Source organism: Etheostoma spectabile, chromosome 8, assembly GCF_008692095.1.
Source record: "Etheostoma spectabile isolate EspeVRDwgs_2016 chromosome 8, UIUC_Espe_1.0, whole genome shotgun sequence".
Taxonomy (NCBI): domain Eukaryota; kingdom Metazoa; phylum Chordata; class Actinopteri; order Perciformes; family Percidae; genus Etheostoma; species Etheostoma spectabile.
The window spans coordinates 11,626,691-11,696,008 of NC_045740.1; the positions used below are offsets into that span (position 1 = coordinate 11,626,691).

The following is a 69,318-nucleotide window of genomic DNA, read 5'->3' on the forward strand; positions in this document are numbered from 1 at the left end:
TATTGTTGCCCCTAGTGATAGGACATAATAAAAAATAACTTATGATATTTAGCACTTTTACAAACAAAGTTGCTGAAAACAAGAAACAATGCAACTAGAAAATCTGATGGTATTAAAGGTAAGCTAGATACAAAGCCCTGTTGAACATGCCTTGCATGTATATGTGACCCTTAAGCAAATAGAAATACATGCAAGATCCTGAAAAACAAGTGAACAAAACAAACCTCCAGCACAACGTTTTTTCTTTCCTGTCTTGGGGTGTTCCCACTGTGTCTTCATCTCATCATGGCTGTTTGTACACAAAAACAAAGGAAGATTAATATAATTTACCTGACCTTCTTCACTTCACTTCAATTTGTTCGTTTATGTATCTATATACTGGGGACAGCACACATTTATGTGCCATTGTAAGGTTTAAGTGCAGCACCTAAGCCGGGTGAATGTAACTAAAAGACATTTCTCAGATCTAATGATTGTAGTTGGACATCTTAAGCTTTAAGTTTTGTTTTTCAAGTTTTGAGTGTTATTTATTTATTTATTTATTTATTATCTGCTCTAGCTTTTCCAATGTTTTAGACACAGCTATGGTGAAAATAACGGTCCAAAATTGTGTGAAAAAGAGACGCGAAACTACCACAACAGGGAGAAAAAAAAACGACTGAAGAGACGCTAAATGACCACAGAGACCCAAAACAACCACAAAGAAACCAAATTACTAAAAAAAGACAAAATCCCACAAAGAGACACAAAATGTAGAGGAAATTGCTTCTTTTTTTTTTAAATTGAAAAACGTCACATTTTCTTGGGAAGGACCCCCCGGCCAAATACTTGAGTCCTCCACAAACCAAGGGAAAACATTGGTGATATAATGTGATAGGGCTGCAAATAACGAATATTTCCATTAATTAATCTATTGATCCTTTGGTCTATAAAATGTCAGAAAATAGGAAAAAAATTCAATCCTAGTTTCTCAAAGTCCAAGGTCTTGTCTTTAAACGTCTGGAAACAGCAATTTATGCTGTTTGTTACATGAAAAATGACTTATCAAAATAGTCGCCAATTTTTGTTTCTGTCATTGGACTAATCACATAGTCGACAAATCACTGCAGTTCTAGTGCCAGATTGAGCCAAAAGTCAAATTTTCATTTGCAGAGCCTTGGTTGGTTGATGTTCTACATTAAAGGAATCAAACAGGTGAGAAAAAAAACACAATAAAATTGTTTTAAATTGCTAAACGGTCACAACTGAAGCCACATGTGTAAAACTCTAGTCTATATACATGACGTTCTACTTCTGGGATTGCTCCGTTGCAGTCGGAAAATTACGCCAGATTTCACTCTTTTCAGATGGTTACCTTTCGTTTTGTTTGTTGTGTGAGGACTACGGTTAACTGGCCCTTAGATCTCTACAGGGAAAATCCAGACAGCTAGCTAGACTATCTGTCCAATCTGAGTTTTCTGTTCCACGTCCAAAACAAATTTTGAACAAAGTTCCTTCCCGAGGCTATTTTGCAGCGGCACCGCAGCTTTTCCCGGTGCTTGGTGCCGCCCATGATGATTGTGACTAGTTTACAGAAACGCCAAAAAACCAGAGCATGTTTAAATGTTTTCTCCCCTCCTGGAAGGCTGTGTGGACCAGCCAGAGCTGTGGAGGAGGGTCTGCAAAGCGAGACTAGTAAAACTCTAACTACAGTCTGCATTACCAGCAGTCCCCTGAACTAAACAGTTCACATCACCAGCAAAACTCATTCCAAGCAACACAACTCTTAACACACGTCTCAGAACAGGCTCAGTGCAGCCAAACACTATGAACAGTCCTCATCTAGACAACACACACGGAGTAAAAACACCAACATTAAACACTAATACAGTAATTAGAAACTGTTCATCTTTACAGTTTGAATAATTGAGTGACTTCACACAGTTCAATTTGTTTTTTAAAGAAAAAAGGGAAATTCTTTCACATAATTTTTGTTTTGTTTTATAACATACCAGTTTTCAAGTACTAAACAAGAAGGAATGAAAATCAAAAGTTTGCTTCAATAGATATATTTTTTTGTTTTGTCTGAAATAATTTAAGTAATTACTGGGGAAGAAAAGTAACAAACTAAAAGGTAAACGTAATAGTAACAAAAAATTGTGTGACCAATCCCGCTTATCTCCAGCATCAGGCCACATGTTTTCATCAACATATTGGATGTCTTGGCTCACCATGCACCTGCATCATCTCTAAATACTAAGGAATGTTGTGTTTCTAATGCTTCTTCTCCAATTACTTTCTGAAAAACAGTAAGTGCAGTTTTACTGTAGTAATGCTAGGGTTTATCACATTTTTATAGCTATGTGTGTAACCTCAGACATCTTACCTGGACATTTTGGTATCTTTCATCTTTTACCTGTTCACTGTTTCTCTCAAACAATAACTGTATAACTGTTTCATTCTCACTTGGTCGTTCTTTATTTCCAAAAAAAAGTCTTTCTGAGCTCTCCCTATATACAATATGTGTTCACTAACAAGTCTAAAACAAAACACCTTCAGCTGAAATTGCAATGAACACAGTGCTTGAAATGCAATGGGCTGAAACCCATTGTCTTTTAAATATGTGTGGTAAACCATTTTGACAGCAGTCTGTTAGCATTAGCAACAAAGTGCTGTAAATCCACAGTGTTGTGCAGGTTGTGGTTAAAGCCATGGGATAAGTGTGTAGACTTTTGTCAACTGTGTTCAAGCAAAACGAACTAGAGTTTGGTCCACATGAACTGCTGCTGGGCAGACTGTAGTTAGAGTTTTGCACATGTGGCTCCAGTTTAGAAATTGAAAACCTAATAAAAGCTGTTATTGAAAAGGCACATACAATAATAACAGAAGCAGCATGAAACAAAATATTACGAAGGACTACAACAATTTTGACTACAAACATGACACACGTGAGGAGCAAGATAAAATGTTAAGAAAATGTTGGCACTGTTTTTTCTCCAATAACCAAATTGCACATTTTTTAGGTAAAGAAGCATTCACCTTCTACTTCCTATCACCACGAGCGACCTAGTGCACATGATGACGAGGGTTGTATTTATGTCATGTTAGACGTCACGTTTTTATATTCAACTAGTAACTGTCATAAAGTCACTCCACAACCACTACACTACTACTACTACTACTACTACTACCGCATACATGACATTCAGATAGTCTTAACGTTATTAACATTTTATATTAAAACTCTTTCTAGCACCTCGCACAAGAACTACCGTGACGTGCCCTCTGTAGACTTTATAATACATGCTATCAATTCAGACAACTTATTTGAACTGGTGTAGCTAGCAAGCTGTGTTAGCCTCAGGTTGACCAAACCAATGCAATGCTTCGGTTGGTTGGCGAACAGGGCTAAAGCTGAACTCCTAAACACAGGCATATTGGTGTTGACAGATGAGGGGTTTCACTCACCTTGCATAGTAGACCCAACCATCTTTGGTAGATCTCTCTTCCCATCCGGGAGGTAGCTCATCCTCACTGTCTGTATCGTCCATACCTGCGTATGTTAGAGCTGCCATAACTTACGTTTTTTAAGTAAACGACTGGGCTACAAACACAAAAAAAACAATGAGGAATATCTACTCCGGAAATGAAAGCAACTGTCAGAGACTGTTGGTAGATAATCACCAGCGTTTCCCGGCGGCACTTCCGCAACAACACGGTGACGCTGACCAAATTGCCTTTTGGGAAATTGAGGCTGAAAAAACGTGCCGCGGTTGGCACAGCAAAGTCAAATGTTCTATATTGAGTTTTAAATTGTCGTCTTTCACTTTTGTAAATGCAGGCAGAAGCAGGTCAAACTAAATACCATTCATTTTTACACCTTGGAAAAGGACAGATTGCTGTGCATGTGATCTAAAATATTTTTATAACACTTAATGGCAAGGGTAAATTATCATGAAATCTTGTATGACTTAATGCATGAAAAGGCTTGACTTAATTAATGTAGTACTTCATGAACTATCAGGAGTATACAAGAATGAATAGGAAATATGTGTTAATGCCATAAGTTTAATGCAACAACTTAGGTTTTCTGAGTCCTGATTTCTAAGTTATTATTGATGTGCATGTTTTTATCATGGTTAAATCCTCAGGCCAAAAAACTGACCAGTTACAGCAGTGTGCATGCATTCTGTTGAATTCCAAGTGTTATAATCATGATTAACTAAGCATTACTTTTTATGATTTCATGTTTGTGGCCCTTCAGGTAAAGTGGTGACTAGTCCATCATTAACAATGATAAATAACATATGATTACAGGAACATTATCTGATGCCTTCTTGGGGTTTAGTGAGGCTGTAAAGCAGAAAGTTGCAGCAGTGAGGGCCACATAAGCACCAAGAAGCTTTTAGTCTCTGCTTTGTAGCTTGCTACATGCCACTTAACAAATTATCAAGAGTGGTAGCATTGTTATGTACTCAGAGAGAAGCTGATCTGCACATTTGGCTACTTTGTTCCAATCCTTATGTGCCACTGTTTGCTAGGGTAGTGATTCAACTACTGCTTTAAGAAGTTTGTGTTATTACTGCGAAGGACAGGGAGAGTGTTGAGGCTATATGACTTCCAAGGAAACTTAAATGCTTTAAGGTGCTGACTTTGACAAATCTGCCACTTGGTCAGCATGCACCTTATTAAGTTGATTGCAAATAGTTTCATATTGTAAACAGACTCTGAGAGTTCCTCCAGCTCCAGTTTTCCTTTCAAAGAATGACCAATGAGTAGCATCCCTTAGTTACTCCCTAACTCCCCAAAATGTGGAGCAGAGGTAAAGTTGCTGATGCACTAAAGCCTGAGGATCATGCTGTTATCTAGATGACTTCATCATGATGGCACAATCCCAAGAATGTATAATATTTCAAAATATGCGAATGATGCAGAGATTAAAATAATGTAAGTATCACTCCCCTCAATTTGTAAAAAAAAAACAGTACTGCACCTCCAATTACTGAAATGCTTAAAAAGAAAAAATGTTAGCAATCAGAAGTTGTGTGACCTGATGAGCCACTCCATTAGTTCATTGCGCTCCAACAACTTCCTGCTACACAGGGTCCTGTCACTTCCAGCTGTTATGGTGTGTCTGTCAGAAAGATTTTTCACAGTGCCTTTTTACATCAAAAAATAATCTGCTAATCAGCTACCGTTCAGATTTATATTTTAAATACAACATATGCTATTATAAATACATTTAAAAAAAGCTCCACCTCCACCAGCTATAACATTAAGATTAACTATTAACTAACATTAATGATTAACTATTATACAATGTAACATTGATAGAGACCATTCTGTTGCAGTACTTTTATTTTACTATACTTACTTGTAGGCTACTTATAATTTGCTGTAAGTAAGATATTGAATGCATCATGTTGTAGTTTAAAACGGTGGGATTGCTGCTTAAGTAAAGGGTGTAAATACTTTTTCCACTACTGGTAAACACACTGTCAATACCTAAATTATTTGGGAAATGGAAAGAAGTAGGCTGCTTTGTTAATTCTTTATTGGGGAAATTTAATACCAGAGAAAATATAGGCCTGTGTTTAAGATTCAATTCAGACCAACGACAGAAACCTTCTATGAGAAGATATGCCTGTTATGGAGGAGGGACCAGAACATAACCTAAAAATGGCTAAACTTCTATAAACACTAAAGATTTAAAGAAGCTGGGTGTATTTCCCTTGGACAATAAAAAAAAGAATTTCCAAATCATCTATCTCAGGGGTCTTCAAAGTATTTTTAAGCCAAGGGCCCCTTAACTGAAAGAGTGATGTAAAAAAAAAAATAAGTAAGTAAAAAATAAGTTAAACTGCTCAAAGCTTGTTAAACTGGTCCTACAATTAGGTGTGGGGCGGGCTAAAGCCTTTATACATACCTTTTTGGCAAATAATTCTAAACTTTTTAAAATAGCCTTGTAATTGTTGCCATGATTTAATAAATTATGTTTTAATTTTAAAATATACACGTGGCATGGTGAATCCTCAACATATACTGTATCGTGCACATGGCTATCTTAGTGACTGCCTTAACTGTAGGCCAGTAAGCCTATAATCACTGGGGATTTATATTTGCTAATAATATATTGGATTTATGTTGAGACCTTTTAATATTTAAAAAAAACTTAAAAAAATTAAAAATAATTTGGAGCCCCCCCTGCCCTAATAACTCAGAGGACCACACCCTGTTGAAGATCTCTGAGCTAACTGATTCAACTCGGTGTCAAAATGGATCTATCTACCTGAGATGTAAATGACATAGATAAGATTCAAGTGACCCATAAACAGAAGAACAAACCATGCAATGTAATGACATTACTTTCCTCTACGATGCCTCACTGTATCCACAGCGCATGCCTCTGGGCAGTAAAAGGGGGCGGGGCTAGGAGGTGGGCCGACCAACTGTAGGCAAGTGTGCGTTTGTGTGTGTTCGTCTCAACGTAGCACGAAATATGTCTCCTCTCAGCAAAGACGCACACACTAACGGGAGACGTGCTAGTTAACGGTTTTTTTGATATTGAAAGTTTTGTTTTGTCGACTTAAGATTGTTTCGATGTTATACTCTGTATATTAAAACATTCCGCTTGTAAAACGCAATATTTATTGTCCAAGAGCTGCCGACTTCGTTTCTACTAAAGAGTGTCCGCTTCCCCTCCCTCGATGAAGCGCTGCGATGCCCTCTGATTTTATATCCCTCCTTAGCTCGGATCTCGACCTCAATTCCCCCAAATCTCTATACTCGAAAGGTAAGATTATACTAAATAAATGGTACTATGAAGACACTAATCCGTTTGTCCTGGTTTAATCGGAAGTAATATAAATGTCTTGATAGCTCATGTTAAGATGCTAGCTAGCAATACTTAGCTTATTTTCTGCTGTTAGCCACCTAGCTTAGCTAGCATAGTTAGTTAGCTGCATTTGGCTTGTGCATTGGCGAGTACCTGGTTGGTTAGCTGCCCATGTGACATGCGTGGAAGACCATGATACGCTAGGTTGCTCTTGTAATTATTATACGCGAGATCATAGCGATGTGATTCGATTTGTCATTATTTAGTGTGCTGGTGATGGCTAAAATGACGTTAGTTACATACTATTAGCTAGCTACAGCAACGTGAGGTCGCTTTCCAGCCCGTGTGTGTTTATATCGCGAGAGAAGGACCAAATGTAGTACATGCGTGTTGTTTTGTGTATCCTTCTAGTTTAGTTTTGTTAGGTGACAGTCCCTCTGTTATTTTTGGTTTATGGATGGAATTGAGAGAAAGTTGTACGCGTCACATTCTCTGGTGTCACAGAAATAATGCAGTTACTGGCACATGAAAGCTCAGGGCCAACATTTAATCTGTAATAATACGCTTTGGACACGTGTCAGCCTATTATGGTATTAGTAGGAGTGTGTCGCAACATCAATTAGGAACTAGACCGTTAACTCTTGGTCAACTGGATTAATGGATTTGTACTGGCTTTCAACAGCACATTGTCTGCAGGTTAATTTCCTCCCTGTTAACAAGTGTATCAACTGTGTAACTGTCTGTGAATCTGCTACTCAACACTGGCATCTATCGTGCTATTGCTTATTCATGAGCAGGCCTTGTATGTTGTGTGTTGTGGCTCTTAAAGTGGTAACCTGAGACATGGATTTATGCATTTTGATTGGACACTGGCGGACAGCAGGGTTTCCTGTGCTGTTTCACCCTCTTGTCTTGAATATATTCTACATTTGAATGGTTAACAAATAGCATTTTTGCCCAGTACAATGTTTGTTTACCTGTCTGCTGTTGAACCTGCTGTTCTCACATCTGTTTGGCTGCTATGTATAGGGTACTCATGGGCCAGCAGAAAGCACTGCTATATGACCCTGAAATGCTCATTTGACCCTGCCATATGGTCACACTTTATCACATGTTGATTGTTTATTTATGTCTCAGCAATTGGACAGTTGGCCAAGTTGCTTTTGGCCTGCCAGGATACAATCCACCATTTAGCTAGTTGGACAATAGTGACCTAAACCTTAATCTCTTTAAATTGTTACATAAATAATAATTGTGATTTTATATATATATATATATATATATATATATATATATATATACACACACACACACACATACTATCACAATTATTATTTATATATATTTGCATGCCAGGTCTTTTAGCAGAGTCCCCATTTCCCTACTTTGAGTCTAGGAACCACTTTTAGGATTTGTATAGTCTTCCAACTCCGTAACTAAAACAGGACTTTGGTTTGATTTGGTTTTAACAAGCCAGCACATGTGTGTCAATGTTGATGACAAAGGGGCTTGGAATTAAAGGTTGTCAAACACAGACTGATCTCATGAAATGGCGTATGTATGACACGTCGATTCACATGCCATTGTTGGCGTGTTATCAAGACGCATACTCGCTTTTTAGCGTGTTTGTCAACGTTGTTTGGCCCCCATTGACATACATTACCTTGCGATTGTGTGTGAATTTACGTCATAGCGAGTAATATGAAAGGGCGAAAATCCGCGTAGGGATGTTGGTCAGGGGGGTGGATGGGTAAAACACGGGACTTTCACCCAGGAGACCAGGGATCGTGTCCCATGTGTCAAGTTTCCTAAACTCGATTGTCACTTTCTTACCGCGATAACACGCCAAGTGGCGTGTATGTTTACGTTCGCTGTATACAGCGTAGACATATACGTGGCTAGCTCAAAATGCGTACAGATAACGTGCCATTTGGCTTAAGAAAGTGGGCGTGTATGTTTACGCAAAGTCATGTTGTCAAACAATAATTTTAAACCACTTCATTAGTTACACAAATGCCACCAATAACAGATACTTTTTATAAACACTCAAATACCAGGATATTATAAACACTCATGAACATTCAGTTCAGTTTTGATTGAGGGTGCCAGAATTTGGCATTTGTTCTGGTTTATTTTACATAATTATTTAATGCAACTCACAATATCTTACACTATAAAATATTCAACAAAAGAAAAATTATGTGTGCTGCTTTGAGACTTCCCAAAGGATTATCTATTTGACATCGTCATCAATGTATTTTTCCTCCAGCTTAAAGTAGAAACGTAATGTGATATGTGTGATTATATATTATCTTATCCTGCTCCCCTTTACAAGTGGTTTCATGTAGATGGATAGGAAATCCAAAAAAGACAGTTTAGTCTTGGTCAGTAAGGGGAAAAAAATCAACATGATAAACTTGAGCTACAGTATAAGTGTGTATGATTCCCTTGAATGAAATTAACGTGGACATGTACAGACTTTGTGTGGCTATAGAATAACATTATAGAGTGCATAAGAATAAGCCGTTTGTTTTTTGTCAAGATTTTTTTTACATTGTGAGGACACACCTGCAAAGACTAGAATTAATTATGTTAAACATGAAAGTGGAGTTTATTTTTGTTCTGTTTTTTTTTTTTTTTTCGTGCCTGAACTGAATGTACTCATTTTGGCGTGTGCATCCATTGAGCTCCATTTACCTGAGACGTATAAGAAGAAATGAAAGTGACCTCTGCCTCATGACGTTTATTGTCACATCCATATCTGTCTGTTTATTTATTGCAAGCTGTAAGTGGTCACGTTCAGTCTAGGTTGACTACCACAAAGCTTGTGTTTTAGAAAGGGAATAAAAAGGAATGGGACATGCATAATAGTCTTTTATGGAAATGTAAACTAGATTTTCAAGGTAGTAATTAGGATATATATATCTATAGGATATATACATACACACACACACACACCTAAGCTGGAATCTGGTTTATTCATCTTATCTACATTAGCAGGCACATGGAGAACCAAATAGAGTATCCAGCCATTCGTTGTCGGTATAATTCAGTTTCACTGTAAACAAAAATGTTGTGAATAATCTAGCATGGCATTCTTAGTGGTTTTGAGTGCAGTGAGTAGCTCTTTTGTCTGCATTCTGGCCTGAGCATTTTGTTATGAGTTCAAGAGTTTAATTAAAGGAGCCATTATTGAGCGCTCAAACACATTCTTGGTCTGCATATTTTTTTCATTTTCAACAGAAACATAGCCCTCGTGTATTGTCTATTCATCTGTCATCGCCCATCTTAGCTCCAAGCCAGCTGCAAAGAATAAAAATGGACTGGTGACCTTGCCATTTGGCAAAACCTTTAAGGCATGTGTAATGTGAGCAGTGCATAACATTGAGATGAGGTAATTTAATTGTTCCAAGTGTAGGTTTAACTCAGTCCACCCCCTGGCTGGCTGGTATGTAGCAGTCTACTTTTTTGGGCATACTCGAACAAGCTTGTAGAACTGTGCACATAAACTAAACCGATACACTCATGTGATTTCTATGAAAGCAAATGGAGACCAACACCAAAATCCCTGAACATTATCAGTGAACGGGATTCAATCGGAAGCAGTGGGAAGTTCAACTGAGGTTTATGAGTCAAGACATGTTTTCTCTTGTACATTTACTTTCTTTATTAAGCTTTGCTTCATCAATCAAACCGCTTGATTAGGGCAGTGAAGCCATTTATCTAGTACCAGAAATACTATTATGTTTGATCTGTACTGAAAGGATGTGTGGTAGCCCAAAGGAAGCACTTTATTTTGTCCACAAAATAAGAGAAGGAAAAGAAAGGTGACTCTAACTGTATTAAATGCTTTCACATTGATGAAAACCAACACTTTTGGAGTAAATGTAATGTGACAGGTAGAATATCCAAAACAATGAAGTACCAGAAGTGTGCACCAAACACTCTGAATTTTCCTATGTACAGCTGTTTGACAACAAATAATACACACATTTAACATCTTAGTATTTTTTTCCTTTTGTGGTTTTTATTGAGGGAAGTAAGTAAACTAAAACTATGAAGTAAACATTTAGGGTAAACCCTGTATGCAGGAAGGATGTGGGTAAGCAAGCAGGAACTATTGATTCATTGAAAATAAAATCTCACTTTTAAGTTTTTATGCTTGTGCTCCTTTTGCTCTGTGATGTTGAAGCACTCAGGGAGAGCGTGTGACGTATGCACCATTCAGACCAGCATTGTTTAACCCAGTGTTGACTCATTTTGATCTGGCCAATGCATGTCATCCAACCGGCTTTGTGACCCTCCTCCCAGTCTGGGTTAAAGGATGCCCAGCCCAGTGAACAGGCATTCTAATCCTTGTTAGGAAATGTAATTCTTTATTTTTTGCAGAAATATGTGTGTAATACTCGACTGCTGCATAATGTTAATTTCGTCAGACGAGACAAGACTAAATATGTTTGTCAACAACCTTTTTGTTCCATGACTAAGACGAGAGGATGACGAGACTGCACCAATGTCCAAAAACGCTGACTAAGACTAAATTAACATCCATTATTGTTCACGAAAAAAGACCAGACTAAAATGTTTTGCATAACATAAAAACTAAGATAAAATCTCTCTTCATTTTCCCTACAATAGTCACAAGTTTTTCATCATGAAATAGAACTAGTGCAGTGCCCGTTTGGAGCGCCGTGGTACAATCGGGCGCGGCTTGGCTGCGGTATATCTAGAGATTCGTCGTGTCCCCTTTTTTTTCCATGTAGTCGTCACACATCCAGGTAGCTGTGTGGCCCGGATGGGAAGGGAGGAAGCCTGCTGCAAAAACCACTACAGCGTGTATCCCCGGGCAAGGGAGGGAGACGGGCTTCAGCCTACTGGCAAAGCCGCTCAACAGCTTGCAGAATGGCCCAGAGAAATGTAGGGTATTCAACTGCTGGCAACAAAACAAGGTGCTGTAGAGCCCAGGAGCCCTGGCGCTTATCTAACGTGTCTGTATACGATTGTATTTGCATGAAGGAAGAGGCTCGATATAAAAACGTGTTTAACGGAGTTGCATTCAACAAAAATCATTCAAGTGTATTTTGTCAGGTAATTGTGACATTTAACCAATATTTGAGATGTGTGAAACACTATTTGACTGAAAATAGTTGTCAGAAATAATCTCAGAAAAAAATATTTTTAAAAAGACTAAAGAATTTGACTAAAACTTGAGTTGAGAGAGACCTTGAGTTCTCTTTTGACTAAAACTTGACTAAAATGACTAGGCTTTTAGTTAACTAAAACTTGACTAACAAATATGTGAATGACTAAATATGACTAAATCTAATGAGGACATTTGGCACAAGACTAAGACTCAATTAAAAATAGGTGACACTACTGTTGCATATGTAGTATGAGTCTGTGACTGGTGATGACATTTTGTTATGTGAACAAGGTGGAACAAGCACTCGGTAGACTCCCAGAAAACACACATCTCCTGTGTGAAAGGGGTAATAGTCAAGACTGAAGTCATGTCTGGTTGCCAGTTTGTAATGCATGCATGCACAAAGACACTCTCTTTACACCATGAACAAAGAACAGACACAAATGGAGAATTATTGTGAGGCTCATGCAGACTTTGCTATTTTCTTTAAGGCCACATTAAAGTTTTGTCCAAGATGCATAGGTTTATTGAGATCTTTTGTTTGGCATTCTATTGTAAAAGTTGTGTCATGGTTTTGTCTGGTTTAAACGGATGGTTTACTTAAACAACATGGTCATCGAATGAATTGTGGTGACTTTGTGTTATCAACACAGCATCGTTGTCGTCACAGAACTGCAAGATCATGTGTCTTGTCAGTTACACTATTCTGCTGGTGCTAAGTCATAGCTGAGTATCAGATGACTACTACACATGCTGGTTGCCGCCGATGCACAGCTGAAATATCCATGTCCGGGTGTTGATGGTTCCTCTGTTTCTTGGCAACCAGACTACCTAATCGTGTTTATCTGCCTTTGGATGCAGTTTATTCCTGTGTAGCTGCTGTGGTTGGTTATAGCCTACTAGAAATCCTTTAACCATCAAATATCAAGGAATGTCTCTGTGGGTCTTATTACACTACAACCCATGGGAGGCTAATTTAGTTTATCATGAGATAGCCTGTGGTGTTAGTGTTGACAGCAGAATATTTTGTAGATGTGGGAATAACTAAACATGAGACCCAGGTTTTGCTTTCAGTCCCCTTCCAGGATTCCAAGAAGCAACCGCCAGTGAGATACACTAGTAGTTTTGTTATAACCACCAGGATTACATTAAGTGAAATGAACTACTTACACCTCTACATTTTGTGAAGAATATGTACTGACTGTTTTTTAAAAGAGAAGTTGAATCTTTTTGAATTCAGTTTAGCACACTGGTTCTGCACTGGGTTCGGTTTTTGGCCAATGATACGTACATCATAATGGATGCTTGATGTTCAAGGGGTTTAACTTGTGAACTTAAACCTCACCATCTCAAGTTAACTGGCAGCAAAATCAGATATTGCTCTGTCCTAGCTTTTTTTTTTAAGGTGAGTCATAAAATTCCCACTTGTGAGTCATGGAAAACCTTTTACTTACTTTGTCCTGGAACAAACAATGGTGTTCTTTTTTAGTTTTTTCTTTTCTTTTTTTTTTTTTAGGACCTAATTTATCTTCTCCTGCTCATCCTTTATGACAGAGTCGGTATATGACCTCCTCCCCAAAGAGCTCCAGCTCCATCCGTCGTCCACCCAGACAGACCCACCCACCATGAGCCAGAAGAGTGGGGGAGAGGCGGGCCCTCCCCCCTCTGCAGCCTTGGCCTCAGGTGAGCTACCTGCTAAGTCCATGAAAACCATGATCTGGGATCAGTTTCCTCTTGCCAAACTATTCCCCAAGACAAAAACTCAGATTGTCTTGTATCAGTGTCTGGGGGCATCTTCACCCTTTCACTAGTTTCTGAGACAATATTTGTGACTGTTTGAGATTATAAGATGGTTTAGTATTTAGTATTTATATTTCACTGAAGGTATTTTAATACTGCTGGCATAGCGAGGCACGGCCATATTGGATTTCACTTGGGTATACCAGGAGTTTCGCAGGTTCCATGAGGCTACGGTGGTACCACGTGGGGTGTGGGAGCAGAGTGTCAGACTAGTTGGACTTAAACTGTATTTGAATATATTTTGGGATTCTCAATTTTTCCATTATCAAGCTATATTAAAGGAACCATCATTTAGTGAAAACGTATTGTGTCCTCTCTGTTTGACATGTCAGTGTTAGGTGACCCCGTTAGCAACTTTCTTATTATCCAAGCAGCAGCATGGGAAGAGGCATTGCGTAACTTGACTCTGTGTGTTGGGCCTTTGATATTCCCCCAAACTGCAATAAGTGCCTGCAACCTAACCAGTTAACTTTATAAGACTGAATGACTTAAAGAAAGTTAAATGTAAAAATCACTAAATATAGTTTTCATCCAGCTTCTAAACTATTAGGGTGGAACGGTACACAGAAGTCACGGTTCGATTAAATGGAGGGAAAAGCAAAACAAAAATGCAGAAGGCAATTTTTTTTTTTTTTTTTCTATGTCTCAGGCTGTACCACCTAATGTCATACAGTCTCTCCCCTGAGCTATTGGCAACAGCCTGAAGTACACAATAAACAGTAAACAATAAGTAAACCCCATCATCTCCAGACTCCATCTGTAACTTGTAAACAAAATAAGACAATCAGCTATAAAACTGAAAATACAGCATCTCTTATTTATGAAAGTGCAAATTACATAGAATAATAACAAACAAACAAAATGTACTTGTATTCTTGCTATAAGGTGCGACAGGCATACCTTTCTAGTTTCCACTCTGCCACAACCTCCTGTAGCTTCTCAGCTAGGTGAGTGCTTGTGTGCTGCTCATACAGGGGCCACGTCTGTACACTTTCATTTCCACTCAGGTCTATAAAATGATCAGTCAGATTAGGTGTCCTTAAATAAATGTGTATCTAACAGTAGTTCTGTATTACATTAATTAATTTGCATGCAAGTTTTATTTATTTTTTATACTCGTGTAAATCCATGTGCCGAGACACCCGTTCCGTTTCGGTTCAATACGAATACATGTACCGTTCCACCCCTAGTTAATATCTAACTGACCTATACCATGCTACTGGCAGTGACTATAATTTAAGAATCTCATTGGCTTCTTTTGTAAGGAAAGTCCCACACAGTCCATTCCTGGAAAGCTTTCCTCCAAGATGGCGAGTTTGCATTAACAGCATGCTAACATAGCTTGTTCTTTCTCATTTCACTCATTTTTTTAGCAGTACTCCCCCCCCCCCCCCCCCCCCCCCTGTAATGCTTGTGCTTAATGCTTTCTTTTCACTCGTATTCAGGTGGTCCAGCCTTAGAGATGCAGCATATTGCTGCTGATCCAGATATTGTCTTTTGACTTTAACTTAGACATTCCTCATGTTAAGACATTAGAGACCTTTTAATAAATATTTTAACAAGTGCCTAAAACAGAAACAGCCTATGCTTATTTGTCATTCACACACACTCTTTTACTCATACAACAGTACATCGGATAATTTATTTTGGTCTCAAACTGTTTGAGCTTTGAAGCTAAAATGATGGATCTACTCTTATGTTTCAAATCAGCTGGCATTGTCAGTGCTTATGAAGGTTCTGAAACAGTGAAGTTGCCCCAAGCTTGCATTGGACTTTCTTTTTTGGTCTGATCTTGGATCATGGTTTAGGGCAGCCAACATCAACTAAAACTCTAAAGGACTCTATTCTTGAGTTTCATCTAGAGACCAAACTAACTGGTCAACAGTGTTTGAGAGAGCACTTTTGTTAACGCTACCTTTTCAACTATCCTGGCTGGCCCAGCTGGCCCTAAGCAGTGCTGATCAAAAGCATGACTACTGTAATGTCCGTCAGATCATCATTAACCAAATACACATGCTTCAAAATGTCTATAAATGATCAACTTCAAAAATAATTCCTTCTTCATGAACTTATCCAATTTACTGATTGACAGAAGTTGAATCTTGAATGATCAGCTCTCTTGTTGCTCATTGGCTGTCTCGTTTTTATTGCAGGAAGTTCCCTCTGAGGCAGGGAGTGTCTGCATATAAAATGGTCTGCAGTTCACTGCTCCATAGGTCAGAGGCTTGTTTATTCTGTCTCCATGGCTACGCTCAGTCCCAACCAAATCTTCCAATTGGCATGCACAAACTACTGTTTACTACTGAATGCACATTGCACAAACTGTACTGTAACCCTGGCAACCCTGGCAAAGTTAATTTGGCGCCACATTACCAGCTTGCAAATTTGGCTGTACAAGAAAGTTTGACCAGATTTTGTTATGTTTTTTTCTGGCAATGTGTATGTAACAACTTGTAGCTTGCTTTTGTTTTTGTAAACAAAGCATGTCAGTTTTGTCACATTGATTTTAATTGAGAAAGGTTTTGTAGGAATCAAAATTGTGGGACCTATAGTACCCTTCTCAACTTTAACTTCAGAATATATAATCAATGCTTGAAAGCTCTCGCATGCACAGTGAGAGCATTTAACCCACAACAGTCGGTTGAAATTAGAGTTGGGAAGAGGGGAAATCAATACAAATCATGCACAAATTCAGCTGCTTGAATGGGACTGCTAGCCTGCACTGTGCTGAACATCTGTACTAACTTATTTATCTGTATATACTACTACAGATGCCATCTCCTCCACCTCCACCCCCTCAGCCTCTTCCTCCCTGACCATGGGAGTTCCATCCACTGGCTCTACTTCATCCTCAGAGCATCTTAAGATTCCCCAGCATCTCCACTCCACCGGAGGGGATGGAGCTGGAGCTTCAGAGATTCAAGGTATGGACGGTGCTGTGTCTGCCCTCAGCAGAGGCAACAGTGGAGCAAACACTGCAACAGGAGACATAGGGTCAGAAGTCTTGTCAGGGCTAGGAGTCCAGCAGCCTCAAAACACCCCATCCAAACGGAGGCCTGTGTTGAGCATATCCCCGCCACCTGAGGATCTATTTGATGACAGCCAGATGTCTTGCCAAGAGGAGCCTGCCATACCTGGTCCAACAGGTCCAGATTCAGAGCATAGCAGCAGCATGTGGGCTGATGACTCCGTCTCCAACTTCAGCTTGATCAGTTCCGTCTCCTACAATGACAACACAGAGGTGCCGCGCAAGTCGAGGAAACGCACCCCTCGCCAACGGCCTGGGCCCAAGCCTGCTCCTCCGGAGGACAGCATGGATGTGTTTGATGCTGACAGCGCCAAGGGCCCTCACTTTGTCCTATCCCAGCTGGGCACAGACAAGACCAGTCCCATAGCAAGGTGGGGTGACCCTTATCCAGAGCACATTTTGTCCTCATTTTAACTCATATCTGTCCCTCTGTAGGAGTAAAGTAAACTGCAAATTTTATTTTGTAATGGTAATGTAATTTCTATAAGTCATATTAATGTTGTCATGCGATTTTTGTTACCCTGCAGCTCTCTTGAGTCAGGAACTGCAGTGAAGGGTGGGACACTGTCTTCTCAGTTCCCCCAGAGGAGTGATGGGAAAGAGCTAAAGATCTTGGTGCAGCCAGAGACCCAGCACAGAGCTCGCTATCTGACCGAGGGCAGCAGAGGTTCTGTAAAAGACCGCACGCAACAGGGATTCCCCACTGTCAAGGTTTGACAAAGAAGGATACACTGGCTGCTTCTCAACACCTAAGTTGGAAGTGGCTGAATAAGGCCAAAAATACGCAGGACACAGAGGGTGGAATACTTTGTGAGAGAATGCTCATGCCAGTTCAGACACATCTGAAGCATTTACTAAACCAATACCCATCAGCACATTTTTGTTTTGAGCTACTTTTAAGAGGGTCATTTTACAATGGGTAGCCTGCTGTATTTCACGTGGTACAAAGTTTTTTGACTAGTAGGACTAGTGCCTGTCCATTCATTAATAAGGCACTTAACCCTTGACTGTTTTACTGGGGCTTCTTGGTGGCCAGCACATGAAACTGTGGCTGTGTTGAGCTCCCATCTGTTATTTTGTGTGAAATTGGAAGCACTCAATGAAACAACCTTGAAATTCATCAGCGTACACATACGCTAACAGTAAAGGTGCTTGAAAGTTAACATGGATGCTTTAGTAAAGAAGCATTACTCAGTATGCATTCCGCAATTACTCCATGACCGGTGTGCTTTTGGTTTAAAACCACTTTATTCTTTAATAGTGTCATGATTTAAGTAAGGGTCAATTCAATTATTTACATACAATTTCTGATTCTTTTTTTTTATCCAGTTGGAAGGCGTGAGTGAACCAGTTGTGCTGCAGGTGTTTGTTGCGAATGATGCAGGCAGAGTAAAGCCTCATGGTTTCTACCAGGCATGCAGAGTGACAGGGCGCAACACCACTGCTTGCAAGGAGGTGGACATAGAGGGCACCACTGTCATTGAGATCCCTCTGGAGCCGAGCAATGACATGACACTGGCGTAAGGGGACATTTTTTGTGGTTAATTCGATATCAGTTAACATTTACACAATGTTGATGTTTAAGAAGTTCTTAGAGTGCTTGTCATGTATATCCCATCCTGTGGTGACTTTACAGGGTGGACCGTGTAGGAATTTTGAAGCTGCGTAATGCAGATGTGGAGGCCCGTATAGGTGTGGCAGGGTCCAAGAAGAAGAGCACACGTGCCAGGCTGGCCTTCAGAGTCAACATCCCCCAACCTGATGGTTCAGCCCTTACTCTACAGGTCGCTTCATCACCCATCCTCTGCAGTGAGTATTTCAGGCACAATATGCATAAAAAGCTTAAAAGGTAACAGCCACCACCAGGCTTCATGATGCTTAATGTTGAGGAATGCTGTGTTTACGGTAATGTGTGGTGTTTGGATATTGTCAAACAGCATTTAGGATGATAGCCATAGAACATTGGTCTCATCAGTGTGACTGTAAAACTTGGCAAACACCCAGATGCCAGATGTCATGTGACTTTGATTCTTTGACACTTTTGTCATTCTCTAGCCCAGCCAGCAGGAGTGCCAGAGATCCTGAAGAAGAGTCTTCACAGCTGCTCAGTGAGAGGAGGAGAAGAAGTTTTTATCATCGGGAAGAACTTTCTCAAAGGAACCAAAGTTATTTTTCAGGAGAATATTGCAGGTGCTGTAGCCAGCTTGGTGTTGTCAGTGTTGTCCTTAGTTGTTTCTCAATGTAATTTGTGTGGACACGAGTTTCTGCATGTCTACCTCTGATGGACTAAACAATAAAAAATATTTTGTTTTATTTGCAGATGACAATTCCTGGCACGCTGAGGCAAAGATTGACATGGACCTTTTCCATCAGGTAAATGCAGCTGACTGCTATGTATACTATACTGTTTCTTCTAGAATTATAAAAGCTGCCAATTTGTTGTCTTGGAAGGTTCTCTGTCATCCAGGTTATAGTCCAGCTGTCGCATTAAACTGCATTTATTCACTATTTATGAGATTTTATGGATCTCTAATTTTTCCAGAACCATTTGATAGTGACAGTCCCTCCGTTCCACAACCAGTCAGTCACTTCTCCCATTTCTGTGGGAATATTCGTGATGACCAATGCTGGTAGATCACATGATGCCCAGCCCTTCACCTACACTCCAGACTCAGGTACTGCCACTAGCTCAAGTAGATGCTAATCTTTTTTATTATTATTATTATTTTTGGGGGCTTTCCGAGATGGGGTGATGACATGGAGCAAAGGGCTGCAGGTCAGATTCGAACCCCGGCCGCAGGACTCCGCCAACATGGGGCGAACGGTCTTGCTGGGTGAGCTAGAGGCCCCCCATTTTTAAGATACTGTGACCATATTATGAGGAAAAATGCTACCTGAATTGGATGTATAAATCAACATCTTGACTTTTTTCATTTAGAGCAGATTGTTTAAATTAAAGGTTTCAGGATTGCTTAAATGCCAGAACTCATCAATGACGTACCACATCAATGTAAATTACAAAACATTATTATAGGACAGACACAAAGCTATCTTGTGTTTCCACTCTTACAGCTGATAACTCAAATGTCCAGACAGTAAAAACAGAGGGACCCTCTCTGGTCAAGACATGTGTATTTGATGGCCAGATCAAATCTGTATCTCCTGAGCAAACGGACAGCTCTGCTCCGCCTTCCAAACGGCAAGAGGACACACCAATGGAAGTGTCTAGCAATCCATCACAGACTGATGTCTTTAAGGTAAGACACAATCCGTTCTCTAAAAAGCAGAATCAAAATGTCTACTTCAGAATGGCAGTTGGTAACATTTTTGATTCCTCTCTTTTTCAAGCCGTCCCCTGAGCCTCTTGTTGCGGTGCAGCAGACGTTGGAGGTCTGCTCTAGTCCTCATCCCGGTGGAGATTCCTTTCAGAGCCCAATGCCTCTACAACCTGAAGATGTGGAGCTTCCCCAGGCGCACCCTGTCTTTCCCAGCCTAGAGTCTCTCAGCACCATACAAAAGCAAGACATTGCCCCCACAACCTCCTTCCCAGTGCCAGGTGATACTACAATCCCCCCTGTGACACCAGAGGTCCCTCAACAATTCCTCAGAGACCCTCAGGACAGCACACCTCCTGAGAGCTCCAATAATAGTGGAGGGGTCGTAGCTGTGGCCATGTCCCAGATAGCGACTCCCTCTCAGCCCCAACCACAACAGTCACAGGTTCCCCTGTTCCCCCAGGAAGGGGTGGCCCAGCTGGAGAGGGCAGTTAGGGAGCTACAGGCTGGAGGTAGCACCACGTTTCAACAGGTGTTGGAGGCGGCTGTAGCCCAGCAGCAGCTGAACTCAGTGCTATACAGCCCCTCCCCCTCTGCAGACTCCCTTCAGCAGCACGTCCAGGAGAACATGAATAGCCTTAGATTGGGAACCACAGATAATTCATTATCAACCCAGCAACAGCTACAGATCCAACAGCAACAACAGATCCAACAGCAACAACAGATCCAACAGCAACAACAGATCCAACAGCAACAACAGATCCAACAGCAACAACAGATCCAACAGCAACAACAGATCCAACAGCAACATCAGATACAACAACAACAGCAGATACAACAACAACAACAACAACAACAGCAGATACAACAACAACAACAGCAACAGTTTCAACAGCATCAACAACTGCAGCAACAACAGCAAATCCTTGGTACCCTCCAGCAGCATCAACAACAGCATCAACAACAGCAGCAACACTTGCAGCAGCAAGTTCCTGGCAACATGCAGATCCAACAACAACTTATGTTACAGCCACACGACCAGCAGCAACTGCAGCAACAGCAAATCATGGAGAATATTCAACAGCAACAACAGTTGCAACAAAATCAGCAACAGCAAGTCCTTAACAACATCCAACTTCAGGATCAGCAACAACAAAATCAAATACTGAACAATTTACAGCAACATCAGCTACAGCAGCAACAACAACAGCAACAGCAAAATCAAAATCAAGTGTTGAGCAACTTACAACTGCAAGAGCAGCAGGTGTTGGAGAATCTACAGCAGTGCCTTCAGGCTGAGTTGCTTCAGCCCCAGATCCACTCCTCCCCCCAAGGACAGCAGCCAGTGTCCATCCTTCAACAGGCTGGAGAGCTGCTCACCATTCAGACCAGCTTCCCAACACAGCCCCCATCCCACACATCTCCCCCACAGCAGCTCTTTCAATCGCCCAGGCCCTTGGCTGAGACTCAGGGCTCTCAACAGCAGGTCCAGGCTGCCCTGCTCCAGAATACGCTGACTGTTCTGACAAGTGGCAGTCTCAACTCAGAGCAGCAGCCTACTGGTTCAACACTATACCTGTCCCCAAACCCTCAGCCCCACCAACAGCAACAACAGCTGGCATTCATCTCCTCCATGGAGACATCCAACAGCCAGCCCCGGTCTGTTGCTATGTTTCAGAACCAACCCCAAGCTCAGCTTTCCCAAATGCAGCAACAGAGCACCCCAATGGAGCAACAGCAGTCTCCACAGCAGAACCAACAACAGCCAACGCAGCTTTCAATGGGCCAGCAGGGCTCCTTGTTTCAAAGTATCCCAAACCACTCACAGCCTAACCCTGTCCCCCAGAACCAGCTTTCCCAACCCCAGCAGACAGGTCTCCTCCTCTGCACCACAGATCTTAATCCCCAGGCTATTCCCCCAACTATTCTATTTAGCACCCAGACCCAAGGCCCTTCCCCTCTGGGGAACATTAGCGTTGGAATCCCCCAGCCAGACACAGCAGAGCCCATGTCCTTCCAAGACCAGAGCTCCTCAGGCAGCAACTCTACATCCACTGAGAACCAACAGCAGAGCCTGTACCAGGAACAGCAGCCAATGCAAGTGGGCCTGAGTTCCAGCAGCATCCCGAGCAGTCAACCTGTGGAGCTGTTCTTGCCACAGACATCTCTGTCCAGTCTGCAGAGCAGTATTGGCTCACAAGACCTGAACAACCAGGCTCCCGCCCCTGGCACAACCATCTTTGTGGTACAGGGTGGTGTGGGTGTGGTAGCCAACCCTGGCCAGCAGCCCCCAGAGCAGCTTTTCCAGACAACTGTGGGTGGGAATGTGGCTCCACAAGGACAGGCCAACCTGTTTGTGTTTGGCATCCAGAATGGTAAGATTATTTGGTCTTCTCCACCTCTGAAGTACAGTAAATCCGAGTTAAGTAACTGTGTTAAATCCCTGCCAATGTCACTGCCAATAGCTTTACCTACAGTTTTATTATAGTGATTATTTCCATTTTCTTTTCCTCCCAGACGCGCCCCAGCTCCTCAACTCCTCTGGACCCACGCTGCAAGCTCAGGGCCAGCCCCAGAACTCCAGTCACATGCAGCCTCTGTTGGACCAGCCTATGGCCCAAGCTTCCTCCACCATGCACAGCAATTTACAGAACACCCTTCAGGCACAAATGCAGTCCAGCTTAGAGAACGCCATGCAGAGCAGTCTACAGAATGCAATGCAGACAAACACGCAAACAGCTCTGCAGTCCACTTTACAGGCAACCATAGAAACAAGCCTGCCAACTCCAATGCAGACCAATCTACAGACACAGATACAGAGCAGCTTACAGAATCAATTGCAGGCATCAATATCTGCTTCGTCCAACATGGATAAAATTGAGGACCTATTGGAAAGCCTACAGAAGCAGTGATAAATTTTAGGACTATTTGGGAACTAAGGAGAGTGAGTAATATGTAGCTGAGAGTTGTACATTCTTACATAAATTAACAGAACGGTGGTGTGTGGTGTTTTTTTGCCAATGCCACAAAACTTAGAAAAAATTGAATATTTAAGAATTAAATGCCCCTTTTACCTAAAACCCCAATTATGAGCTCATGTAACTCCGCTTTTATAGAATAGTTATAGCCTTCATACATCCATTGTCCTTGAATCAAATAATTCACCTTTGTTATTACCCCTCTTGCAGGTACAGAGAGGCCTGTAATAACTGCTTTATCCATCAGTCTCAGAAATGCAGTGTTTACTTGTTAGTGTTTTAATAATCTGAGCCTAAGAGATGATGATGAGAAAAAAAACTACCAGGTGTGGTGAAAAACTGGAAAGGGATACAGAATGTCAGCGACAGGGAAATAGGGGAATACGTATGTGATGGAGATGAGTCTTTAAGAGCAGGCAGCGCAGATAAACCAGCCAGTCATGGAGTGAATATCAGATTGCACAGAAGTGTCAGATATAGGCTGAATCTCATTTGTGTGAGTGTGTAAACTCCAAGCCTTCCTTTCAGTGTTTTTGTCCATCATGTGGAAATCGGGGCTATTACCTGGCATAAAAACAGGGATGAAATGTCACCACTCAATTTAAAGTATTGACATGGATAATGTAAGATGTTTTTTTAAATTAATTAAACAATGTGTTTGCATATGTCAACAATTTGACTAAAATCTACTCTAAGAGTAAAGACTATTAAATTAAGTACATTTGTAGAATGTTTTACCTTAATATTTGCTGGCCTGACTGGAGTAGGCACCTGAGCAGACCGTCGGGAGGAGGAGAATTTAAATATTGATCAACTTCACAAACATTAACTCACTCACCAAAATGGGTATAAATACATTCTGGTATTGCAGAAAGAGGAGGGACTCTTAATCACTCGCAAATGAGATTCACCCTGGTGAATAATGTGACTTGGCCTTTTGTTTTGGCACCGCCCAGTGTTTTCGTAGGTTTAGGCCTCATTAATGGGTTTGCAAAAGCTTTCTTGCTTACATTTAAAGAAGCATTCAATTATGTAGTGTGTGTGTGTGTGTGTGTATATTTTTGTGTTTTTGAATAAGTTGTTAATTTTTACCAATTTAATGTGGATACAAAGAAACTTTCCACTGGTGAAAATGGAGTGTTGTGTGGTTTTATAAACATTTTATCTCAAGCACTTTATAACCTCTAGCTAATCCTTATATCCGTCTACAGCTCTCTACTGACCCAGCTGAATTTGTACTCGGACACGTCCAGTTAAAAAAACAGAAAAAAAACCTCACAGCAGTTGTCTTTGTGAAGGTAAATACATCTTAACCTAGCATTTCTACATTGTCTCATGTCTGAATATTTTTGAGGTTTATGGCAACGTTGTATAGAATGTCTACTCACTGTTGAATTCCTCTTTGTATTCAGTCTCAGTGGTCCAGTCAAGTCTGTCTAAACAAACAGCCATTCCCACAAAAGCATTGTCATTTGTCAGTGTTGGAGTGGTAAGTAGGCCTTTGTGTTTTACACACTGACAAAACACCTAAAATTCAATTCATTTAGTTTGTGCATTGAAATGAAGGATTTTTTCATCGTATTGCTATTTGTACTATTTACTGTACAATCTGTCACTTAAGACTGTTTTACCTTGTATTGTTTAGATATTTAAGTTTTTGTCTCAGTGTTGGTACCGTGTGCAGGCCGGCACAAAATGAAGTTGGCATCCAGTACCCGTCCCCTGTGTTGTGAACAGGGGCTCACTGGTAAATGAAATCTCTGTTACATAGAGGCCGCCATTTTGATTCTTATCTATGGTGCTATGTGCAGGAGTGATGGGCACTTCTGATGTGATGTTAGTACATAACAGTTCATACTTATATCAATAGCACTGACATTGTTGTTTGAAGCAGAGTTGAGTCTAGAGAGCTGGCTGTTGTGGGGTCAGACTGGAGTGCACCCAGACATACCAAAGCTCCTGTTGTGAAACGTCGTCAACCTGTCTCATAGTTTTCCTCGCAAATGCCCTCGTAATGTTTACTCATTTAAATTATGCAGCTCTGACATGGATAGTAATTCCGCACGTTTTAAGTACAAGATGTATAAAAGATATGTAAAGGTACTTTGCTTCATGGATCAGTTAAACTCATTAACATTTCCACCAATTTGATACATCACATAACTCTATTTTTTGATGCAAAATAACACTGCTGTACTTTCCATATCTACAACAGTAGCCAATTTAGCATTATCAAATAGATACTTTTTTGAGAAGAATTCAAATGTTAAAGTAGTATTAAATTTTTAAGTCATACTATTTTGTCCTGCAGCTGTTAGTGATCCATTTTAAAGTAACTTATCTTTTTTAGAATTTTGTATCCATGTATCAAAATGTAGAGTATTTTTGTAAAACTAAAATTTTTGTTCATGCTTATAGCACAGAATATCATTGCTGGTATGTTTTCCTGAAATGAAGCGCAGGTTTATTATAGGACTGAAATTAGAAATGTAATTATGTGGACATCAAGCAAATATGTTAGAACTCAATTCTACTGTTCTAACACTGACTTTACCCAACCTGTATAACATAATACATGGGCTAGGTATTTCTTGTGTTTTGTTTTTTTTGTTAAATTTCATGCATCTCAAATGGCACTTTGACTCATCCATTAACTGTAGATCAGGTTAGAGCGCAGTAGTGATGTTTCCAAGCATTCCATTCCTCTTGGGGAGTTTAAGAGCACATGATGTTGCGGAACAGTAATGCCTCTGAAAGCCATACCAACACAGAAAGCCAACCTGTGACTTCAGTTTCATGAATGTAAATGTTACCTCATGGTGTGGACATAGAGCTTGCTCTACATCTAACATCGGACCAATTACAGTTGTAGAGAAACATATTTTGAGGCACAGAGGGTGGGTGGGGTGGCAGCAGCAACTGTCATTTGTATTACTGTACATTTGTCAGATTGTTTTGTCTTGGATTTTGGTGTAATTTCATGTTTCTTCACATCCAGTTTAATTTTGAGCAATCCAGGATGCTCAGTCTGACTCTTCGAATAGCCACTTTCACCTGAAAAACCGTGAAACATTAATTTACTGGTGGTGGAGATAGCACACAAATCTTAACAAAATATCAGTTTGGTCCTTAAGTCATGTAAATGAATATCCATGTATATTAAATGTGAAATATACTGCAGGGGTATCTCTAACTTCAATAGTGATGCTTTCAACAGAACTTTGTGTGCCTTGATAACTTAACTGTTACTCTGCTGTGTTTCCCTTTTGTGTCATTGCTATTTGGCTCCTTTTGTCCTTTTTATTCTCTAGGACTGTTTAACATCAGGACACTTTTCAGTGATTTTATTTTTATTTCTAAACAAGCATAACCATAGCCCATACAGACAAGATTTGTTTAAGTTTGAACATTTTCTCTTTGGAAATCCATTGCAGGATATCAGATCGAGTACTCGCAACATAATATTGTGCAACTTCACCAGTGAATTGTCAACTTGTTTGTGACTTTCTGTTGAAAATGTTTTCATGCCTTGTGAGATTTGTACATGTGAGGTAAAAGGGACGAGACAATGGAGATTGTTTTATGGAGAGCTTTCTTGTGTTGATGTGCTTGTCAACATTACTATTGTTGCTGTGAAATTCTTGATCAAAAGGAGCAACCATGATAAATTAACTGTTAATTGCCAATAGTGTGAGCTGTATCTTGTGTGTAATCAGTTTGCTCACTTTACCTAGTTCGCTTTCTATTTCACATTCTCCAACAGTTCTGTTGTATCCGTTCTGTGTAGCTTGAGCTTTAGTATCTAGCCTTAAGATCCTGCAGCCAGGATAAAGGTCAACCCCAGTGTGTTATCATACATCTGAACTATTATTAACATGTACCTTGCCTTGGTCTGGACATTTGTATACTCTTCTGTTTATATCTGTAATCCTGCTGCTACATTAAAAAAAAATTAAAAATATAAATGTCTTGATTAATTTCTTTTCTCCACCCACCTTAGATGTATAGGTGTACTTATTATAAAAGAAAAAGGTTTTTATATTAATCTTTAAAATAATGCATGCAAGTAAAGTTGCACATTGCACTCTGATTCTCACAATAGTGTAAATGTATGCGCTTCAGTTATTTTGTATTTGCACAAATGCTAAACCAACATCAGTAAAAAAACACCAGGTCACAATTTACTAGTTCTTCTATGTAGAATCTGTTGGAAGAAGGCTAACGGGTTCTCAGGGTCAAAAACAACATCAAAGTCAAGTTTTTTCCTGAGAGCAAGGGTAGCAACCAATATGGCAAACACAGCAGTGAGGCCCCATATGTGATACTGGCTTCCTGAATCAGGGTCTACAAAATAAAAAGAGTGGAGAGACCCCATCATCCCAGCAACACTGCTGATAGCATCGTGGTCCTTGTCACTGGTGAACAAGTCCAGAGGGACTGTGAACACGGCACTGACCTCAGCTGGGTTTGGACAGGGACAGAATGACTCATCTATGAAGCCAACCACCGGGGTCACCAACAGACCACTCTGTTAAAAGAGATAAAGATGGGAGGGGGTAACGTGAGTAAAAGATGGACCCAAAGCAGCCAAGGCCCTGAAGGGGAGGAATCATTTGTAATAAAAGGTTTATTGCCAAATAAGTAACACTTACTTGGCATTTGCCATAGTGGTTGGTGCATACATAAACAAACGTACATGTTGAACATTAATACAAAATAGAAAAATAGAAACATATACAAATTAGTTATTTAACATAAGGTGGAAAAGGGCTGAATGGATTGAGTGCAGAATGTGCAAAAAAAAAATAGTATGTGCAGTGGGCAGGTGTATAGTCCAGGATTGATAGTGCCTAAGGGTGGGTGGGGGCTGGGGGTTAAGAGTCGGACAGTTGCACTGTCCTACCTTACTGATGAGAGGGATCAGTCTACAGACCACCTGAACATCATCAGGTGGTAGACCTATCTCCTCCTCTGCCTCTCTCAGAGCTGTGTCAATATCATCTCTGTCACTGGGGTCTCTCTTCCCACCCGGGAAACACACCTCACCAGCACTGGTCCTCAGCTGCAGAGACACAAGTCTGTTACTTCTTTAACTGTCCATGGTTAAAAGTTGAGTCAAGCTTAGTCCACCCACAATTGACGTCCACATAGGTTACCTCTTTTGAACGCAGGGTCATCAAGGTGCACAGCTCTCCATTCTTCACAACCAGTGGGATCAGCACTGAGGCTTTGGGCAGCACCGACAGAGAGGACAACTTGTTTCCACTGTCAAATTGTTTTAAAATGGCTATCGTCTCCTCTTTAATATGCATTGTAGCTGCTCGGTTTCAAAGCAGAAACAGACAATTTGAGGACAATTACAAAAAGAAAACATGCACGCACTAACGTCACACACTGAAAGTCCAAAGTAGCCTGTGTAAACTACCGGTAACTAGAAGCCACTTGTAACGTTGCAGCATAAGACTGTGTTTTCAGGTCCGACGGAGCCTAAACTTGCTAAAAAGTTTCGGTTAGCCAGTCGTAGTCATGGATGTATTAAGAGACGGATATATGTATCGCCTGCAAAAGCGTTAAAAAAGGCTGTCCCATATATGCGACGTCACAAGGTGTTTAACTGTCTATGGGTGAAAGAGTGAAACGGTAAGCTAGCACAAAGCTACAATGTTAGTCTAAGATGTTAATGCAATGCCGGTGTAGGTTTGATTCGCGCATGCTCACATTTAAACGGTTTACGCCATAACGCGTCATACCCGATGAGAGTCGAGTCAGACCGGCTTTGGTCGAGTGCAGATTTGAGTTGCGCATGCTCAGATTTAAAGGGTATATGTCTTTTTTTTTTTCTTCATTTTCTTGGGGGCTTTTCCGCTTTTAATTTTTGATAAGGACAGATAAGGGAGAAAGAGGGGGAAGACATGCAGATAATCGTCACAGGTCGGATTCGAACCCTTGACCTCTGCATCGAGGTATATGCCTCTCAGTACATGTGCGCCAAATTCCAGTCGTACTGGAATTTGTGAAAGCCATGAAATAAACTTTTCTCATTACAAACAATAAAAATAAAAAATAAGACAATGTGAATCATTTCAGAAACGTTGTAGATATCTATGATTGTTTGATTGCTAACGGTAGCTCAAAATGCCATTCAAAAGACAGCCTTTGTTGTGTTTGATTGCTAACTTGTAGCCAGAAGTGAACGAAGTTCATTAAGTAGGTCCATTTTTACTGTATTGACATTACAGAAGTCTCTCGTTAGCATCTTGTAGCTTATGCTACTTGTCGCAAAATGACGCATGCACAACTAACATCTTCACTCATCGCAAAGTGACACACACGCAACTCAAATCTGCACTTGACTTACATCGGGGAGTGACAGCCAGTGTCACCATAGACTGTTGGTGTCACTAACCAATTTGAGTTGAGTGCAGATGTGTTGCGCATGCTCAGATTTAAACAGTTTACAGGATAACGTGTCATACTGAAATTTGTGAAATCCATAAAATAAGATGGAAATCATTTCAAAAACGTTTTAGCAATCTATGATTGTTTGATTGCCATCGTTAGCTCAAAACGCCCTTCAAGGGACAGCCTTTGTTGCATTTGATTGCTAACGTGTAGCCAGCAGTGAACAAACTTCTTTGTGTAGGTCCATTTTTATTGTATTGACATTACAGAAGTCTCTCGTTAGCATTTTTTAAGCTATTACTGCAATGCCGTCACTGGTAACGCCAGAAGCCTTAACACAATTTACAAAATGTTGTTCCTAAATAAAACTAATAAAGTCAACCGTCTACATAATTTTCCTAGTTACACGAGCAAATTCAGCTGCCCTCTGCCAAGTTTACACGCACATTTACTGCCAGCCACTTTAAGGCTTCTACCTAAAACACACGTTTTTGGCCTACATTAAATAAGATACGTTATTTATTAAACATGATATGTTAACATTACTTCCTCGGGAATAACTGAAAAAGTGCAACAGATAAGAGAAAAACTGGACAAGATTTCAACTAGGTTTGTATTGCTGTAAACATGAAATAAATCATAAAGTACATTCCAAGTCAGTCACTTTATGGCATAATAAGGGGATACAAGTCAAAAGGGAAACGCACACGGAAGGCTACTTTAATTTGACTGACAGCTCAGTGAACATAAAGCAGTAGCCTGAGACGTGCGATTTGAACAAATCAATGTTATTCTATTTCTATCTCTAAGATAATACTGCAATTTGCATGTAATGTCTATACACATTAGTGAATAAATAAATTAAAATTTACCAACCAAACCAGAATATTCATTCACATAATTGATCCCACTTCGTCATAGGGGAGAACTTAAATATTATTTAAGGTATTTACAACCCACAAGTCACATTTTTATGTAGAAAAATAAATAAGATTCAAAACACAGCAAAGCTAATGATTGGCTTCACAGTGGTCCTCGTCTTCATAGATTTCAGTCATCGCATGGCATCACTTGATCTGCTCACACTTTGTACTTCTCCTTGGCTTGATCATTCAGTATACAGATGTGCTGTGAAACAAATACAAATAAACCAGAAAAACAAGTCAATTCATGTTTTTCATGCATTTCTATTGTCCAGAAATTTGATTTTCTTGTTAAGCTATTCCAGGGCTGTAGCTACTACCATTGAGGGCACTAAGACTTTTAAGAAAAGAAAAAAATGTAATAAAATCTGAGTGAAGTATAAATAGTTAGCATTTCTCCACCACAAAAGTATTTTTACATTTTGACATGCCATAATAGTGTATTAATAACGTTAAAGATTGTTCAGTTCTATTAACGTGTGACAAAATGTGTACTGAGTCATGAGTCATCCTAAGGAAAAGAAAGAAAAAAATACTATTCACAGCTTCAAAAGAAAACAAAAAAGGAGAATTAAATATTAGAAAAACATTTTATGTTCTTTGTTTACTTGGCAGTGGCGTTTGATTGACAAACATCATGCATATGTCACATTTCCTGTTTGAACAAAACGGTAAACTACACTGATATTTTGTATGCCAACTGCAAAAACTGTTATCTATGATATCAGTATGTACATAATTCATACATTAAAATGTAGCATGGAATTTGAACATAGCTATTGTTTAAAAAAATGTCTATCCTCATACTTGTCATCTTAAGTAATTTACTGCAGCAAACTTACACTGAGATCTCTGAAGTACTCATTGTAATCCAAAGCATAGCCCACCAGAAAGGAATCGGGCACCTCGAAACCAATGTCTAAAATAAAAATATAAACACCACCACTGTGAGTCATATAAAGAAAACAAACAACTTCTTTTAAGTGCATTAAGTGAAACTGATTCATTTTGACTCACTGATCTGAAATCAGCCTGATCTAAAATCAGACACGGAAACATTTACTGTTATCAGAAGCTCTGTAGGGAACTAATACATTTTGCTCTTTTATTTATGTCTGTGTAGAGTTGGACCGATGCTGTCAGTGCTGTGTAGTGGGAAGTGAAAACGCTTACAGTAACAGCTGTCATTGAGGGACAATCTTAAAGAGATTATTCGACTCAAACCTAAAAGCATTACATAATCAGAGGGGTTTTCAGGCATATATAAGTGTCAGGCTCGGCTATATTTGGAGTACATTTTCCTAAAATTACTGTTAATCTTGCATGGAAAACACAGCTTTATTACATAACACCAGCCCTTTAAAGCAGTGATTCCCAAAGTGGGGGTCGGACCCACAGGGGGGTCGCGAGCCAAAGAGAGGGGGGGGGTCGCAAGTTGATTTCCAGAAATAAAATAAAAATTTCAAAACAATTAGAAATGGCATATGTTAGCCATGATTTTAACACAAGATAAAACTAGTGGCTAAATTTAAAATAAAATAGTGAAAAAACCTATCACTTCGCACCTTCAAGCCCTCCTGGAACACTTCAACAGATCAGCCTTCACTGAAACGAGGGCAAATCATGTGACATCCGAGCTGGAGGACGCATCGGTTGCACTGTCAAGCGACCGAGCCTTGAAGACAAGGCGTTTAATTCTAAGACGCTGGCTGAGTTTTGGATTTCAGTTGAGAGGGAATACCCACAGCTATCCAGGGCGGCTTTGGATGTGCCGATGCCGTTTGGCACTACCTACTTGTGCAAAAAGACTTTCTCGGCACTGACGTACCATAAAAATAAATACAGATTGCGGTTGAATGTGGAGGATGATCTCCGAGTAGCGGTCTCCAACATTAAACCAAGACTGGGCCTGCTGTGTTCCAAACATATTGCACATCCATCTCATTAGGTTAAGTTCAAATTAAAGTAATTAGTAAATTACTGTAGAATAATGTTATGGCTGTTGTGTTATTTTGTGTTGTCAATATGCTCGTGTTTGGATACGCCTATAGTGCGTGCGCGGTTGCGCGCAATGTTTATATATGTTTATAGCAAGGGGGTCACGACTTGCGAGTCACTTGCACTGTTACTTTGGTGGTCGTGGGCTGAAAGTTTTGGGAACCCCTGCTTTAAAGAACCAGACACACGTGTGAGTGACTGGCATGAAATGAGCATGATGTGTTACTACACTTCATTCATGGCTATTCTTTCAAACCAATCACAATCATCTTGGCGCCACTGCAAAATAGCCTCAGTAAGGAACTTGTTTTGGTGGAATGTATACGTTCAAAGGTGTTTTTTTCGTGCAACAGAAAACTCAGATTGGACAGATGGTCTGAATCGTGACTATAGACTACAGATAACATGTCTTAGTGTGAATTGAGTAAAGAGGCACTCACAGTCCGGTCTGTACCCTGAACTCCTCGGGGTCCTCTTAACCAGAAGGCTGGAATTACACAGAGGATATTTGAAACAAAATCCCTAAAAGAGATGTTAACATGCCAAAGAGAAAAAGCAATTGTTACCACAACCTTTTCAGTGTAGGTTTTAAATCTGAAAGATGGCACCTACTGCCTGGTACACACACACACACACACACAACACCTTGGTCAAACAGGCCAAGTGGAGCCAATGAGTAGAGGCCGCCTGTCTTAAAGTTCAATTCACAGAAGGAAAAGGGATTCAAATGATTCTGAATAAGTGAAGCATATTGTTTCTGAGTGTGGTTAACTCTGTCGCCTCACAGAGAGGTTCTAAGTTGGAGCCTTTCTGTGTGGCGTTTGCATGTTCACTGTGAGAGTATTCAGCTTGGTTGTATTGGGTTGGCAGCAGAAAGGTCAGTGGTTCATATCGCAAAATCTCGCAGGAAACTATCTGATTATGTGGGGAAAAAGATTTCTTTTGTATGTGTATGTGAGTTGGGTAAAGTGGCTATTTAAGAATTGTATTTAAATATATAGTTCAGTTAAGCTTGGCAAGATACACAGCGTCGATAAATGATCATAGTAGAGATGTTCCGATACCAATACCAGTATCGGCATTGCCTCTGACACTGGCTAAAATGCTGGTATCGATGCACCGATCTAATACCAATATATTAAAGCCCTAATTAAAATCTTTGTTAAAGTAGTTTATTTATGTTCTTTTTCCGTTTTTAACTGACTGTCTAAATGGATAAAAAAAAGAAAGTTCTGTAGCATTCATTGTTTAAGAGTTTAACCTGAGCCAGGCCGACAAAGATAGAAATCATATCACATACAGGTATAATAGTATACAGTTGTTAAAACTTAAAAAATAAAATATGACACCCTGATATCGGATCATTACTCGGTGTTGGTCTAAGTTCAGGTATCAGAATCGGTATCGGGGAGCAAAAAATGGTTTTGGACCATCTCAAGATTATAGGGCCAACATCAAAACAATACAAATCAAATGACCCTACCCATATACAGTAGATTTAAAAAAAAAAAAAACCTACTATATTTTATGCAAGCATCAGAGAAAACCCACATTGCCTGTAATCGGGAATACATCAGAGAAATGGCCTCTACTTCCACAGTGCAGTTAAATTAGTGCAGCAGATTAACTCTTAAGCTGCTCCCTCCCTCCGTCACATTACATCTCTAAAGCAGTCCTGAAGGAGAGCGTCCATTAGCTGGGAGCCTTAATATATGCACTCGCTCTATGGACATGGCAGACAGTTACAGTGGAGGTCTATAATTCATCCTCCTGGATGGTGCCTACCTTACAACTTTAACCATCTTGGGATTGCATTCACTCAGCAGGGAAAGTAACGTCTGCATCGTCCTTCCTGTCTCCACAATATCCTTTTTACAATGCAGGACACAGGATGTGGTCACATTAAAGTGGCGGCATAAACATAACACACATAAAAATATGACATTTAAATAACTCATGTACAAAAGACTTTGGCATTTTATCTCCAATTGGTTTTACTCTAAAAAGATGTCTTCCATTTTAAAACAATGAACAAATGCAATAAACATAAACAAGGGTTGGGTGACATGACAATGTACTATATATCATGAGATGACGTGGATTTTTCAACGATAAAGAGATGAATCCATTTTTTTTTTATGCTAAGGTACACTACCGGTCAAAAGTTTGGGGTCACTTGGAAATTTCCATTGCACTCCATTATAGACAGAATACCAGCTGAGATCATTGCAATTTTTTAACCCAGGGCAGCAGATTTCAGATTACATGATGTGCTTACATCATTGCAAAAGGGGTCTCCAATGTTTTCTCATTAGTTTTTTAAAATGATATCAGATTAGTGAACACAATTAGCCTTTGGGACATGGGATGAACGGTTGCTAAGAATGGGCATTGTAGATATTGCATTAAAGATCAGCCCCCCCCACTCAGATCAGCTGGTGTTCTGTCTATAATAGAGTGCAATGGAAATTTGTAAGTGACCCCAAACCTTTGACCGGTAGTGTATGTATATCATTGTGAACAGTACTGCAAATCAGTGAGCAGGATTTATGTATGCCAGTATTAGATTGAAATATAATTTACAATACCTTGATATACATTTATTCACAACATAAATTCACATGAACTGATTTTACCAAAATATTGCCCCAAAAAAACAGACTAAAAAAGAAAAGTCTTACCTCAACAATTAAAACATTCTGCAGAAAAAAAATGAAAAGGACATTTGATGAAGTGTACAGCCATACAAGACTGTGTAATTGAAATATTTCTTCCTGACAAACTTGTGGACTAACCTTGCCTGAGAGATTGGACAGCTCATCCCCTCCTATGACTTTGACATTGTTTGTTGACTGGTCATTCTGCGGGACACAAAGACGAGACAATATCATGAATGTAGTATTATCTGTCTCAGTTTGGATTAAGCTTGTCTTATTTTGCTAGAATCCCTAGAACAATCCTCACGACAGATGTAGGCTACATTTACTATACATTTTTAATAATAATGTTTACTGCAGTGGCCCATTTCTGATTTAATGAGATTGTTCTCATTTGTCGGCCCATATCACACACACACACCTCACATTAGCACAAGTGCTTCCTGGAAATTAAATGAGAAAAGGCAGCTTACACAGTAGCTCTTCACCCTAATGAAATCCACTGTCAGGGGGACTGATTTATCACTGTTCTGGTTCAGTGCTTTAATGTAGTCCAGGAGGTCTGCGAAGAACTTGTATCCTCCTTTTAGCACACACAGAGCTACAATGTGGTGTCCCCCCATGTCCCGGATTATGTCTCGAGCCAGGCGCTCTGTCCTGTGTCAGAGAAGTAGGACACACAAAATAGTAAAGGCAGGGAGAGACAGAAAACCGATGCAATGGTAAATACAGTCCAGTTTCATGGTTGTTTTTAAGGTGGAGATGCTTTACATGAGCACTTAAACATAATTGCTTACAATGCATTTCACTGCACTGGACATTTAACACCTGCCTCACAAATCCACATTTAAATGCACTTCAGGATGTGGGTACTGTGATTTGTCAAACAAATGTGTCTGGGCCTGTTGCTGGTGGTGATTGGTTTACCTGTCCATGATAAGCCCATGGGGGATGATCACCTTGTCCAAATCGTTCTCATAATGTCTGGGGACACAGAAAAGGTCCAGATCGTGGCCTTTCTCATCATCAGCGATCTGAAACACGAAGCAGCCCACCTTTTCAACTCGCCAAAAAACGGTATAGAGTACTCACAGAAAAGTGCACCAAAGACGCGTCATGACAGTAGTCTCGCATCGCCAGACCGATCTCCACAGCGCTGTGGAGAAAGTGAATCAAAGTGAAGCCATTCCTTGCGCCCCTGGCAACGCCGAGCCTCTCAGCCACCTGTTTATACACAGCCATGGTTTATTCCCGCACACACACACACACACACACCACTGATATTTGAGCGTTAACGGACATCAAACGCTCATTTAGTGTAGCACAACTGACACACTCAAATATTGATTGGGGAGCTCGGGCCACCTGCAGTTTGTGAAAAAACAGGCCTACAGTGCACGGAGCACAACCACACCCTGACAAGTGAACCAGTTAACAAATCCCCCGAAACAAGCCAGCGGCAAACAGTTTACAGCCTCACCTGCAGATACGAAGCCATGTTGCCGGCGGCGGGTCCTGTTCAGTCGCAGTGAAATATCTGAAAAGTCATGCTCAGGTGCTGAGTGAGAGAGGGGTAGATAGAGAGCGAGAGGGAGGAGGGTTTGTTGACTGGTGGTGGCACGAGCTGCTCTCCTCTTCACCGAATGCTGCTGACAACGAGCGTGCGCGAGCAGCACATGCTATATGCTTCTTTGCCGGGGTATAATCCCTTTACGTCAGAATCCAGTTTACTTTCCCTTTAATCTGATTTGTCCGACGCAACCAGAGTTTAAAATGCGCTATTGGTCACAAATACTACGTGAGTGTTTTGGTAACCGTGACAGCGACGCTACTGCTAACAGTTTAAAGAAGCTGCAGATGACGCAGTTATAAAAAGATAACTGATGACAGTTTTGACTCCCCTTACTAAAGCACTACACTGTGGTTATATCGCAGCCTACTCATGGATTTTTATAGACGCTTGTAACCCAAATACACCAAGATACCTAAGCCTATTCAATACTGAATCACAAAACTAAACCGAACTACATCTTATATATATATATATATATATATATATTTTCAATGATTAAGACTTCTCACTGTGTACTTCCAGCACATGCTTTGACAAACGTGTATTTAAATATCCTGCCAATAAAGCAAATGCAAATTTAACTTAAGGTTTAACCTCTTATAGGTGGTATTATATTTTGTAGATTTGTCATGTTTGTATGATATCATTTTTGTTAGTGTTAGAGTCATACTGCCTTAATTTAGTTAAGTTAGTTTAGCTAGTCATTTAAGTTAAAACATGAATAGTGAAAACTGCAAAACAACCCATTTTTAATATGATCCCAATTTAATGAGTGATACAGGAAACAAAACTTTGTCCATCTTACAAAAAAAGCAACCCCAGGTGTTGTACAACAGCAGGAGCACAGGAACCATGAAAACAGAATTAACATGTTCTCATAGTTCAAAACACCAAAGACGCAAACATCATCATCTTTGTATGATAACAGTCTTTATGAGTGCCACTTGTGACCAAATCTCAAATGACACCATTCCCCTTATAGAGTCCTACTTTTAGCCTGAGACCCACATATAGAACTGTGACTGTGGGCAGAAAGTAGAACACCATCCAGATGAGATGACATGATTTGAGAGAAGATCTAAAAGGGAGAAGACTCATTTTTTCTTCTTCTCATCTTTCTTGGCAACATCAGCTTTTTCCTTCACTTCCTTGTCTTTGTCCTTATCATCTTTTTTCTCTTTGTCGTCTTTCTTCTCTTTCTTGCCTTCTTCCTTCTCCTGTCCTTCCTTCTTTTCTGCGTCTCGGTTGGAAATCTTGTTATTGATCAGGTTGTGAAGAGCCACTACAGAGCGTATGAGCGAGGCCAGGTAGACCACCAGCATCTGGTCGTTTGTCTTAAGGTAGAAGGCTTTTGTGAACTCCTGCAGACAGAAACATAACATTTAGCAACACAAAACCGAAAGCAATACAACACACATCATGTTCATACAAAATTAAATAAATAAGAATCTAGTGGCTAAATAATAATAATTGAGATTAGAAGCCAACTGACTTCAACGATGCAATTTTACAAAGTAATGGTGAAACCATTGGACAAAGAAAAAGTGTTAAAAGTGAAAAGAAAATTATTTTAGTTGTTGAGTATTTTATCGACTAATCAACTCTAGATAACTGAATTAAAACAATGGAATTGTAGACGTTAAAGTTCATCACAACACTTTATTTGGAAAACAGTATTATAGTAAACCTCAACCCAAGCCTAAACCCAAATATAGTACTGCTCCAAGTTGACAAATGTCTTTTTCAGAAACTACAGCTCATGCTGGTCAACATTTGAGCACAAATGAGTTGAAGCAGTGTGTCTCACTTAATCTGACTAAGTTTGCCCTCCAGTGGAAAAAATGAGAACCTGCTGCTCAGTTTTCAGTTCAATTTTTTTTGTTTTCTTCTCCACATCTCTTTGGTTCACTGAATGATTCCAAACTTGTACAGTATTTATAACATACGAAGTGTGCTCATTGTTAAAATCCAGTCACATAGGATGAGCAAAATAAACAAAATGTCACTTAAATTAAGTCAAATTCCAATTACTACAATTCAAAAGACCCCAATGGTTAGTAAAAGCCCCTAAAACATAAACAACATACCAGTAGATTGACATCTGGCAGCAAGTTGAAGACATCTTGCAGCTGGTAGATGATCTGGTGGTTGATGGGAAGTTTTCCTGCCGTCACTCTCTCCAGGTAAGAGCGGATGTCCAACAGCTTTGAGTTGAGCCCCTTCAGTCCGTGAACCTGATTTGTGATTCGTTGGGACAGGGTCCCCACTGTGGTATCCTTGATATCTCTGTATATGGTGTGTAGCAGATGAGAAGCGAGTGGACATGAGTATGAATGTCTTAACATATTCTGCAAGGAATAATCTGAATAATTCGTTGATCTTCGTTTTGCATTTTTGGCGATTATAGTAAAGTAATTTAATAATAGTAATAAAGCAATTTGTAATATTTATACTTTGAACTGTATTAATTATTTACTGTGGTATTACATGGTTAACAGAGTAGCAAGTACCTGAGCAGGTGCTCCACACCCACTTCCTCGGCTTCCTCCGCTCCAATCTCACTGGTGACGTGTTCAAATGTCTTGGATGTTGGAGTACCGTCCTACAAATAGCAAATCACAACAATGAAACTACTTCTAACTCTAAACCAAAGTTGGTTTTTTAACTAGTATAACAAAACCGTAAAAAGAAAAGTGCAGTGTTTGAAACCAATAGATATGACTGGCCGATAACACTGTAGCGCAAGCGGTCACATTTCACTGGGAATACTCAAAACAAACTACAAAACTACAGCCCTTAAAAAGGCCTCCCAATTTACCTTGTGGACACATTAAAAAAGGTGCAATATGTAATATATTTACTGTATTAAATCCAAAAATTACCACAGTACGTCATCTTTTCTGGCGACAATGCTAAAGCCAGTATTTTCTCCTTTAAAATGTCCGTTCTGTGACAGAATGTCTGTTTATGTTTTGGCCTGTGTGTTGGTATCAACTGACCATTTTAACAGCCAGGCCGGGTTGCCAGATTTACCTGTAAAAACTCAAACCCAGCACACTACAGCTGTAGTACAACCATGGAAGCAGCAAACAAACAAACAGGATCAACAGAGATGGATTATACCCGACCTGAGAAACCTGCGTTTCTAAACAGTTGCATGAATAGAGACGTAATTAAACCCCGGTTAATATTGGGGATGTATTTGAAAGATGGACACAGCTTAGAGCCCAAAAGGACGCTGAGTTGGCCAATTTCCTCCTGAACAGGTAAGCATTAGCTTCCGGCTCATTTATCACGGCTACTAGGGACGGGCATTTTATGTCATTTCAACATTTGTGTACTCACATTGAATGATAGAGAGCGTATTTGAGTTGGTTACTCGCAAACACAATAGAGACAGCCAGTGATCCCAAGTGGTCTTGGCTAACGCCGCCATGCTAACACAAGCTAGCTGCTAATGTTATAGGAGGACCAGGCAAGCAGGCCATGGCCAACAACCGTAACAAACCTATGACAGAAACCGCAAGTTTGAATTCATCATAATGGCATTTAGTGATTGTTGCCGTCACTTTAAGCCAAGGCAGTGTGTCTGGCAGTCACAGGGGCCGGGGGAGACAACCTTCTCCAGTATTTTGAATTTGGACTGTAGTAACTATTTTAAACGCTAGCTGTCAGTATTACATATCGCACCTTTAAATACAAATAGTCATAAAACCTAAAATCTCCAGACTTGTGTCTCACAGGCCCTGCATGAATTGTTTCCAAACTCACACAACTAGAAATGTTTTTTTTTCTCATTTATGATTAAATAAATGCTCACTTCAAAACACTTTTGGAAACAACTAGTATTCTATGATTCACTTACATCATGTATTTCCTCCACAGAGATGTATGCTTCTGTGGGTAGGCCAAGATCTTTGGGCTTCACATCTATAATGACTAACACCTGGTAGGATAAAAGACAAATATATGAGTGACTTATTTAACATCAGAATGAATATGAGTAGAACAAGGGGATGTCTCAACACACGCAAACTATGCAGAAAAAAAAAAAAGGTTGAGCAGTTACATACCGAGTTGGTACAGTACTGCTTGATGAGCTCATTGATGGCAATGTCATTCTTATGCAACTTTGGTCCTGTGTGGTACCATCCGACTATTCTTTCTCTGGCTGAAAACAGGGGAAGACAGTTATTGACAAATATAAAATCAGGGTTACCCCATCATGTAAATCATAACTGAATCTGGTAGACCTAGACAGTGCCTTACCATTTACTTTCTTGAACATGCCATACATGTTCTCCAAGTAGTCATGATCCAGGAACCACACCGAGTCATCCCTGTCATCCTCGTCAAATGGCACTGCAAAGTAACGTTTACAATGAATTAAAGAATTGACTAAATTTGTCTGTGGCAGACTTACATTTGCTGACTCTTAGTATTTTGCTTTCTATAGTTCTGTAGCAGTTAGGAGTTTACAGTAAAATGCTGTTTAATGCATATTCAAATATCTTAAGGGGCCATCCACTGTTTTAAGGTAAGTACACTACTTACTACTCAGCATATGAAAACAGTTGGGTAATGTTTTGTGTGGCTGTGGAGAAAGCTTTCTAAGTTCTTAAAAACTCTGAAATACACATTTATAACAGAAAGCCTACCTTACAAACTAAGGTGCACACAGTTTTAAATATGTGAGTATTTAGCAAGCAGGGAGGGTTAAATGAAAGATACAATTGAGTTGCATTACAAGAAGTAAAGGATCACAAAGGACATTAATGTTCTTCATTGAACATGTTTCTCTGAAGCTCTCCAAACGCTGTCACATTGTCACTCACCTGCAAAACTATTTGAGACGTCAAGAACTTTTTTATGCCATGATCCCAGAAGGACACCAACCACTCGTTTCTGATTGCCAACCTTTCCTATCCTGTAAATTGAATTGTGTAAAAAAAATCTTGTTAGTTTACCATAGTTTTGTCAGAAGTCAACGCAATGACTCATAAATGCTACTGTAACTAAGCTAAGCTAATGCACAAATCGTCAAGTTATCCATCGCTAATTAAATGAATGACGAGATGATACCATTAGTGGGTACGTTATAGCAAGTTCAACTACTATTCAAACCTAGCTAGTGTGTAATTGATTCGTTTAACGGTTTGACAAATATTGTTTTCCAACACTGGCTAGGTGACGACCGAAAGTGATTTCACGGAGCTAGCTAACTAGCTTTGTCATCTCTGCATTCATTTGCAGCGGGGCTCTGACTCAGCAGGGCTAACATTAGCTTAGCAGCAACGTAACGCTTCTGGACATTTTAACTCCCAAATTGACATCAGGACTGAATACAAACATTGAACTTACTGACCTGTTAAAATGATCAACCACGCTGAGCAACACCAGCGGGTGAACGACCACATTTGCCACCGCTAACTCCGGCATTTTTGCAATAAAGACAACAGCTCAAGACCACCTCAACACAACGACGGCTACGCTCCACACTTCCGTTTGCGTCTGACGTTTTTCCGTTAAGCTTTTTTCCCTCTTACGGAATATAATTTGATTTGTCTTGTTTTATTTATTTTTTTGTAATGTGTCCTTGATATTCTCACATTATCTCCATAAAATTTTTTACATACACTATTTATGATCTAGCTATATGTGCTAGTGTTGTTCACCTGTATCTTTGTATATTGAATTATGTCAATATACATCGTGTCTTCCGTTGCTCCTGGCAACAGAGAGACGCGGAGAAAAGGCAGTTTTGTCCGCCGTTCACAGACAAAATGGCAGGAACCAAGCGTGTAAGTTAACTAGAGTTTAGTGCATGGATTAGTTTTGGAAGCGTTTTCTTAAATTTATTGATCAACTTATTCATGTTTATATTAACGTTAGATAACTGGATACACCGAATTGTATCAACTAATTTAACGTTAGCTAACTTATACCCTAACCTTGCTAACTGAAATAAAATTAAGCTTTCTTAAAGTTGCTGTTTATTAACTACAGTTTAACTAGAAGACTCTGCGAAACGTACATATCATTTCTTCTTCCTTCTGTCCTGCAGGAAGAAGTTGAAGAAACACTTAAGAGGATCGAAGCCCATAAAGGTGTGATTGGAACAATTCTCGTCAATGCAGAAGGTAAGCCAAAAGTCATAACGCTATATCTCCAGCACAGCAATTTTATCATGGACGTAAGGTTTACAGAATTGTCAGACTAAACGTTTGATCTTTTCAGGCATTCCCATCAGAACAACTTTAGATCACCACACGACGGTCCAGTATGTAAGACTTCTTCGCAACCTCACAATGATGGCCAGGAGCACAGTGAGGGACATTGACCCTCAAAATGACCTCACCTTCCTCCGCATTCGCACCAAGAAACATGAGATCTTGGTTGCACCAGGTTAGTGTGTAATAGTTAGATTACTTAAACTTAATATTATTTCAGCCAACAGCTGTAACCTAGAAGAGGCTCTACTGTTTTTACTACATTTGTCTTCTTTTATGTCTCTGCAGAGAACGACTATCTGCTGATAGTCATCCAGAACCCATGTGAATAGCTTCTGGACATTTCCATGAGAGTCAGCCTTTGGTTTGTCACATGGTGGTGCTTTATCTATAGGCAAATATCTTTTTTTCACTGTGGTATTCTGCTTCGTGAACTGCATAATCCCTCTTCTGCTACTTGGAACTCAAGTATGTTGCCTTAATCTAGCCTAAATAATGCATTGTTTGTTTTTTGATTTTATGTCTTTGTATTGATATTGGAATCTGTAAAATAAAGCCGCTGGTGATTATACAATACTTGCTAGATCATCCCTGTTGACTCTGATGGGTGACATATTTGATGAAAACCCTGAACAAAAGAAACAACAAAGGCAGATGCATCCATACAGGTGTACTGTGCGTAAAAATACTCATCACACGTCCTGCATGAGTTAACATGCTCATATTGTGCTTTTTCCCCTTTCCTTGTATTGCGTTATATATCTTTTTGTTCATGTTATAGGTTTACAAAGTGAAAAAGCCCAAAGTCCAACTAAAAGGGACCTACCATCTCCAACAGAAACACTGTTTACAAACTGCTCCAAAGAGCTCTATTGTAGTCCAGCCTTTACTTCCGTGACAAACGTGCGTCACTTTGTAACACACGGTATAGAGAGGCAAAATCCTTCCCCTCACGGTGGACCTCATGGGACCTTAATTCGGAAAATATATGAACTGTAGTGAACGGGGAGAGGCAAATTATTTTAAGTAAAAGTACTTGAAGTATTCTCAGAAACAAATTTAATTAAAGTATCAAAAGTAAAAGTACTCACTATTCAGAATGGGCCCTGTAACCTCGCAAGGCTTCCATTGTTACAACACTTATGTTGAGCCTGTTAGGGTGAGGAAACATACCCACTTATCGTTCTAAGTGGATAGAATTTGGTGAAATCATGTAACTCCTACATAGCTCCACCCAAGTTACACCTGATCCGCCAGGGTAATGGAAAACAGCTGTGTGGGTGTGCAGAACCTTTAATTTGCAAAGTTAGATACAATGTGTCCCTTTGAAATGTATGTGGCATAAGATGAAAGAAATGGCCTGAAATTGTACTTACGTATTATACTTGAGGGAATCATATGCTATAGCCTTCACATTCACTTAATCTCAACCCAGTGTAACACTCATTTGGGATTTTTCAGTGATTTTTAAACCAAAGAAGACAGACATGGCATTTGTTACCAAAACGTTACAAAGAGTCTATTCAGGACACATGGAACTGATATGGAATAAGAATAAACTCTCCCCAGATAAACGACAATCACTGATAAAAAGACATTTTACAAATATTTTAATGTAAATTTCCATCAGAATGTACAGCAATATATGTTAATAAATAATTCATCACAATTATACAGTCTAAATAATACATTACATGACAACTGAAACAAATATGCAGGATTTTACAGCAAGAAGGGGAGACTGAACAGGTGATGCAGGAAGGTCAGGCGATTTGGGGAGATTGCTACTGTAGCTTGTGCTTGTAGGAATGGGCTCCTGGGATTTTAATATTCAGATGGGAAGGGGCAGAAATTATGAATGTGTAATGTGAATATTTGTTTTATCTAAATTGAACAAAAAAAATCATCAAAAAAGAAAATGGTGGATTTTATTTATCCACAGAGGACTAGTGACATTCTGATTTTGATGTCACCCATTAACAATTTGCTACAGTATCAAGTGAAAGATATCCTTTATAAGTTTTGACAGTCCTGAAATGGAACAGAAAAATATTTTTTTTAATTTTCACTTTTTCAACACACACCTTGTAGGTGAAAACGAGTGTAAGGTTGAACAATATGTCTAAAAGTACTGCAGTTTCACTCAAGTGATGCCAATTAGTAAGAACATGTGCAGAATGTTGCAATTGCCCTTTTACAGGTAAAAGGAACTTTTAAAATACCACACATTTTATTCTCTTCAAGTCTTCATAACATGTATAGCCATGTGGAGGGACACAGACTCTGGGATAAACCATCTGAGCTCGTCATGACAACTTCATAATGTGTGACAAGAAATGACATTCGCTAAGTTGTCTTCCCTGTTGCATTGTGGGTCAACCCCCGAACATTTTGACATCACATAACATTTTTTCAAATACAACTGTCTAACATCCTTCATTTATTCTGACCAGCAGCAATTCAAACCAAACATATGGCTTCCCACAGGAAATGGATAAAACAAAAAAAGATCTGTCTATTACAAGTGACATTAACCAATGAAGAAAAAGAAAAACTTAATTGATACCAATTGCCATTATATAGATTATATCTTTGAGATGTTTCCTATCCTCTGGAGAAGTTTAACCAGCACATAAACAGCTTGATCTTTCAGATACAGTGCTAAGTAGACAGTAAAACATTATACCACACAGAGGAGGGTCAAGTATTTATTCCAATTTAATTTCAAGTGCATCTTATCAAGTTTAAGGCCTGAGGTGTGCTTTGATTCCTTGACTCCATTTTCATTCTCTGAGTATTAACCAAGTGACCACTGCACGCTTAGTCTCTTCTCATTGCTGTCCGGAGAGGCTACAGATTTGTGCCGAGTGATACATCTGATTAGTGCGGATCGATACAGTTTTGGCAAAAGAATTATTATGATATGAGCTAAATGGTGAAAAGTCCTTAAAGCTGAGTCAGGGACTAGTGGGAATGATTAGCGTTACTGTGACAAAGATGCTGTTTTCACCTACACAGTGTTGTTACAATCCATAGGCAGAATGAGAGAGAGTGGGAATGCCCAGACTTTATGGTCACCATGGTTTACGGTTACCGTGGCGAACGTGGCAGGTAATCAGTTGAATCTGGCTCGAGATAGGTAACATAACTGGTTGGCCAGAAGAGGTAACAAGACGAGGATTCAAGTGCTTCAAGTGCAGAGAGTGGTCTGGCTCCAGTCTGTCTTGTTCTTGTTACTGTTCCTTCGCTGTCAGAGGCGTATCCGTCAGGGAGTTGGTGTCAGAGGTCACCTCGGCGTGTGCCCGTTGACTTGCCCCCTGCCCCAGTGAATGTTAGGTAGCGTCAAACACCTCCTGAAGTGCTCGAGCTGGGCCTGCAGTCTCTCCCTCTCCTCTCTCACTTTCTGCCTCTGACTCACCAGCTCCTGACAAATGAAGGACCGACACAACTTTTGTTACAGAACCAAGGCTTTCTGCACTAAGCTGAATCACTTAAAAAACAGTAAGTACAAACGGAAACATTTAACACCAACAGTAAAAGATGAAGGGAAACAAGTCTGCATGCAGATATGGTCCCAGGTACTTACCTTTATTTTATTAGCTATATAAGACCCGGTAGGGTTGAAACGTTACCTTTGCATTAAATTATGGGAGCTTAAAGCAGTGTTGCGTTCATTATGTTTTTTCATTTTAGCATTTCTCATTCGTCATGTACCTGCCACAAGGTGGGATGTGCACACAATTACTTTTATAAACCCAGGTACTTACCCCCATAGTGAGAGAGAGCTGCTCTGCAGTTCTGGTCAGATTGTAATTGTGTGCTTCAAGTCTTTTACATTGACCGTGAAGAACCTGCCTCTCTATACTCCATTCTGTACAGAGAGAAACACACACCACAAATAAGGGGAAATTATACCTATTCTAATACCTCTTTCACACAAATGATTTGAGGGTCTATTGTGGTCCAGTGGTAGGCAAATAGCATCAACAAATCTGTAACATCTAATAGTAATCACTGATTCGTGTCCCAAAAACAAATGGGTAACAGTTTAACAGAAATGATGTGTTTTTGAGATCTTTTTTCTAAAGTAACAACAGCACTTTAATGAAGCAGGTCACCGTTTACTGATTGTGGACAATCACATCTCTAAAATCTTCAAAAGGATTTATGAGGAAACCAGTCGTTCAGTAAAACCTTTAAGCCCTCTGAGACAAATTTTGGGCTGCAAACAAAAAATGGCTTGATATTGACTCACCATCCACATACTCGTGGTAGGCCTCAAAAATAGCTTCGATACCCTGCCACTTTCTTGGATTTTCTTCCATCTCCTCCTCCGCTTCCTCCTCCTGACCAGACTCCTCCTCGTCCTCATCAGACAGGTTTTCCCGCGGTCCCAGAGTGTCCCTGCTGGCTACGAGGGAATGGAAGTGATGACCGTTGACGTGTGCGTGCTGAGGGGCATGGTTAACAGGGGAACTTTTCAGTTGAGAGACGTTGTGAAGCAACGAGCGGTCGGCCTTCATGCCGGCCTCAGGGACACAATGTGAAACTCCTTAAAAGAAAAGAGTGAGACGAAAAAGCCATGTAAGTGTCTGCAGACATTTTTAGAACCAATTTGGTTCCTAATATCCATTTTAACAGCTAGGCTATTACATGCAAACACCACTAGGGGGCAGAACATTGTCATTTTAATGAAGCCTAATGGTCATGGGAGTGAGTGGCTAACCTTTGTTCTGCAGTGTGTTGTGTGTGGACTGCAGCACGGCCTGGTGGAAGTGCTGCGCAAAGGCCTCAGGTGTGAACCTCTCCCAGGGCCGATTCCGTCCATTCTGCACAGGATTGGGCTCCTTTTTCTGAGGAGAAGCAGCAACGCCGTTCTGGAGGCCCCGGAGCTTCCCGTTTGGCTGAGCCTTCATAAATTCTGCTTTTTCATGATGAGGGGCCAAGGGTGGAGGAATGCAGGCTACGTTGGTGTCAATGTTGGGTTTGAATGTGTCATTATGGGGTGGATGTTTGGGTTTGTGTAAGTAGGGAGGGGAGGGGCTGGGTGAGTCTGGGTACAGATGTCCATTTGGTTGACTGGGCAGAGGGGCTGATGAGGAGTCACCTAAAAACAAATTTGTACAGTTCCTCAGAGTGTTTCGCCACTTAAACATGCATATAAATGTGTGTGTGCATGCGTGCGTGCGTGTGCGTGTGTGTGCGTGTGTCTCACCAGTTGAGGGAGCAGGAGGACTACTACCCGGAGGTGAGGGATTGTATCTGAGAGTGTCTAATGTCACAGTCTTCCTCTGAATGGCCCTCAGCAGCTTTTCTGTCCTCTCCTTATCTACAGAGAATAAGACAAAATGACAACACCTGTCATTCATATTTGAAAATAAGGCTAATAATATTGACTGGCACAAGGAAAAAGGTCAGCAAATGGGCGACAGACTATGGCCACACATGTTTAATAAAGGCCGATTCTTTCTACCAGCTTTCATCCAAAAACATTAAGAGTTTTTTTTAGAGGAGAAGATTGGTTCATACAGATTTTAACCCAGATTGTATGTTCGTATTCATCCAAAAGCTGATTACTGTAGTTAACAGTAAACTAGGTCCCCTTGCGATGCTGAAAGATGAGAAAATGCTTCCGATAACAGGAAATTAAAAAGAAAAATTGAGGGAGCTCAAATGAGCTGCTGATTATGCCCCAGCGTCACTGTGAGCAAGTAATGAACAATAAACGTTTAAACAACAGAGAGTTTGCCCTGCAGACGGTATTTTAAATCCAATTTTCGCCTGGATTTTTGTGTTATTAATGTGTTATTTGTGTTAAAGATTTAAAAAAAAATTAAATAAATGGGTAAAATTAATAAAATACAAAGACACTTTTGTAATTTTTTAAATAAGTCATGGAAAGTAGTGTTTGTTGCAGGGTTACTGTAGTGACATACATAACCAAAACTCATACAGTATTTACACTGTGTGCATATGTAACAACCAAAATCTTTATAAATATTTAATTCAGCCCATTTTTTAAATGTGCATATTTACATTTTAACATTGTAATAGTTTTAAAATTAGTTTAATAAGAAATTCATAACTTTTTAGCAGATACTATATTTTGACAGGCTGAGGATTAAAATCTACCCTTGATGGAGAAAGTAGAAAATCCTGCCACAGCCTCCTGTCGAGATGCTTCCTCACTTTATTTTCTTCTCACCCCACCTACAGCCTCGCCAAACAATAAAACTAAGAAACTGATATCGTATTTTTTCACTGGGAATCACCAACACCAACTGAGAATAGGGCAGAGCAGCACGTAGGATGTGTGTGGATACTAAACAGGTTGTTACCTCTCCTCTGCTGTGGGCTGACATGGGAGAGGTTGAACATAAGGAGGAAGTCTTTTTTCTCATCCAGTTCGACGCTGCTGTCCATCTCCTCGGCAGAGTACGGCGTAGTTAAGGGAGCTGGAGGTGTTGGAGGTGAAGGGGCCTTTCTCTTGCCCCGCACAGCTGGCGGAGAGACGCTGCGCTCTCTCATCATCCTCCTCCTCTTCCTCCTCTTTCGTGCTAGAAGCTCATCGCGATGGGCCACTGTGGTCAGACCACACACACGCAGGAAATCCACTTTCTTTGGAGAGAGATTTGGGCAGGTGAATGTCAAACATTTTCAAACCACGTATGTACTGTATGTTTAAAGTGATTGTTTATGCACCTCGGAGGATGTATCCAGTTGGAGTGGGGGCTGTTTTGTCACTCTCCTTAAATGGGCTTTCACCTCCTCTTCGTCACTCTCATCATATGACTCATCCAGGTCATAGTAATAACCTGGCAAAAGCAAGAGAGAAATCATCTTTCATCATAAAGAAATAGTCAACGTATATAGAGTCTTACCTATGCTTATTCAAGCTGATTTATATATGTATACTTGACAGTCACTACACTTTATATCTGTGACTTTATATTTTTGATATTTTATACTGTTATATTCTTATATTTTTTTGTCACTACACTAGACAGTCACTACACTTCATATCTTTGACTTTATATTTTTGATATTTTATACTGTTATATTTTATACTGTTATATTCTTATATTTTTTTGTGTCAACACTGCAAAGGGATTGCTTTAATCTCGTTGCACAAGTACCGTGTACTTGTGTATAATGACAATAAAGGCATTCTATTCTATTCTATAGTCATCTCTTGTGAAAAAAAGAAAAAGAAAAAAGTCATCTCTTCTGCATACTACACCCCCCTCCTGCCCAAAAAAACCCTTTCTTTCCACTGTGCCTCTTTATCCTTCATCCGTCTGCTCACCTCCCTGTCTGGCCTCCCTCCTCCTCTTCTCCTCCAGGTCCAGTTTGCTGAGCAGCCGGCGGTGCTGCTGGAGAACCTCATCATACACCAGCATGCTGTCGGGCGGCTGGCCCTGTCGCTCCCTCACCGGAGACGGAGAGGCTGCGGGACCCCGTCCCACCAGGTCGGTGCAGGTACCGGGAATAGACGGAGGCACACAGGACCTCTGGTGGAGGTTATTGATGTGATGCCGGTCATAGAGGCTCTGGATGGCCCTGTCCTGCTCTGCCTTGTTCCAGGAACCTGCTTCTTGTAAACTAGCTCCCCTCTGTGAAGTGTACCTCTCTGTGCCTTCCCCTCTCCCCCTGCCTCCATCTTCCAGCTTCTCCCCCCAGCTCAAAGGGGGCCTGTTGGCTCTGGTCAGTCCTGGAGGTGGCCGACTTGGTGGTGTAGGAGGGTTGAGTTTTCTGCGCGAGTCTGTGGGGGTGTCGACAAGGGAGGCTGGGTTCCACAGTGTAGTTGGAGGGGCAGGAGGATTATGGGGACCTTTAGGGGAGATAAGGGGAGGTGGAGCACCGAGACATGGAGGTAGATCTTTGCTGCCTGGCTTGTGATGAACTGAATTGGTTCTGTTTAGGAAAATAAAAAAGCAAAATGAAATTCCATTTATATTCAATTCCCACCACACTTTTAAATGTTAGTATAAAACATTTTCTATAACTAATTCTTTTTGACTCTTTTTCACCTGTGACTCTCTCTCCTCAGCTCAGCCCCTTTCCCAGGTGACCTGAGGCCCATCTCGAGCGGACCCTCCCTCTCCTGCCCTTGCCCCCGTTGCCGTGTTAACCACGCTGCCTCACTGGCCCTCTGAGTCATCATGGCTGCAGCCAGAGCTCCATGGATCCCCCCAGCAGCAGCATGATGCTTCCCCAGGTGAGAAGGCACCAGGCTGGGCACAGGGTGTGGGATAGAGCCCCTGGAGGAGTGAAGGCCAGGCTGCAGAGACAAAGGTTTGGGTGCTGGGAAACCTGGGTGCTCAAAGTCCTTGGTTTTATCTGGAGAAACAGTGGAGTTGGGAAACCGTGAATTAGTTCTTAGATGTGTAATGCCTTATTCCTGTGTAAATGTGGAGAGAAGAAATAATTCAGATTAAATATCTGCAATGTTCATGAGGACCCACAATATCAAACAGCATTGCAAATTATTACAGCTGTACCAGTTGGATGGAAAGAAATAGAAATATTTCCTAAAGGTTGCACTATTATAGGGCGACCTCTAGCTCAGCCAGTACCACATGAGCGTGTACCCCATGTAGGCAGGAGTCCTTTGCAGCAGGTTCGAGTCCGTCCTGCGGCCCTTTACTGCGTGTCATCCCCCATCTCTCTCCCACCTATCCACTATGTCACTATCAAATAAAAGGGAAAGCCCCGTAAAATAATCTTAAAAAAATACATAAAAAGGTTGCACTGGTGTAGGGTCTGATGTAGGGTATAATTCATCTGCTAAGGTTATTTGAAAAAAAGTTTCAATGTGCCACTGAGCCACATTAACATTTTCTGTGCTGTGAACAACAGTAGGTCTTGTCCTTATCCATTTAAAATAGTGTGAACATCAGTCTGGTAAAAGAAAACGCACCCAAACATTATCCAATCTTCAAGATTCATATGTAGTATACTTCACACACTGACCCACTACGATAAAAGTCATGGGGTAATTGTAAGAGGAAGTTATCAACAATTAAGGGACAAGGCATTCAGCAAGTCTGCATTAGTTTAGATTATGAGATATCTCGTGTGCCAAGTTGACACTTTGGCCTAAAGATGACACCAGCTCGGCAAAGCATATTTCAAGTTTGATTAAATTTAAGGATTATATAAAAATAATAAATTGTGCTAGAGGAGAGGTCAGAGCATCACCATAACCATAAGTAATTGTCCTTTGGGGACCATAAATATCCAAATTCCATGACAATCTGGCTGAAACATTTTCTAACCAACATTGGCATCTTTAGGCCTCACAGTAGCAGGACAAAAAAAGGTTATGATTTGTTTAAAAAAAAATTAATGAAGGGTTTCTCTCCTCCTGTATAAATTACAATGAGTAAAATTTAACTCGGGAGTCGGGATTGTAATGCTATCTAGTTGTGTATGTGCCTGCATGTGTATGTATGCACACATCTGTGTGTGTGTGTGTGTGTGTGTGTGTGTGTGTGTGTGTGTGTGTATGTGTGTGTGTGTGTGTGTGTAGGTACCCAGTCTGTTCGGGGTCAGCCTCTCTCCTGGCCTGGCCCTGTCCTCCAGTGGTGCCCTCCGAGCCTGCAGCTCAGCCAGGTAGTGGCTCTCGGCCGCTCTGACCATCTGCTGATGTCTCTCCCTCTGCCTCTCCTTCTGTCTGTCCAGCTCTCTCTCCCGCTCCTCTTCCCTCTCTCTCTCTCGTTCCAGCCCTGCCTCGCGCTCCCTTTCTTTTTCTCTTTCACGCTCTTGCTCTCTCTCTCGCTGGCGGAGCTCATTCTCCATCTGTAGCCTGTGGGGGAGGTTGACAAGTACACACACACACACACACACACACACACACACACACACACGGGTGAGAGATGCAACACCCAACATGAGGCAGATATTAACCACACACTGGTGAACCTCACACAAACATTTCTGCTCAAACATACACACACACACTTGCAGAAACACACAGAAACATGCACACACACTCTCCACTTACCATGAGGAAAATAATCCATACACAGCATGACTGAGCAAGAGCAGATGAACACTTAATAGGTATCCACAGGAAAAGGACACACACACACGCACACACATACATTCAGCAGCAATCAATAGCACACAAACAAAGTTACAGGATACGCAGGAGCCATTACAGAACCAAACGATAAATACGTCTGAATGGGAGCCCCAGGCAGGCAGAGCCACAGAGTGGTCTTTGTGAAGGGGGAGAAAGGTAGCTCTGATCCAGGGGGAAGTGGCTACTGTGGGGGCTAACCCCTGCATTGTGTGAGGGGCCTGGTTCCTCGCCCCACCTTAAATTCACTCATACACCCACAAGCAAACACATCCATAGAGGCACGCACACACGCGCGCGCGCGCACGCGCACACACACACACACACGCACACGCACACGCACACGCACACGCACACACACCACCACACACACACCACAACCACACACACACACAAACTCTTCACATCCTTAGCCTTTTGTGGTGAAGGGTCAAAACACACACACACACACACACCAGCAATCAATAGCACACAAACAAACCAACAGGATACTCAGGAGCCATTGCAGAACCCGACGATAAATACCATCCATTTCAAACACAAACATATCCCCTGTGCATTTTGCCACAGGGAAACACTGTGTATGGTGAAACTGAGAAAGGAGCTCAAAGTGCTGAAGGAAAAGGGAGAGAAGAAAGAAAGAGACTTCCTTATGTGTGAGATTTAATGTGTGCACTGGCTTGCATATGCATGTGTATGGATGTGCAGTGTGTTGTGTGTGTGTGTGTGTGGGGTGTGTGTGTGTGTGTGTGTGTGTGTGTGTGTGTGTGTGTGTGGTGTGTTGTGTGTGTGAGAAGGGCAGTGTGTGTGATGAGTGTATAGGAAGCACTGTGGGGTGTGTGCTATAAATATCACACACTCAGCAACCTGTGCCTACCCGCAGAGAGAGATTACACAGCTCTGCAGACAGAGTAAGGAGAGAGAGGAGAGAGAGGAGAGAGAGGAGAGAAGACGAGAGAGAGAGAGGAGAGAGAGAGGAGAGAGAGAGAAGGAGAGAGGAGTGAGTGAGTGATGTGAGAGAGAGAGAGAGAAGGAGAGAGAGAGAGAGAGAATGCATGTGTGTGTTACCTCTCTGCTAGTACTGCTGTGTGGTTCAGTTCTCCTGGGTAGCGGCCTCCAGGCAGGTGCAAGTGGAGGGCAGAGGGGTGAAGAGGAGAAAAGGCGCCCCCTGCAGGCACAGAGAAGAACTGCGACCGCAGCGCAGAAAGACACAGGGACTCCTCCATCCTGTGACGGACGGATGGACAGATGGACACAGGCAAACCAGTCAGACTATAGCTGCACATGCCAAGTGTGGAAAATGTGGGGCCAAGAAGAAGAAAAGAAAAATAAACAAAAGAAAAGGTGGACAATTATCTGATATACAAAGGTAACATTGCAGCAGTGGAGATGAAAAGATGATGCATGTATGAAGGTATTGTAGGAGGTGTTATGTGGTAATAAAGAGAAAATTGAAAGAAAAATACAGGTCAGCACGAAAATGAAAAGGAGTATTTACAAGAGTACTCCTGGTGTTTAGCAGAAACCACAATGTTTTCATTGTACAGTGCGGTATTCCAACATGAAGTAGAGACGATAACACTCTGTGTACATGTGATCAACTTTTCACCACTACTTTGGATAATACTTTGATCTGTGTGTGTGTAACCTGCTCTTTCTAATTTGGAGAGCGCACATACGGTGGGCAAGAGTAAACTTCAATATAACAATACTGAAATCAAAACATTTCGACTGTTTAATTACCCTTTTAATCAGTTGTTTTCATTCACATTTTATTGTAGCTTTATTGTCTTATCAAAACTCTCTGTATTACACTGTGTATGTAGACTGGGTAAACCCCACCTACTCTGCCGGCGATTTGATTTCACCCTGCAGCTTGGTCTGGAAACCTGCACGTTTAATTTTCCTGCTTCAGTTCACAATGTTGCGGGAACCAATCACAAACTGGCTTATCTACCTGCCGCCTATTGGTGGGTTTGACAATAGAGAAGCGACCAACCAGCTTCTTGTTTACATGTCTTTCTCTCACTCTGGATTCAACATGGTGGCCATTGAACGCCACCGAAGCACAGCAAACCTGTTGATGCTGCTGTGGCTTCTACGTCACCAAGAGTGTTGTCTCCCCAGACCAATGCTTGATCTCACATCTATTGAGCTTGGCTTGGTCTGGTGATAGCCAGACTACTGTGTATGAGCTGTGCTGTTCAAATAATGTTTCCTTTCCTTGCTGTTTACTGTATGTGGAAATTGTTGTAACATGTACACTGACTTAACAAACTTCTGAAAACTCATGCATTCTATTTAAAATGGGCAGTGAACACATTTACACGGCACAAGCCTACCTACAAGATGGCGGTGTGGTGGTGTTTTAGTCATACAAAACGATGGCTCACTGTGTTATCTTGGTGAACCACAGAGCAGCATAGTTTAGCATTCGTACCCTGAGGTTTCCAAAATTCCCATTAGATTTCCCCTTAAAAACTTTGGTCGGATTAAACATGCCGTTAAATAACATCACATGGATTGTAAGCAATGTACTCAAACTGCTTCTTCCAGCACCTCATTTAAGCTACGATTATCTCCTAATGAGAGAAATAATCAAACCAAAGATGTTATTTTTAAGGCTGCACCTATCAATCAAATGTCCTGTTTAAAATTTAAACTGATATTCCGTGGGTGACTAGATGACATGAGAATGAGTGGTTAAGAGTTGAGAATTTAAGGTGGTATTGTTACCTTGGTAAGGACAGCGGGTGATGCAGGTAAGCAGGATGATAGTAAGCAGCAGCAGCTGCAGCGTGGGCAGCAGCGGCAGGGTCCAGACTCAGGGGTAGAGAGGTCAGTCGGAGGTCTTCTGAGGTGGCAAAGGGCCGGAGCGCTCTCAGGTATTCCTCTGGGACGGCACCCGAGGGTACCCCGGGGTGCATCTGCCCAGGCAAACTGCAGAACGAGTGCACACAGCATTAACCTTAAACAGTTTTATGCGCTTTCAAATAGGTTCTGTTTGGGGATTTTTCAGGGTTGTTACCAAAAATTGCTTTGCTTTTATACAAATACATAAGGTCAAACTATGAGTATGTGTTGCACTTACCTAAGGCTCTGTATTCTAGGGTCCTGCATGACAGAGTTGGGGGTGAGGCCAAAGGGGTGAGTCAAGGGGTGAGGCGGAGTCCTCTTATCCTGTTGTGCCTGGGTGTTCTCAGCACCCACCCGCTCCCTACTGTGTCCCTGAACACTCGACTCAACCTGACACGGAGACAGGCAGGCAGACAAACAGCGTGAGAGCAGACTATGTATGTCCATGGGGTTTGAGTGTGTGCTAGATTGAAACTGAGCAAGAAAAAGTTCAGGAAAAGAGAAGAAGGAAAAGAGAAGGAGCAACCCCCCATCCCCACCCCTTCCCGAGCTGCACCCAAAGGCTCAGTAGAGTGGAAAAGTGGGTCTGATATGCCATAACGTCAAATCAAAGTAAAAGAGACCAAAATTTTGGGCCCAACTCTTTTTCTCTCTCCCCCTCTCCCCCCCCCTCTCCCCCTCTCCCCCTCTCCCTCTCTCCCTCTCTCCCTCTCTCCCTCTCTCTCCTCCTCTGAGGATTTACTCGCCACAAAGTCCTTGATTGCTTAAGTCAAAAAACCCTTCTATCACCACAATGACAAAAGCAGTCATGGGAGGGGGGGAAAAATCCCATATTACAAAAGGATGTTTCCCACATTGAAAGCGTTTTTTTACAAAAAAAATGTCACTGCGGCAAGAAGCATACCATCTGCTGTATTCGGGGTGGCTCTGTGCTTTTAATAGTTTTTAAATCACGTGTCATTATTCTGCGTCTTTCCAAAATTTTAAACAAAAGGGGGCAAAACCCAAAAAGACCTTTTTAAATTAAGACCTAGCTGCAGCTCTTGAGGCTGCTTACGCACAGCGGGCTTTGAGCTCGTAGCTCCCCATAAAAAGTTAAAGGGCCCATTTCACTGTAAATATTACCATTAATCTATTTTTTACGTGGGGCTGCAACTATTATATCAGTGTAAACAAAAGTACGGGGGTTTGAGGGGAGGTCTTTAGTTTTGCATGTTTTTTTTGAAAAAAAAACCCAAAAAGGGGCAAAAAAAAATTTTGATCCAAGGGCCGGGATAAAAAAAAAAATTTTTGTGGACCTGTTTCATATTTTTAAAGAAATCTCCCGGGGAAACCTTTGACACAAAATTTAAAATTTTAAAAAACTTTTCCACTACATTGGTAAATCTTGTTGCTCCCAAAAATGGGCAAAATTTTTAGAAACCCAAGGAAAAACCACAAAAAAATTGCCTCTTCCAAAACACCCAATCTTGCCCTTAGTTTTGTACACCATTGCCCTGTATAAAATACTTTGTTTGAAAATTTTTGAATAGTTTTAAATTTTTCCTATGGAAATCAGATTAAAAACAGCAAGGGGACTGTCTCTCTCAATATCTAAACCCTTTTTAAAAAGGAAAAGGGGGAGATACAAAAGGGGGGTTGGGGAAGCACCTCACATTCGACCTCTCCCCCCAAACAGCCCCCCTTCACAGATCAGCAAAAACAAAACACTTTTTTCTTTAGACGAAATACCCTGTTCTGGGACAACTCACTAGGACAAATACGATCTACACAGTTTAGAGCCCCTCTCGTCCTCTCCTCTCATTCACTCCCTCCCCTTTTTCCTTTAAACTTTTTATCTTTTTTTCCGCCTCCCCCCCCTTTTTTTTCTCTTAATGTCTAATTTTGGGAGCCCGGGCGGGCAACCCCAAGAGGGTTTTTTTGAAGGGGGGAAAGCGCTCTGTCCGGGGGGGCTACTGGGGGGGCAAACCCCTGCATTGTTGGGGGGCCGGGTTCCTCGCCCCACCTTAAAAATTCACTACACATCCACAAAAACACACCATAAAAACCCCACACTGGTCCCCTTCACCCCCTAACCCTTTTGTGGCGAAGGGGCAAGTACAACAAAACCAAAACACCCCACACCAACCACCCCCCGCAACGCCACCCACACACCCCAAAGCACCCCGGAATTTGGGCACAATAGGTGCCATTCGCACCTCCAGTGTTTCTTTTCAAACCCCTTGTTGCTGAAAAAATATGGACTGATTATGAAAGGAAGAGGGGGGGGAAAGGGGGGTAAAAGCTGAAATGAAGAATGAACAAACAGAAAAAACAAGGGATGGACTTTTTGCAGTTTGATGCTGACAAGCACTGGACTATTTCTTTAATAGCGGGAGCAGCAGCAGGACAGATAAAGGACACAAAGAGACCGACGACTCATCTGTGCTAAGAGAAAGCACGAGAGAGAGGGAGAGAGAGGAAAAGAAATGAGAAAAGAAAACCGGCATCTGGGGGAAAAAAAGTAAAACCGAACGAGAGGGGCAATGTCTTGTTGGATCACCATGTACGACGTGTTGATAAAAAATTGTTCACCTTCTCCGGGCCCTCCCCAGGCCGTTGGGGCTTTGGGGGGGCAATGGTAACAATGGGGGGGTCTGGGGACCCGTGGCCCCCGGTCGGCCCAGGAGGGGCCTAAAGAGCCCCCCTTAGGGGGGGTACGGGCAACGTGGCATGGCCGGGGAAGAGACTGGGACGATCACCACTGGGGAGAACCCGAGGAGGGGGGAAAAGAGGGTTTGACCAGAGAGGCAGGAAAAACTCGTAGACGGGTGATCAATTAAAAAATTTCAGGTCAACAACCCCCCTGACTAAAACGATGGGCACAAAAAGAAAAATACCTTTTTGTTGGCGGGTTTACAGGGAAACATGATTTAATCATTTTGATGAAATATTATGGGAAAATGTACGAAATAATGGAAAGTTAAACGAAAAGAAGGAGAGATAAGAAAATGGTGCAAAGATGAAAGTGTAGCAATTTGCATTGTCACATGTGAAAAAAACGGGATAGAGTAGCGAAAGAGAAGTATAAAAAAAGGTTTCAAAGGGGGGGGTTGACCAAAACAAAGGGGGGGGTGTTAAATGTTAGAGAGTTTTATGGTGTTGTCTGTAAAATTCACCCTACTCTTTACGTAACCTCACTACCCGGGGCACCACAGAAAAACCCAAAAAATTCGAATGGTAGAAGAAAGAAAAAATAATGAGAAAGGTGGGGAAAGAATAGCTATGTAGAGCCTGAGGTACCATAGTAAAAAACTACAGGGAGAGAGCGAGAGAGAGAAAACAAGATGATGATGGAGAGAGACAGGGGGGGGAGAGAGAGAGAGAGAGAGAGAGAGAGAGATCTTGTTATAATTGGCTGTAATTAGATTCTCATTATGAGGAGATGAATGTAAATGGATGAAGGAAGAGACAGAGAGGGAGAGGTCAGGATAGGTCAGCTCTTATTCAACACCTTCATTAGGACACCAATAAGCTGAGTAAGGGGACACACACACACACACACACACACACACCACGCACACACATGCACACGGCAGTAAAACATTTTACATTATTCCACAAAACACCAACTTGACTAGTTTGACATTTTTGGAAATATATTTATTCACTTTCTGGCAGACAGTCAGATGAGAGGATTGAGGCCACTCTCATGTCTGTACTGTAAATATGAAGTGACTGCCAAAAGACGGTTAGCTTAGCATATAGACTGGAAACAGGGGGAAACAGTTAGGCCGGCTAGCATAGCCAGCACCTTTTAAAGCTCATTGATTAGCATGTTATACGTCTTGTTTATTTACAATCTGTCCACATTAAAAAAGGTTATTGCTCACCTCTGGGATCCTCGGCCTGTTTAGCCAGTTTACGCAGGGCAGCAGCGAATCCAGAGTTTGCAGATTGGGCAACTGCGTTCCCATTGGTTAGTGGGCTGATGGGACTGACAGTAGCCGTGGTGCGAGTTGCTGTGGAGATCATTCCTAATGATGGGGATTTTTTGGACTCATGGTTCATACCTGAGGAGGAGAGTGGGAGGAAATATTTGAGGAGCTTTCATAATTGGACAAATTTCACAATGATGTTTATTGTTCGATATCTCTCAATAAAAAACGGGCAATCCAGTCAGAAAACGTCTGTGATTCTTTTGTCAACTGAGGAATTTGATTAGCACCTCTTTCTAAAAGTAGAAAACGTATCTTTGAATCATTTTGTAAGACCATGCATCAGTTTTTGAACACAGTTGGTAAATCATACACATGATGTACTCAAAGAGAATGGACAAGAGTGTGTGTGTGTGTGTGTGTGTGTGTGTGTGTGTGTGTGTGTGTGTGTGGTGTGTGTGTGTGGTGTGTGTGTGTGTGTGTGTTTCGGCCTTTGTGTCTGGACATCATAGTGATAACATTCGCGTGGTCAGCTCCACTAGAGACAGAGTGGAGGGAGTAGAGCTGTGTCAAATAGAGCGGTGACCCTAATAGCAAATCACACACATGAGTGCACACATGTCCATTTCCTCAAGGAGCCAGCCAACACATCTTAAGACCTCAGGAGTGTCTACACGCAAACATTATTAAGTATCACTGCAGTTTTTACACCCAACAGATGCAAACATGTGCACATTCATATAAACACACACACACACACACACACACACACACACACTACTAGCAAACCCATCGATCTACTGGATAGTGGGCACACTTAGCGTAACCTTTGTCTTCACCCTCTACCCTCTTACTGACCCACTAATGTTAATTACAGCTGAAATTAGCCAGCAGCCCCCTGCCTGCTATGCATGACCTCATTAACACACACCCACCACACAACACAACACACACACCACACACACACCACACACACACACAACACACACACACAACACACAACACACACACACAACACACACACACCACACACACACACCACACACACCACACACACACACACACACACCACAGCACAGGTGGAGCATACAAACAGCCAAAGCAGTAAACACATTCATGAAAAAATTCATAAATGGAAATTGAACACCATTATGAAATGTTGTAAAAGAATAAATGGCGGTCAGCATTTAGAGTTTGTCATTGAAAGTATTTGAAATCTCATATTATCCACAGACGCCAGATTTAGAGGTCTACCTTCTACCTGCCAACTTTCACACACATGAGAAAAAACAGGCAGAGGAAGGTGCAGAGCAATAAACAGAGAGAGAGGAAGATTTATGAAGGGAAAAGTGAGGGAGAGAAAATGAACATAAGTCTAATCTTAATTAAGTAAACATGAAGTGGAGATTGACAGAGGTTGCTGTTTGAAACCATCAGAAAAACATTTCTTCTGCATGTTTAGAAAATGTAAAACCCACAATTAGAGTTAAATATGATCAAAAGTGTTGAAAAAGCTATGCCAGGTTTTATGGCCCTGCCATTTTCCTCATTTTGTTACCAGCTGCCACAAAGCCACATAGACAGATAACAAATAACCGGTCAACATCTAACTGCTTTGTATGACATATCTAACGTGTGTAATGTATACAATTAACATGCGTGCAACTTCTGACGTGTATGATGTGTTTATACATCAGAAGACAATAGGGTACAACAGATGTATGATTTTCTTTAATGTTAAGTACTCTACTACTTTCTTTTCTTTATTCCATATTTTTCATTGTTTCTTTGATTACACCTATGAATTTACAAGCCATGCTGATAAAGCAAAGTTAAACTGAAACAGATAGACAAAAAAGGAAAGAGATGAAGAGAGTAAAAGCTCAGGTCCCGGCAGGCTGTGTGTGTCTCTCTGCTGAGCCCAGCAATCAAGGGAGAGATGATAAGACAGTTTCTATCGACTCTTTCTCTCTCTCCTTCCTCTTAACTCACTCACTCTTTCCTTCCCGTCTCTCCTCTCTCTCGTTTATCTCAGCATACTAGAGCTAATTTACCAAAAGTCAACACTCGTAATCTCTCTGTTTCTTGCTTTCTTTCTTCCTTCCTTTTTTTCTCTACAGTCTTTGTTGCAAGCTATTCCTCTGATATTTACTCATGTTAATTCACAAACACACTAACATATGCATGTGAGCATAATCCAAACATGCAAACAGACACACTCACCCTCCCGCTCACTGTTCTCCTCCTGCTCGTCGTCTTTCTGCTCCTCTGTGAGACTCTCTCTCTCTCAGCCTTGCAGCTGCTACGTGCTCACGTGACCTCTTTTCTATCCACTTCCCCCCTCCTCCTCCCCATCCACCACACCGCTCCTCCTTCCCCTCCTTCTCCATCTATCACCCTCTCCATCCTACCTCCTCCTCTCGTCTCTGTCACTGTTTCTATCTTTCCATTTTCTCTCCTTAGCTGTCCCTTCTCTCTCTCTCTCAAACTGTGCGCTCTGTCGTTTTCTTTTCTCTCTTCATTCTTCATCCTTCCTCCTTTTGGCTCACACACTCCGGGGGAGGGTGGAGGGTGGTCGGGGGGGTGTGGAGGAGGGAGTAGAGAGAGAAGGAGGAGGAGGAGGGTTTAGGGTGATGACGGGGAGGGAGGTTGTGGTTGAGTGTGTTGTGTGTGTGTGGGTGTGTGGGGTGTGTGGTGTGTGTGTGTGTGTGTGTGGTGTGTGTGTGGTGTGTGTGTGTGTGTGGCAACGGGTAGCGTTAACCCTCCATCCATCACTCTGTCTCTCTGCTAGTCAGCTCTGTCTGCTTTGGGGACAGGGGTGAGTTGGGGGGAGGGGAGATTTCTGACAGTGACCTTTCACCCTTCACCTCTAGCCTCTGCTGCCCCAGACAGCAGGAGGTTGGAGGGTGAAACACACAACTGCCCTAAATACAAATTAAGACATTTAACTATCTTTTGGAGCCTTCTTTTTTTAAAGTGATGACTGAATGAATAAACACAAGTAAAAGGCCAGTCTAGCAGCCCCGTGAGGCTATAATGCTCATTGCACACCAGAAAACTGAAATGAAAAACGGAGAGACAACTTTGCTATTAATCAATGTTGGGGCAAAAAAAATTAAGGATTTGGCTGAGGATGGTGCCATTAAAAAGGCCATGTTGTAACCATATCAAAATGTTTTTATCCTCGGTACAGGATAAAATAGGACTCAGATTCACATTGTCAGACCCATTTTCAGCCGTTTCTGCTTAACTGTTCTTTGAACATGAATATTTTTTGCAATTGTGATATGATTCCCATATTTACTTAAAAATATAGTAAAACGATCATGGTGTGATTTTTGAATTTCTGAATGCTAAAAATCTGTTCAGCCACTATGGAGACAAAAATGTCAAAAGTCAAAATAAAATGTCTTGCATCCAAATTTGAGGGCGTACTGAGGAGTAGGCTAACATCAATAGGCAATAAGCTGAGGGTGATTTTAACATAATGACCCAGGAAAACATTGCTAAGAACAAAAAACAGTTTGAAAGTTATCCTTATTGTGTCATATTAAGACAGTATTTATCTGGAAGAGCATAGATATGCGCCCATAAGTTGCTCATAAACACAACTGCAAAAATACTAGAAATGTGCAAAATAAAAACCTTGAAAACATTTGGAAGTACCTACAGGTATACAACCATTTCATATGTGAAATTAATCTTGTTTGCATACTAATGCTAGCATGTGGTAACATGCATGTGGTAAATTACAAACGTGCTATCATGCAACATAGCTACACACATACTATGATTCAGCATGTTGGCATTAATCTCAAAGTACTGAGGCCATGACCATTAGTATATTATAATGATATATTTTCTATTTTAGTTTTAAAGTATCCTGTCTGAAGTGTAGAATTTGCCCTGCTGATGGCACTAAATGAAAAATTAGTGGATCAACAAAGTCATTATGATTCATCTTCTGGGAACCATCAATGTCTGTACTACACTTCTTTGCAGTTCCTCAAACTTATAACATTATTAACAATATATTTATTACTCAGGACCAAAGTGTTGGACCAACTGACGGTCCTGCCTAGAGAGTCACCAACCTGCCGTGGCCAAAAAATATTCCAACGGGCAGTACGCACGCCACTAACTAATAACAAAACTACCAGCTCTGCCAAAATAGAAAAGGGAAATCCGGGTGTGACTCTATTTATCCACACATAAACACACCAACACACAACCACACTTGGCTCTGCATGATGTAAGTGATATATGACATGTTGAGGCCTGTGTCTTTGACACCCTTTTTGTGTCTCTTGCTCGCTCTCTTTCATTTCTGCTCTCTCTCTCTCTCTCTCTCTTTCTCTGACCACACACAAAAACAGACAAACACCAACTACACAGGGGGACTGTGAGGACAGCAGGGGGGACCTGCTCTGCCCTGTCAGCTCATTAAAAAAAGCCCTGTGTGAGTGTGTGAGTGTGTGTGTGTGTGTGTGTGTGTGTGTGTGTGTGTGCCGGGGTAGGTCATTAGGATAGAAGAAGAGGTTGTACCACACTGCCTACTCATTAACCCTCATCACGTTGGCATGTCTGATGTGTGTATTTTTGTGTCAGCTTCTGTGTTAACACTTAACATTAAATTCACTATCCTCATTTGTGTTTACGTACAGTTCCCTAACAGTAGACCAATAATGAGTTTACAGAGAACACACACAACACACCACCACACACACACACACACACTGCTCAATTTGAGTTTTAAACAATATTATTTGGTCTCCTACAGCTGATACAAATCATAACAACAGCTACTGTTGCTTTACAATAGCTGGCAGACTTTTTCAAATTCCTCTGAGAAGCACACACACACACACACACAAAAACACACACACCAACACCACACACACACACACCCACCACACACACACACACACACACCACACACACACAACACACACACACACACACACACACACACACACACAAAAGAGAGAGAAAGGGAAGGAGAGGAAAAGTAGCCAAATGTTTTACAGCCTCTTAAACTTGTCTGTAATAGCAGTCAGAGTGGCGTCAACACAGCAGTCTCCAGGGTTACTCCGGGGGCTGCTAAATGGCTTTACTAGCTCCAGTCACTCTGCAGCTTGGATAGAAACACTTAACACTTCCTTACAATCCATAAACAACGAACACACTCTCCCACTCCAGCATCTCACACACTCACAAATACAGAAATAGGCACACAAATGAACATAAACATCTGAAAAATTACATAAGACAGAACAAAAAAAAAACACGTAAATGAGCCGTCTGTGTAAATACATGCAAAGACGGGCACATACAGAATTAGCTGACTAAAGATTAAGGCATTGCGTGCGTCACAAAACATATGCATGTGACCCCTAGGGACCAAACAGCCAGTGTGCATTTATGGTCCTGGGATAAATGGAGCAGAAAAACCACACACTGTAATAACCAACACCTCCAGCAAAAAAACAAACAGGAAGCAACATCCAAAGGCACGCTGGAGCAAAGAATTAGCAGCACACAGCAGGAAAAGAAACAATGGAGACAGTATGTAAAGTGTAGCAGTCATTACTCTGTTTTATATTAAACAGTGTGTCTACTAGAGCAGAGCCATGTTTAGTGTGCAACCATAACAGAGTCATGATGTTAGTAAAAGGTCTATAAATTATCACCGCCACAGCTAAGCAGAAATGTGACCTGTCAGCAAAGACAGGATGGCTAGATTGGAGAAAAAATAACTCTTCTTCTGTTTTGTTTTGTTCTCTTATCTCCTCCCTTAAACTCATGCCTTCACTTGCACCTCCTCGTGGCTGCAGGGCACTTTTCCTCTTTCAGTGACCCCTTCTCCGTGTCTCTAATCAGTGTACTTGTATACGAGCTTCTTGTCACTGTCTGTCAGATACAGAAGGAACATATAAATAGCATCTGTTTTGGAACCCTTTCTCCATCTGTCTGCGTTATCGTTTCTTTGCTTTGTCATTTCCTCTTCACTATCTCTTTTTCAGTCTCCTACCACTCATTCGACAGCCTCTACCATCACGTTGGCTGCAAGACTCTTTCCCCCTCAGTCATCGATCTCTTCTACAGCGTGTGGCTCAGTCTCGCCTCTCTCTGATCCGGAGATGATGCAAAAAGATAAAACAATCTCTCAGTCTGTTTCGGAGCCTGGCTCCATCTGACACTTGCCTGAAGGTTGTGTGTGTGTGTGTGTGTGTGTGTGTGTGTGTGTGTGTGTGTGTGTGTGTGTGTGTGTGTGTGTGGTGTGTGTGTGTGTGTGTGTGTGTGTGTGTGTTAGTGTTGGTGGTAAAGGTATATACAGAAGGTTGTCAGACAGTTGACAGCCACAGTCCCCCTCTTCTGGCCCAAGGCTGGCTCTGCTCACCAACACCACAGCGGCTAGACCTCAACCATCTGAACAAACACGAGGGGGGGGGGGGGGGGGGAACACACAGACACACACTCGCTGCACAAAAGGTGTACGAAGACAAACAGACTAGCAGATGCACATAGACTGGCCCGACAGGCAGGTGTTGGATAAGTATAAAGTGCATGGTGTAATTGAGGAGTGCACTGCTTAACAACTATCGCTGTAGTGAACGATGATGTTAGTGTTGAAAGACGACGAAAGGTGACGTTTGGGTCAACAAATCAGAGAGGAGCTGAGTCTCTGAGGAAATTAAGTTTACAGATTGTATGGATTATTTCCTCAAGTATTACCTCTGAATAGATTAGACTGGAGCAATGAAAAAAGCAGCACTGGCAGTTGATGTATTCCTGTCATCACCTCTGTCCTATGTGTCAGCATGTATACCAGACTTTTGGCTGTCAGCTGTAACAAAATAATTTGCATTGTGTCTCCATGTTGTGCTTGTCCAACCTTTCTTATTGTTGTCTCAAAAGACCGTGCAGTGTAGATTAATTTGGTAGTACAGTATATATAATGTAGTATCCAGGATGACATTTTTGGACATCACATTTAAAATATCCCAGCTAAATTACAATCACCAGTCTCACACTCTACCACACTGCCGTACTACACTACACTTCGTACAGAATGAGACTAGTAAAGTAATATGACACTGTATTTAAAGGTGCAACTAACGACTGCTTTCATTGGCTCCTAAACTGTTGTTTCCGAGGTCAAGAACCTTGAACATCCAGAAGTGATCTTTGAAAATTACAATTCCATGACGACGGTCTATGAAATTGTTTATTAGGTTCCAGAACAGATGCTAAATGGCGATATTGTTTACTGAATTGCTGTTGCAAAGGTCAAGGAAGTGTTATTTTCTGAAATGAACCACTTAATTGTCAGAAAATAGAGAAAAAGCTATGCATATAGGTCCCAAGGTGACATCTTCAGTTGTCTTGTTTTGTTGAAACAGTCCAAACACAGTGCTATTTATACTATGAAAACACACAGAAAAGCAGTAAATCCTTCTGGTCATGCTTGAAATGACCTTAAATAAATAACCTGAATGTTTGATTATCGAAATAGTTTCCTATTCATTTTCTGTCAATCAGTTAATGGACTTTACAAGAGTTTCTAATACTATTGAAACTACAGGAGATAAAAAAGTACAGTAGGGTCAAATAATTAGATACACACCACTGCCTAGCCTCAATTTATTTAGAAATAACCAAAGTTTTAATAATTTAAAGAAATAAAAGCACTGGGGTTAATCTGAAGCCATGGAGCGTATGAGCAGTGCAGGCTGGGTTTACAGTATCTATATGAGGAGGTGGTAATTAAAGAGATTGGAGGTTTACTCAGTAACCCCTGCTGAGCAGCTGGTCTACGGCAGGTCAGGAGCGGCACATGGCGCATGGAGCGCGCGCGCGTGTGGTGTGTGTGTGTGTGTGTGTGTGTGTGCGTGTGTGTGTGCGCGCGCGTGCGTGAGCGTACGTTTGTGTGTGTGTGTGTGTTGAACTCCACCTGCGGGCTGTGTACACACACAAAAGCGACGTGTTCCGCTCGACTGCTGCTAAGGCGCCCGGCGGCATCTATCTCAACCAAACAATACAGTCGCTGTTAAAGGTCCCGGATTAAAGAGCGACTCCTCAAACTCCCATGGGTGCTGTGTGACAAACCAACGCAAGAAACTGGTTGACACACCGCGGTGTTTCAGGTCTGTCTTGCTCGTCAGTTAGGCCTTTGCCAGGAGCAAACAGGAGCGGTGTATGATCACCGACAAGTTTGACAAGAAAGATAACATAACAAGGAGGAACCACAAATACCTAACGCAAGCCTCACCTTCTGCGGCTGCGTCAAGACAGACACCGAAACAGGAAGTAAAGGGTACTAAATTCAAAATAAGAGCATGCCATTTCCCCTGCAGGAAGATAAATGATGTAGAAAAATATTGAAAGAAACGAATTGCAAGTTAGTGTGCTCCCTTTCGTCCGGTTAAAAGTCATTGTGACAAACGCCATGAACGCTTTATTTTGAAAAAGGTAACCAAAAACAGTTTTCTCCTGCTGGCTTCACACTGTCCGTCAAGATGAACCAGTTTGTCTGATTACTTGTCGTCTGATTCAATCACTCACACTGCTCACTTTGAGAGCTACAGTCAAGGCCTACAGCGGTTAATCTAAAAATAGCCTCAAAGAAAAGTCTTTTTTTCACTTATTCCAACAGTCCCTTGAAGTAGCTACACAGCAACGTTAAATGTAGCCTACAGAGGATATACCTGCCAACACGCACCAACGCGAAACCGCTACCATAACAGAAAAAAAACATATAAGATAATATTATTGTACAGTATACAAAAAAAAGTCATAAGGTCATTAGGTAAAGTCACCTCTCAGCCCCACAGACAATATCCAAGCAATAATTCAGTGATGATTTCACAATTTAACCACAAGTTAACTTTAAAAGCAGACGCATTAGATAGGCCTACGCATAAATGAACGACCTTATTATTCACTTCAGTGTAGCCTACCACAAAGCAAACCCCGTTCCGTTTTGCAGGCTACTAAAACAACAGAAAACATCCAACTTACCGCCTCACCAAAGAAAAGACAATCCCCGGGTTTTGCTCATCCTTAGGGATAAATTGTGGTTCTGTGCGCAGCGATACACTGTGTGATCTCCCCGTAACCACTACAACACACACCGATGTGTGATGTGGGAAGGAGAAGGACAACACGTTAACTGTCCTTAGGGAGAGAGAGAGAGAGAGAGAGAGAGAGAGAGAGAGAGAGAGAGAAGAGACGGAGCGAGGCGGGGTATGACGAGAGGAAAGGAGAGGAGAGGAAAGGAGAGGGAGGGACAGAGGGGAGGGGAGGAATGGAGGGAGGGAGGGAGGGAGGGAGGAGGCGAGCACCTGCTCCACTGATGCTCCCTGGAGAGTTGAGTGATGGAGAGAAGGAAGATGTGGTCCCAGACTGCTGAGACCTCACAGCCTGGACATGTTTACTGTCCACTGGAGACAATCAGATCCATTCAAGTCAGCTCCTCGTGCTGCTGTAAACTCCTAGTACACAGGAGTACTAACAGGCTAATTTCACTCAACATGACAATACCACTAGCATTGATCTACTGCTGCTGCTGACAATAACCTACTACTTTCCTGTTTCTACTACTAGTAATGTTATCATTATCATTATTATTATTATTATC

General features: G+C 41.3%; 7 protein-coding genes and 1 long non-coding RNA gene across 15 annotated transcripts in view; 2 read left to right on the top strand and 6 right to left on the bottom strand.

The window, feature by feature from the left end:
- The window catches only part of wwox (WW domain containing oxidoreductase), a 136,841-nt gene extending 133,138 nt beyond the window's left edge, over positions 1-3,703 (bottom strand). Inside the window, exons 1-2 of the mRNA XM_032524586.1 lie at positions 3,448-3,703; positions 225-289 (exon numbers count right to left, since the gene is read on the bottom strand). Of these exons, the coding sequence (XP_032380477.1) occupies positions 225-289; positions 3,448-3,554 (172 nt within the window). The 5' untranslated portion in view covers positions 3,555-3,703. The remainder of the gene's footprint in view (positions 1-224; positions 290-3,447) is intronic.
- A 2,736-nt stretch (positions 3,704-6,439) lies between these two features.
- On the top strand, positions 6,440-26,994 carry nfat5a (nuclear factor of activated T cells 5a). Of its 6 annotated transcripts, none has more exons than XR_004333248.1 (13): positions 6,440-6,772; positions 13,512-13,640; positions 16,529-17,156; positions 17,313-17,496; positions 18,115-18,305; positions 18,422-18,594; positions 18,841-18,975; positions 19,106-19,158; positions 19,328-19,460; positions 19,858-20,042; positions 20,134-22,435; positions 22,578-24,091; positions 25,623-26,994. XR_004333248.1 is itself a non-coding variant. In XM_032524488.1 (13 exons), exons 1-13 carry the CDS (start codon positions 6,700-6,702, stop codon positions 22,970-22,972), a joined length of 4,206 nt encoding a protein of 1,401 aa, XP_032380379.1. In that variant the 5' UTR covers positions 6,440-6,699; the 3' UTR covers positions 22,973-24,300. The 6 variants fall into 6 exon arrangements, 5 of the variants coding, with proteins under 5 accessions (XP_032380379.1, XP_032380375.1, XP_032380377.1 ...); XM_032524488.1 differs by lacking the exon at positions 25,623-26,994 and having other exon boundaries at positions 20,134-21,291; positions 21,667-22,435; positions 22,578-24,300; XM_032524484.1 differs by lacking the exon at positions 25,623-26,994 and having other exon boundaries at positions 22,578-24,300.
- On the bottom strand, positions 13,975-15,127 carry LOC116694734 (uncharacterized). The gene is made up of 2 exons (XR_004333259.1): positions 14,942-15,127; positions 13,975-14,300 (listed from the first exon to the last, which is right to left on the bottom strand). It is a non-coding gene; the product is annotated as an uncharacterized LOC116694734 (long non-coding RNA).
- On the bottom strand, positions 25,635-28,728 carry nudt7 (nudix (nucleoside diphosphate linked moiety X)-type motif 7). Its single transcript, XM_032524571.1, has 3 exons — positions 28,195-28,728; positions 27,942-28,100; positions 25,635-27,566 (listed from the first exon to the last, which is right to left on the bottom strand). Exons 1-3 carry the CDS (start codon positions 28,348-28,350, stop codon positions 27,213-27,215), a joined length of 669 nt encoding a protein of 222 aa, XP_032380462.1. The 5' UTR covers positions 28,351-28,728; the 3' UTR covers positions 25,635-27,212.
- A 1,308-nt stretch (positions 28,729-30,036) lies between these two features.
- Positions 30,037-36,926, bottom strand: hprt1l (hypoxanthine phosphoribosyltransferase 1, like). 2 transcript variants are annotated; one of them, XM_032524574.1, is made up of 9 exons: positions 36,499-36,926; positions 35,946-36,052; positions 35,492-35,675; positions 35,157-35,222; positions 35,043-35,060; positions 34,147-34,229; positions 32,802-32,883; positions 31,206-31,282; positions 30,037-30,568 (listed from the first exon to the last, which is right to left on the bottom strand). In XM_032524574.1, the coding sequence occupies exons 1-9, from the start codon at positions 36,514-36,516 to the stop codon at positions 30,553-30,555; spliced, it is 651 nt and encodes a 216-aa protein (XP_032380465.1). In that variant the 5' UTR covers positions 36,517-36,926; the 3' UTR covers positions 30,037-30,552. The 2 variants fall into 2 exon arrangements, with proteins under 2 accessions (XP_032380465.1, XP_032380466.1); XM_032524575.1 differs by having other exon boundaries at positions 32,802-32,848; positions 36,499-36,922.
- Positions 36,927-37,345: 419 nt separating this feature from the next.
- Positions 37,346-42,209, bottom strand: psmd7 (proteasome 26S subunit, non-ATPase 7). Its single transcript, XM_032524565.1, has 8 exons — positions 41,957-42,209; positions 41,427-41,518; positions 40,861-40,953; positions 40,665-40,762; positions 40,457-40,537; positions 39,102-39,193; positions 38,679-38,877; positions 37,346-37,952 (listed from the first exon to the last, which is right to left on the bottom strand). The coding sequence occupies exons 1-8, from the start codon at positions 42,028-42,030 to the stop codon at positions 37,686-37,688; spliced, it is 996 nt and encodes a 331-aa protein (XP_032380456.1). The 5' UTR covers positions 42,031-42,209; the 3' UTR covers positions 37,346-37,685.
- On the top strand, positions 42,128-43,397 carry dynlrb2 (dynein light chain roadblock-type 2). The gene is made up of 4 exons (XM_032524584.1): positions 42,128-42,392; positions 42,656-42,731; positions 42,829-42,996; positions 43,110-43,397. The coding sequence occupies exons 1-4, from the start codon at positions 42,375-42,377 to the stop codon at positions 43,151-43,153; spliced, it is 306 nt and encodes a 101-aa protein (XP_032380475.1). The 5' UTR covers positions 42,128-42,374; the 3' UTR covers positions 43,154-43,397.
- Positions 43,398-44,414: 1,017 nt separating this feature from the next.
- Positions 44,415-58,515, bottom strand: LOC116694679 (genetic suppressor element 1). 2 transcript variants are annotated; one of them, XM_032524503.1, is made up of 14 exons: positions 58,340-58,515; positions 55,997-56,157; positions 55,642-55,845; positions 53,974-54,132; positions 52,358-52,629; positions 50,852-51,161; positions 50,128-50,735; positions 49,524-49,636; positions 49,160-49,439; positions 48,037-48,150; positions 47,548-47,928; positions 47,077-47,373; positions 46,589-46,692; positions 44,415-46,245 (listed from the first exon to the last, which is right to left on the bottom strand). In XM_032524503.1, exons 2-14 carry the CDS (start codon positions 56,023-56,025, stop codon positions 46,108-46,110), a joined length of 3,009 nt encoding a protein of 1,002 aa, XP_032380394.1. In that variant the 5' UTR covers positions 56,026-56,157; positions 58,340-58,515; the 3' UTR covers positions 44,415-46,107. The 2 variants fall into 2 exon arrangements, with proteins under 2 accessions (XP_032380394.1, XP_032380393.1); XM_032524502.1 differs by having other exon boundaries at positions 53,974-54,183.
- Between the last annotated feature and the right edge of the window lie 10,803 nt (positions 58,516-69,318).

What these genes read in the sequence shown, in the direction of transcription:
- nfat5a (XM_032524484.1), top strand. Translation starts at nt 6,700, where the DNA reads ATGCCCTCTGATTTTATATCCCTCCTTAGCTCGGATCTCGACCTCAAT. An exon ending in AGGGATTCCCCACTGTCAAG is followed by an intron (nt 17,497 to 18,114) that starts GTTTGACAAAGA and finishes TTTTTTATCCAG; the next exon opens with TTGGAAGGCGTGAGTGAACC. An exon ending in CACCTACACTCCAGACTCAG is followed by an intron (nt 19,461 to 19,857) that starts GTACTGCCACTA and finishes CCACTCTTACAG; the next exon opens with CTGATAACTCAAATGTCCAG.
- nudt7 (XM_032524571.1), bottom strand. Translation starts at nt 28,350, where the DNA reads ATGCATATTAAAGAGGAGACGATAGCCATTTTAAAACAATTTGACAGT. An exon ending in TGACCCTGCGTTCAAAAGAG is followed by an intron (nt 28,101 to 28,194) that starts GTAACCTATGTG and finishes GTGTCTCTGCAG; the next exon opens with CTGAGGACCAGTGCTGGTGA. An exon ending in TGATCCCTCTCATCAGTAAG is followed by an intron (nt 27,567 to 27,941) that starts GTAGGACAGTGC and finishes CTCTTTTAACAG; the next exon opens with AGTGGTCTGTTGGTGACCCC.
- hprt1l (XM_032524574.1), bottom strand. An exon ending in CATGGGCTTATCATGGACAG is followed by an intron (nt 35,676 to 35,945) that starts GTAAACCAATCA and finishes TCTCTGACACAG; the next exon opens with GACAGAGCGCCTGGCTCGAG. An exon ending in TTAGGGTGAAGAGCTACTGT is followed by an intron (nt 35,223 to 35,491) that starts GTAAGCTGCCTT and finishes TGTGTCCCGCAG; the next exon opens with AATGACCAGTCAACAAACAA.
- psmd7 (XM_032524565.1), bottom strand. Translation starts at nt 42,030, where the DNA reads ATGCCGGAGTTAGCGGTGGCAAATGTGGTCGTTCACCCGCTGGTGTTG. An exon ending in GTGGTTGATCATTTTAACAG is followed by an intron (nt 41,519 to 41,956) that starts GTCAGTAAGTTC and finishes TTCAATTTACAG; the next exon opens with GATAGGAAAGGTTGGCAATC. An exon ending in AGCAGTACTGTACCAACTCG is followed by an intron (nt 40,538 to 40,664) that starts GTATGTAACTGC and finishes TTATCCTACCAG; the next exon opens with GTGTTAGTCATTATAGATGT.
- dynlrb2 (XM_032524584.1), top strand. An exon ending in AATTCTCGTCAATGCAGAAG is followed by an intron (nt 42,732 to 42,828) that starts GTAAGCCAAAAG and finishes TGATCTTTTCAG; the next exon opens with GCATTCCCATCAGAACAACT. An exon ending in TGAGATCTTGGTTGCACCAG is followed by an intron (nt 42,997 to 43,109) that starts GTTAGTGTGTAA and finishes ATGTCTCTGCAG; the next exon opens with AGAACGACTATCTGCTGATA.
- LOC116694679 (XM_032524502.1), bottom strand. Translation starts at nt 56,025, where the DNA reads ATGCAGGACCCTAGAATACAGAGCCTTAG. An exon ending in CAACACACTGCAGAACAAAG is followed by an intron (nt 47,374 to 47,547) that starts GTTAGCCACTCA and finishes TTTTCTTTTAAG; the next exon opens with GAGTTTCACATTGTGTCCCT. An exon ending in AGCTCTCTCTCACTATGGGG is followed by an intron (nt 46,246 to 46,588) that starts GTAAGTACCTGG and finishes TTCATTTGTCAG; the next exon opens with GAGCTGGTGAGTCAGAGGCA.